Consider the following 72,089-nt stretch of genomic DNA (forward strand, 5'->3'; position numbering starts at 1 on the left):
TCATTCCTTACAAAGAAATCCCAGGGCTGATCTCCTTCAGAATGGACTGGTTGGATCTCCTTGCAGGCCAAGGGACTCTCAAGAGTCTTCTCCAACACCACAGTTCAAAAGCATCTATTCTTTGGCGTTCGGCCTTCTTCACAGTCCAACTCTCACATCCATACATGATCACTGGAAAAACCAAAGCCTTGACTAGACGGACCTTTGTTGACAAAGTAACGTCTCTGCTTTTGAATATGCTATTTAGGTTGGTCATAACTTTCCTTCTATGGAGTAAGCGTCTTTAAATTTTGTGGCTGCAATCACCATCTGCAGTGATTTTGGAGCCCCGAAAATAAAGTCTGATACTGTTTCCACTGTTTCCCCATCTACTTCCAATGAAGTGATGGGACTAGATGCCAGTCACTAGTTAATATGAATTTGAGGATCATTTATTCACTTCTCTTTAACATGCTATCTTAACATTTCTAAGTATACATATAAGTTTACATGATTCTCTTGGAAAATTTTTAATGAATAATCATTCTTTTTATTTTTGCATTTTCAAAAACATAATTTTAATTGCCAAATTTACATTCCTGCCAAACAATTATAGACAGACCTATATCTAAGGAATTGTTCCATTATACATACTTCTAAAATATCAATTTTCATTAAAATTTCATGGGATGTAATTACCAAAGATGATTTCAAATGTTTTTCATACCACAGGAATATATTTTCAGTTTATTGAAGTATGATTGATTTACAATATTGGGTTAGTTTGAGGCGTACCACAAAGTGTTTCAGATATATAATATATAAAATATTCATATTTTATATGTAAACTCATATAAAAATATATGGGTATATAGAAACTTTTTCAGATTCTTTTCATTATAGGTTATTACAAGATATTAAATAAAATTCCCTGGGCTATACAGGAAATCCTTGTTGTTTATTTATTTTATATACAGTAGTGTGTATCTAGTTGATCCCATATTTCTAATTTAACCCTTTTCCACTTTTCCCCTTTGGAAAACATAAGTTTTTTTTCCTGTGTGAGTCCATAGCTATTTTGTAAATCAGTTCATATGCATTATTTTTTGCATTCCACATATAAGTGATATCATATATGATTTTCTTTCTGTGAGTTGCTCCACTGAGTATGATAATCTCTAGGTCCATCCATGCTGCTACAAATACCAATACTTCATTTTTCTGGACTGTATAATATTCCATTGCATATAGATATATACCACATTTTCTTTATCCATTTATCTGTTGATTGACACTTAGGTTGCTTCTATGTCTTGGCTATTGTAAATAGTTATGTTATGAACATCATAGTATGTGCACTTTTTCAAAATTAGTCTTTATCTTTTCCAGATATATTAATATGTTCAGGACTGGGACTGCTGGATTATATGATAACTGTAGTTTTCATTTTTAAAGGAATCACAATACTTTTTGCCATAATGGTTACACCAGTTTACATTCCCATAGTGTAGTGGGATTCCCTTTTCTTCACACTTTCTCCAGCATTTATTATTTGTAGAATTTTTGAAGATGAGATCAGGAGTATGGAGCATCATTTTATGTGCCACTTGCCATTTGTATGTCCTCTTTGGGCTTCCCTGGTGGCTCAGATGCTAAAGAATCTGCCTACAATGCAAGACTCCTCAGTTTGATCCCTGGGTTGGGAAGATTCCCTGGAGAAGGAAATGGCAACCCACTCCAGCATTCTTGCCTGAAGAATTCCAAGGACTTGGTGGGCTACAGTCCTTCGGGTCAAAAATAGTTGGACATGACTGAGTGACTTTCACTCACTTTTTGGAGAAATATCTATTTCGGTTTTTTTGTCCATTCTTTTCTTTTCTTTTCTTGAGCTGTATGAGCTGTTTGTGTATTTTGCAAATTAATCCCTTGTCAGTCTAATTATTTGCAAATTTTCTCCCCTACCTTATGTTGTCTTCTCATTTTGTTTAAGGCTTCCTTCATTGTGAAAAATATTGTCAGCTTGATTGGGTCCTATTTTACACAATCAAATTGTGTATTTAGGAAGATTGATATGACATCTGCTGCAGGTAGATTGTGGACAGATGGGTGTCTTTACTCTGTTCTTCCTCATCCATGTCAAGTACTTCTCCTGTAGTTTAGTTTGTGTCTGGTTTCATTGAATTTGGAAAAAGGTTGACTCACTGAACTCAAATACATTACCCTAGCACTCCCAGGCACAAAAAAGTTTCCAAAGATTGATTTTGGAATTTTTATTCCAACAATGGTAATTTTCCTTCTTATATTTGCTTTCTATTTTTTGAGTTTGAATGACACAATGATCATGTTGACAACTTGAATTTTGTTTAATGCTTTAGAAGAAATTTATATGCCAAAAATTTTTCAGTGACTGATAACTTTCACTATGTTCTTAACTTTTGATGTGAAAGTCAAAGAAAAACATTGTCCTCAGTTCAGTTCAGTCGTTCAGTTGTGTCTGATGCGTTGCAGCCCCATGGACTGCAGCACACCAGGCCTCCCTGTCCATCACCAACTCCCGGAGTTTACCCCAAACTCATGTCCATTGAGTCAGTGATGTGAAAGTCAAAGAAAAACATTTTCCTCAGAAGTTGCCAAAGAAATTTATCCTACAACAGGGTATAATCCTTAAAATTTTGACATTTTAAAAAAAGTTTGAATGATAATTTTCATTTCAGAAAGAATTCAATTCAGTTATATATTAAATATATTTATGTAGCATACGTTTGACTACTGTTACAGCAGAACTATGGACAGATGGTGCCTTTACTTTGTCATCTATTTCAATTACCTTTCTGGTGAACGAGTTTGTATATGTTTTCATCATATTTTGAAAAGGTGGAAGGCTCAATGCAAGAGCAATGATTGATACCTTTTTATCCTAGAGGGAGTGCTACACAATAACTTGGTTGGGTATCATTTTCAATAATGTTCTTTTTTTTGCAAACAGGCATATATGGAAGTACAAAAACATTATCTTCTAATTACTGAGATAACCTTGGAATCTCACATTTTCAGTCTCAGAAAAAGATATATGTTAGAATCCCACAGGTCACTAAGGTATTTTAAATTGTTGTCCTCCTCCCTTCCTCACCTGTTTATCATATTAGCTAACTGTTCCCAATATTACGAATACTTTACAATACTTTCCTGACTTTTTTTCAACTGTAGTAAGTGCTCTTCATTCTTTTATATTTTTTCACATAAATATTAATTCTTCAAACTGCAATCCTTTTACAGTGTTTGCAGAAGGATCTTATATTTTACAAAAAGTTTATGTACAATATATATCTCAATTTAGAATTTTTCATTTGAATGACAAGGGATGCTGCTGTCCTAGCATAAATCTAAAAGATTTTTTCATAAACTGCTAATATATCTATTCAAAGTTTAACATCCTCATTTTTCTAATGATATTTTTCAGTTATATTTTTATTTACAAATTGTATGAAATTAAGGAACATATTTGTTAATAACATGAAGTAGACTTCCTATGGATACACTAACAGCTACAATTTGTAACACAGGGTACTTTAACTGTAGGTACCTGTATTATTATACATGTGACCATCTTTGTTTATTATTGTGAAAAAGCTGGACAGTCCAGTGTAGGATCAATGATTGCCATGGCTTTTATAGCAGGGAAGTTCTACTCTACATTCTGTCATTACTTTCTTTCTCATCTTAATCCTTTTTGCATAAAAGCATGAGGGGATTCTCCAAAAGAGATATACAGGTGGCCAATAAACACATGAAAAGATGCTCAACATTGTTCATTACTAGAGAAATGTAAATCAAAACTACAATAAGGTATCACCTCATGCCAATCTGAATGACCATCCTCAAAAAACTGAAAAAAATTAATGCTAGAGAGGATGTGGAGAAAACGGAACCCTCTTGCACTGTTGATGGGAATGTAAGTTGATACAGCCACTATGGAGAATAGTATGGAGATTCTTTTAAAAACTAGGACTTAAACTACCATATGTGACAGCAATCCTACTACCGCAGGCATACTCTGAGAAAACCTCAATTAAAAAAGACACATGCACCCCAGTTTTCATTGCAGCACTATCTGCAACTATTTGCAAGGGCATAGAAGCAACCTAGATGTCCATGGACAGATGAGTGGGTAAAGAAAATATGGTACATATATACAACAGAATATTACTCAGCCATAAAAAGGAATAAATTTGAGATAGTTGGAGTGAGGTGTATGAACCTAGAGTATGCTAAACAGATTGAAGTAAGTCAGAAAGAGAAAAACAAAATATTTCATGTTAATGTGTTTATCTGGAATCTAGAAAAATAGTACTGATAAACCTATTTGCAGGGAAAGAATGGATACACAGACATAGAAAATGGACTTGTGGACAAAGTAGGGGAAGGAGAGGGTAGGAAAAAGTGAGAAAGTGGTATGAGTAAAACAGACAGAGGGAAGCTGCTGTATAACAGCCAGGTGGCTCTGTGTGACTATTTAAAGAAGTGGGACAGGATGAGGGAGGGCTCAAGAGGGAGAGGATATATATTAACATACAATTTTGATTGAATCCTATAGTTGTATGGCAGAAACCAATACAACATTGCAATGCAATTATCCTCCAATTAAAAAATAGAAAAGAAAGGAGAAAAGTCTTTGGGAAATAACAAAGTCATATTTTGGGTTTTGTTTTCATGAAAATAAAAAACAACAGAAAATGCAAGAGGTTTTAAAACAACATTGCTTCTCATGGGTTACATGGCATTAGGAAAATTTGATTCCAATCCTTAGAAAGATGGGACAGTTTTAAGAAAAGAATAGAGAATGAAAAAGTTTCAAATTATTGTCCTATTTTCTTGTTGACATTGTGCCTTTATTTATTTGAATGATTATTGCTTCATTTTGTTTTTCAGTTAAGGGTGAACAGGATATAGGTAAGTCCCACTAATTTTTGCATTACATATCTTATGTTTCACCTCTTTCTTTTACATTGTCTTTAATTCTCAATGGTCATCTTTTCAACTCCAACCTATATACCTAATTTTCCATCATATTTTTAAATTTTATTATGATTTCAGCAGAAATTTATTTTTTGTATGTTATTCTATGATTTATCATGTCCTTATTATCTATAAAGAAGTGCCCTTTTTGTCAAGTACATACTACTAAGAATTTACTTGTAATATTTTGCTATTTTTAGTTTCTGATATGAACGTTTTGTCCAAATAGTTTCAGTCATCTGATTAAGAAGTCCTTTCACTCTCATTTAATATTTCATTCCCCTCCCTTTCTTTTACTTTGTGAAAGTAAACTTCATTAATCAGACTCCCATAAAATACAGTTATGCATTAATCAATTAACAAACTGTTGTGAAAAGAGGTACCCATGAGCTTGACCCTGAATATCATAAGAGTAGTGGTTCAGGATTCTGTAATTCAGCATCTGGTGATACAGCAAAAACACCAGTGTAAGAGATTTGTGTGTATGTATTCAGAAGGGCCAGATAACTCATTAAAGATAAAAAGCTAAGTAATAAAAGAGTACTTTCAAAAGAAATCATGACAAATTATATTTGGTAATTACCAAATATAATATTTCTAAAGTTTTCTCAGTTTATAAAATATATTCATTTTTCCCTTCTTCATTTATTGAGTACTATTTATTTCTCAAAAGGAAACCTTCAAACTCTGTATGTGTGTATGTTTCTATGTGTCTGTGTTTAGTGAATTCATCTATGTTCTGATAATTTAAATTTACATACAATTTTTCAACAAATCTGAATTTTATTCATGTTTCTTTCCAATGAAATTTACATTGACTTTATTTTATTTTACAGACAAACTTCAGATAAAAATTGGTAAAGTATCATTGACATTCTTAAAATCCCAAAACACTTTAAAATGCCTGCTTTGGGGATATATTAAACATATCCCCGCTTTTAATCAGTATGCCCTCATTGGCTTGCATGCTCCCAGATCTCTACTCTCTAGGGCAATATTTGCTTGTGAACTTCTTCCATATTTTTCCCTTTTCTTCTCTTTCAAGATATGAATAAAATTTGAAATCTTTTATTTTTCAAGTGTAAACTTAAGGGTCATTTTTACATTGCCCTTTAGTTTATTACTTCCAGGTATGCATACATTTAACATAATTTTTTATATTCAAAAAGTATAATTTTAATTGATTCTTATTTACCTTTATTGACACAATTTTCAATTTGGCCAACTGCAATTACTTCAGGTATTTGTAGAAATATTTTATATTGTTAGGAAAATTCAAAGATATTACATATCTCAAATCAAAATACTTAAATGTGAATGAAACCAAAAGCTATCATCTTGCAAGGTTTTCAAAAGATTTTTTTCCATAAAACCAGAATTACTCATTAAAACTTTAATATCCTGTTTTTCTAATGACATTTGTCAATATACTTTTGTTTTCAGAATAAATCAAATGAATCTCTATAATGCAGGCAAAGAGGTCATGTAGCAATTGCTACAGATACTGTTTTGAACAAGTGGGTGATTTTTTTTTCCTTTTTGGTTCTTCATCTCTTTTTAACTATTTCTGTTTGCATGGCTGTATGTTAATATTTATTTTTCTGAAAAGGTGATGGATATGAGGAACTCCATTTTGGCATGTGCTAAAATAGCAACTAAAAGATGCTTACTCCTTGGAAAGAAAGTTATGACAAACCTAGATAGCATATTAAAAAGCAGAGATATTACTTTGCCAACAAATGTCTGTCTAGTCAAGGCTATGGTTTTCCCAGTGGTCATGTATGGATGTGAGAGTTGGACTGTGAAGAAAGCTGAGCGGCAAAGAATTGATGCTTTTGCACTGTGGTGTTGGAGAAGACTCTTGAGAGTCCCTTGACTGCAAGGAGATCCAACCAGTCCACCCTAAAGGAGACCAGTCCTGGGTGTTCATTGGAAGGACTGATGCTGAGGCTGAAACTCCAATACTTTGGCCACCTCATGTGAAGAGTTAACTCATTGGAAAAGACCCTGATGCTGGGAGGTACTGGGGGCAGGAGGAGAAGGGGAAGACAGAGGATGAGATGGCTGGATGGAATCACCAACTGGATGCAGATGAGTTTGGGTTAACTCCAGAAGTTGGTGATGGACAGGGAGGCCTGGAGTGCTGCGATTCATGGGATCACAAAGAGTTGGACACAATGAGCGACTGAACTGGCCACAGGACTGGAAAAGGTCAGTTTTCATTCCAATCCCAAAGAAAGGCAATGCCAAAGAATGCTCAAACTACCGCACAATTGCACTCATCTCACACGCTAGTAAAGTAATGATCAAAATTCTCCAAGCCAGGCTTCAGCAATATGTGAACCGTGAACTTCCAGATGTTCAAGCTGGTTTTAGAAAAGGCAGAGGAACCAGAGATCAAATTGCCAACATCCACTGGATCATGGAAAAAGCAAGAGAGTTCCAGAAAAATATCTATTTCTGCTTTATTGACTATGCCAAAGCCTTTGACTGTGTGGATCACAATAAACTGTGGAAAATTCTGAAAGAGATGGGAATACCAGATCACCTGACCTGCCTCTTGAGAAATTGGTATGCAGGTCAGGAAGCAACAGTTAGAACTGGACATGGAACAACAGACTGGTTCCAAATAGGAAAAGGAGTATGTCAAGGCTGTATATTGTCACCCTGCTTATTTAACTTCTATGCAGAGTATATCATGAGAAACACTGGACTGGATGAAACACAAGCTGGAATCAAGATTGCCAGGAGAAATATCAATAACCTCAGATATGCAGATGACACCACCCTTATGGCAGAGAGTGAAGAGGAACTGAAAAGCCTCTTGATGAAAGTGAAAATGGAGACTGAAAAAGTTGGCTTAAAGCTCAACATTCAGAAAATGAAGATCATGGCATCCGGTGCCATCACTTCATGGGAAATAGATGGGGAAACAGTGGAAACAGTGTCAGACTTTATTTTTGGGGGGCTCCAAAATCACTGCAGATGGTGACTGCAGCCATGAAATTAAAAGACGCTTACTCCTTGGAAGGAAAGTTATGACCAACATAGATAGCATATTCAAAAGCAGAGACATTACTTTGCCAACAAAGGTTCGTCTAGTCAAGGCTATGGTTTTTCCTGTGGTCATGTATGGATGTGAGAGTTGGACTGTGAAGAAAGCTGAGTGCTGAAGAATTGATGCTTTTGAACTGTGGTGTTGGAGAAGACTCTTGAGAGTCCCTTGGACTGCAAGGAGATCCAACAAGTCCATCCTGAAGGAGATCAGCCCTGGGATTTCTTTGGAAGGAATGATGCTGAAGCTGAAACTCCAGTACCATGGCCACCTCATGTGAAGAATTGACTCATTGGAAAAGACTCTGATGCTGGGAGGGACTAGGGGCAAGAGGAGAAGGGGACGACAGAGGATGAGATGATAGATGGCATCACCACTGACTCGATGGGCATGAGTCTGGGTGAACTCCGGGAGTTGGTGATAGACAGGGAGGCCTGGGGTGTTGCCATTCATGGGGTCGCAAAGATTCGGACACAACTGAGCGACTGAACTGAATCGAACTGAGCGACTGAACTGACTGAAAATAGCAATTCACCATAAACAAAGTTATGTCATCACTGCTTAACAAAATATGAATAGATGCCTCACAACACCAAACCCTGCATTTTTTCTTGAAGCAGTTCAGTATTCTCTAATTCATTGTTGTGGATATTTTATGCAATATAGCTATAATAAATCCGAGACTCAATTATTTGTATTTAGTAGCAGCCAAAAAAATTATTAAAACTAACCAACCAAAGGAACTTCTCTGGTGACTCAGTTGACTCAGTGGTTAAAAAAAAAAAAAAAAAGTCTGCCTGCCAATGCAGAAGACTTATGATACCTCAGTTAGGAAGATTCCTTGGAGAAGGAGATGGCAACCCATTCTAGTATACTTTTTTTTTTAAGTTGAGAAAATTTATTTGTGAAAATGACTACTTTTGCCCAGTATATTAGTATAGCTCATTCAATGAAATCAAGCTGATTCTTAGTTTCAGAGTCTCTGGGAAATCAAGAGTAATGAATCATAAACTATGCAGATCACTGAAAAGTTATGGAAGAAAACCACAGACTAATTGTTCATTTGTCTTGCAATTGTCTCTACTCTGCAAATTCTTAACCAAAACAAGACTGAGCAAGCTCAGTTCTGAAAGGATAAAGAAAACATAAAAGTATTTGTGAATCAACAAAATGTCTTGAGCCAAATTGTCAAGGTCTCAATGATAATAAAAAATTCCATTCTCAGCCTAAAATATGCTGCTGCTGCTGCTAAGTCGCTTCAGTCATGTCCGACTCTGTGCCACCCCATAGATGGAAGCCCACCAGGCTCCCCTGTCCCTGGGATTCTCCAGGCAAGAACACTGGAGTAGGTTGCCATTCCCTTCTCCAATGCATGAAAGTGAAAAGTGAAAGGGAAGTCGCTCAGTCATGTTCGACTCTTAGTGACCCCATTGACTACAGCTTACCAGGCTCCTCCATCCATGGGATATTCCAGGCAAGAGTACTGGAGTGGGGTTCCATTGCCTTCTCTGAGTCTAAAATATAGTCACAACCTAAAAGTTGAGTTACACTTTATTCGGTGGGAACTTTTAGGGCTTCAGACCTAGAAGAGAGCATCTCAAGTGACCCTAAGAGAACTGCTCCAAGGAGGAGAGGGAAGAAGTCAGGTTTTATAGAAACTTGAAACAAAGGGCTGGAAGTGTAAACACGAAAAGTAATTTTTTGAATTAAGGAGAACTGGATATCCTAAATTAAGGAATTTAGTTCTTTTCTATGTATTGGAAGGAGCAAGAGTCTGATCTCACTGAAATATTTCCTTAAATATGCATCTCAGCTATCCTGGGGCCAGTATCCTGTGTTTTTTTCACATCCTGAGTTCCTCAGTGCTCACCACAAGGAGTGACTGCAGTCTGAGGGCCACCAGATTGAGCAGGTATTCTCCTTCCTGAGTGCCCTGGAGGGCTGGAATCATGCATGACTGTGACATCCTTCTCACTCCAGTATTCTTGCCTGAGAAGAGACACAAGAGCAGAAGAGCCTGGTGGGCTACAGAACAGCCTGGTGGGCTACAGTCTACAGGGTCACAAAAGACCTGGACATTACTTAGCAACTAAAAAGCAACAGCAACAAACAGACCAAAGGACAAGAGCCCAAGTGATGTCCAGTAAATAAAAAACTTATTTAAAAGTAACCGCTAGTAGTATCATTCCTGAAATTTTTCCTCAAGTCAGTAAGATCACTCCTTTTCCTCTTTTTAATTGTTAACCAATACTCTCAGGACAAAAGGAAGCTTTCAGTCACACCACATGTGTGTGCCTGCACACATGTGTGCATGTATCTGTGTTTGTCTATATTCTGCTACATTTAATATTGTATGTGAATTTTCCACTAAATTTAAATTCCTTTTTGTTTCTAAACCATGATATTTATAATCATCCTTCCTTTTTTTTTCAGATGACCTTCAGAAAAAAATGGGTAAATTTCTTTTATACTGTTAATCTTCCAAACACACACTGAATTAACCTTTCTCAATGCTTTGAATATTTCCTATCCTTTTAACCCTAAAACATCTGTTGTTTTTCTTTTGCATGGATGTCTACTCTAACTTTCCATATTATTTACTTGGAACTTCACCAATAATAAATTCTCTTCACATCTGTTACCCTACACCTGATTCTTTTAAATGCTTCCTTTTTTGTTTTTCTTTTTTTATATCCCAGTTCTTACTTTTAATTAATAAATTTATTTTAATTGGAGGCTAATTACTTTACAATATTGTGGTGTTTTTTGCCATACATTGAACATGAACCAGCCATGAGTGTACATGATGTTCCTTCCCTATAAACTGTCCCAATCTAAAATTCAGAATTCTGCCAATTTCATTATAAGTTTTGTGAGGTGAAAAGGATGAGACTGATGGGAACATAGTTTACATTCTAGATTTAATTTCTGGAGCACTTTCAATCACTTGAAACCTCTTTCATGTTTTCAAAGTTCAAGGGGCCATTAATATGCCATGGATGTCTCCACAAATCTTATGAGTTAAAACAAGACTCCAAATTTGTTGAGTGAGCTTTCTATGGCTCTTGTACTTTTAAAGACTGTGTGAATTCATTGGTCCAGTGTGGACTTTTGGCTTACAATTCCAATGCCCTTGATTACTTACTAGAATCTTCTCTCATGTGTACATATATTTTATATACCATTTCCTGGGTGTATTTTCTCTTATACCATAGTAATTTTCTGTCTTTTCTATATTTTATTGACATAATTTTTCACTTGGAAAATGTAATAATTTTGAGATCATTTATAACATATGTCTCCATTTTGAAATTTTAAGTGAATAACATAAGAGGCAAGAGCCCTAGCATACTTCTAAATGTTCTTTTAAAGAAACATTAACATAGCCATTAAAAGTTTTACATCCTTCCTTTTGAGGTGATATTCTATTATATTTTTGTTTACAGATGAAGTAAGAAATATATCTCTTCAATGTATGAAGTGTGCCTCCTATGACTACTGTTACTGATAGAGTTTTCACTAGATAGGTGTTTTGACTGTAGGCTTCCTCATGACTTCTTAAGTATCTGACACATGTATGTGTGCATGTTTCATTGTATTCTGGAAAAGAAGATGATCCAGTGAGAGATATATGATTGATATTGTTTCTCCCAGAATAATAAGTCTTATTTACCTTTTCTCATAACATCATTTTCTATCTTTGTACTTTTACATCAAGAGGTGGGGGCCGGCAGATGCAAGAAAAATTGCCACTGAATCAAGTTGTCCTTTGGAAAACTTTGTCCCAGTTCTTAATTTCATTTAATTTTTGTTTACAAAAGAAGTGGAATATAGGATTTACTTTATTGTTTTTAGTTAGTTCAATCGCTCTGCCGTGTCTGACTCTTTGCGACCCCATGAATTGCAGCACGCCAGGCCTCCCTGTCCATCACCAACTCCCGGAGTTCACCCAAACTCATGTCCATTGAGTCGGTGATGCCATCCAGCCATCTCATTCTCTGTCGTCCCCTTCTCCTCCTGGCCCCAATCCCTCCCAGCATCAGAATCTTTTCCAATGAGTCAACTCTTCACATGAGGTGGCCAAAATATTGGAGTTTCAGCTTTAGCATCAGTCCTTCCAAAGAACACCCAGGACTGATCTCCTTTAGAATGGACTGGTTGGATCTCCTTGTAGTCCAAGGGATTCTCAAGAGTCTCCTCCAACACCACAGTTTAAAAGCATCAATTCTTCGATGCTCAGCTATATAACAACTTTTACACATACAGCTTGGATTATTTTAATTTTGCTTCCTCATAACTTAATTTTTTATTTTGCCTGTACCACGTGGCATGTGGAAATTTTTTTCCTTCTAATAACACCTAATCTTGAGTGAAGAGGTAATACAGTTTGCTATTCCTGTCTCTTTTAATTGGAATATACTTGCTTTACCATGTTTTGTTAGTTTCTGCTCTACAAGAAAGTGAATCAGTAATACCTATACATATGTCCATTCTTTTTAAATTTCTTTCCCATTTAGGTAACCACAGAGCACTGAATAGAGTTCCCTGTGTTATACATTAGGTTCTCATTATTTATCTATTTTATACATAGTAGTATATATAAGTCAATCCCAATCTCCCAGTTCATCCCACTGCCACCACCACCCCCTTGGTAGCCATCAGTTTATTCTCTACTTCTGTGTTGCTATTTCTGCTTTGCAACTAAGTTCATCTGTAAAATTTTTCTAGATTCTACATATAAGCAATATTATATATTTCTCTTTCTCTTTTTGACTTATTTCACTATGTATGACTGTATCTAGGTCCATCCATGGGAAATATAGATCAATGGAACAAGATAAAAAGCCCAGAGATAAACCCAGGCATGTAGGACCTTAGTTCCCTGACCTGGGATCAAACCCATGCCCCCTCTGCAGTAAAAGCACAGAGTTTTAACTATTTGGACCTCCAGAAAAGTCCCCCAAATTACTTCTTAAATATCTCTGTTGTGTGCAAGTTGTATTCACATTTGATTTTGAAAAAAAAGGAAAAGGCAATATTGTCCCCATGATGGATTTTTTTTTTAATCTCAGAGGAAGTCCTGGTTCAAATTCAAGATTCTTGATTCAGTGTTTACAACTAACTTATTCAACTGACTACAACAAACTAAGAACTAGCCACATGTTTCTAGTAGCTGTCACAAAACTTATTAGACCCAACATAATGAATACTAAGGGGGTTTTCCTTGTGGCTCAGCTAGTAAAGAATCCACCTGCAATGAAGAAGACCCCAGTTTGATTCCTGGGTTGGATAGATCCCCTGGAGAAGGGTTAGTCTATCCACTCCAGTATTCTTGGGCTTCCCTGGTGGCTCAGGCAGTAAAGAATCTGCCTGCAATGTGGGAGACCTGGGTTTGATCCCTGGGTTGGGAAGATCCCCTGGAGGAGGTCATGGCAACTTACTCTAGTATTCTTGCCTGGAGAATCCCCATGGACAGAGGAGCCTGGTGGGCTACAGTCCATGGGAGTCTGGTGGGCCACAAAGAGTCAGACACAACTAAGTACAGCACAGCATTGAATAATAAGAGCCTAAATAAATTCAAAATGCACACAACAATTTTGAAAATGTAACTATGTGAACTAATATTTCTAAAAATCTCGCATTTAGAAAATTGATTGCATTTGCTTTTCTTATTCTTTTTTTTCTCTAACTATAGAATGTTCTCTGGATAAAACAGAGGTGATTTCAGCCACTATTGGTGAATTTATTTTGTGTTCATGTTGTGTATATGTGAATGTGTTTCAGTGTATCTCGATAGTGTTAACATTACTTTTGGATTCTTCAAAATATTTCACTTTTCTTCATATTTGTTTCCCACGGTATTTAACCAATGCTCTCTGTTTTATTTTCTAGGTGATCTCCTGAAAAAAATCGGTAAATTTGTAATAACTCTTCACTCCAGTAACTTCCAGTGACTTCTTCCACATAGTCTTGAATATTCTCTGCCCTTTTATCAATAGCCAATCCATTGGCCCACCATCATATGGATGTCCATTCACTTCCATCCAATTTTTCGATATGAGCTTCTTTCTTATCTTCTTTCCATTGACATTTCTCTGTGTTCCATCATTGCTCATTGCATCCCTTTTCTACTTCCATCCCATCATATTGGCTTTCTTTGTCTCTCCAGGACTTGCCAAACTTGCATCATGATTTCCTGAGATGAAGGGATTGGACTACCAAGCAAATGGTTACCATGTAGATTTAGGACATTTATCAGTACCCAAGTCAAAGGGGCCATTACTATACTATTAATATTTTCCCAGTGCTTAAGAGAGGAGAGGATTCCCAGCTTAATAAAGAAGTTTCTACCTCCATTGTCCTGTCAAAGACCTTATAAAAATATGATGCCATCCACTGCTTAAGTGTGAAACTGAGTCACATTCTTTACTGTTCTTGAACATAATACTCAAAATATTCCAGTTTTTAAAATATTTTATAATAGTTTCTTGGCTTTCTTCCCATCTAGAGTATTTTTTATACTTTTACATTTATTCATGCAATTATTATTTCTGAAAACTGCAGAAATAATTGAATGTTATTATTTCAGTAATTAAACAAGGATGTTATATCTTAGAAAATTGTCTAGTATATCTCAAATTTTAGGACTTTTTATGTGAATGACAAGAAAAGCTGTTGTCCTAGTATAATTCTAATTTTTTTTTTCATAAGGCTCTTCAAATTAGTTTGACATCCTCCTTTTCTAGTTATATGTTTAACTGTATCTTAGTTTAACATACTGGACGAAATTTGGAGCATATCTTTTTAATGTAGGTAGCAGGCTTCATTTGAATACTGCCACAGATCAAATTTCTGACAGAGGAGTACTTTAACTATAAACTTTAACATCACATTTATAGACCCATTTCTTCTATGTGTGCATATGTGTCTTTTATTATGAAAAACCTGGAAAGCCCAATTTAAGACCAAATATTGATTCAGTTTATCCCAAAGGAATTTCCACTTTACCTTGATTTCCTTTTGTATGGTAATTCCTTTGCAGAAAAGGTTGAGGGAATTAAAACAGCATTGCTTCTCATGAGTCATATGACCTTTGGAACATTTCAAGTTCTTAGAAAAGGGGGGCCATTTTTGTTGAATGAATAAATATTGGAAAGTAAACAAATTATTGTCTTCTCTTCTTCACATATGCTTTCATTTGTTTTGAATGGTTATTCTTTCTTTTATTTTTCAGATAAGGGTGAAAATGATAAATGTAAGTCCCATTTATGTTTCACACTTTCTACCTTTTCATGTTTCATCTCTTTCTTTTACTTTGATCTTCAACTCTAAGTGATCATCTTCCTCCACTGCAATGTAGATATAGCTTTACATAATTTTTTTTCTCATTTTATGATTATTTCAATTGAAATCTTCCTTCTTCATGGGTTATTCTGTGCTCCATTGTTTTTGCTTTCATTTATCCTATCTGTGTAATTAATGCAGACATTTTCTTTTTGTAAAATTCATACAAATACTAACTTAGCTATCAAACTTGGCAATTTTTATAAGTTTCTGATCTGAAAGTCTTATCCATGATATTTTCATTTGTTTGATATAAAAGCCCCTTCACTCCCATTTAGTATTTCATTAACCTCCCTTTCATTTTGCTTTGTGAAAGTAAGCTTTACTGGGAAATGAGTTAAAATCAAAGTCTCACAAAATACAGTTATGCATTAATCAGTTGAGAAAAATGTTGTGAATAGAGGCACCCACGAACCTGACCCTGATATCCTACAAGAGCAGTAGTTCAGGATTTTGTAATTCAGTGTTTCATGATTTCATGTGGCAAAGCTCTATGCTAGGACAGATGAGTATATATATTTAACAGCACACATCACTTAATTAAAGATGAAAAACTGGGTAACAAAATAGTGCATAATGTCAAATTCATTATTCAAAAATTATTCATTATTCAAAAGGGAAATTTCAAGCACTGTATATATGTGTATGCATATATCTGTGTACGTGTGTGTGTTTTTATCTGCATCCTCATAATTTAAATTTACATACAATTTTCAATAAGTCTGAATTTTCTTCATGTTTCTCTCTTGTGTGTGTGTGTGTGTGTGTGTAGCAGAGTTTTATTAAAATAAGAAAAGAGACAGAGAAAGTCTCTAACATAGACATCAGAAGGGGGACAGAGGATGCCCCTCTTATCAAGGCCTTATATACTTTTTTCAGACCCACTCCTACAACACACATTTTAAATTAACAAGATTAGAAGGAACAATAGAAAGATCTTACCAGACCACTCCCATAATACACATTTTAAGATGACAGAATTAGTCGGAAGGTTCTTGTTAAGGAGAAATATGTCCTTGAGCAAGATACATTGTTACATTGACTAAGACAAAGGAATGTAGAAAAGAACGTTTGTCCTTTTCTCCTTGAGACCATTTCCTTCTCCAGTGTATGAAAGTGAAAAGTGAAAGTGAAGTCGCTCAGTCATGCCGACTCTTAGCGACCACATGGACTGCAGCCTACCAGGCTCCTCCGTCCATGGGATTTTCCAGGCAAGAGTACTGGAGTGGGGTGCCATCAGGAGAAGGAAATGGCAACCCACTCCAGTATTCTTGCCTGGAGAATCCCGTGGACAGAGGAGCCTGGTGGGCTGCTGTCCATGGGGTCGCACAGAGTCAAACACGACTGAAGCGACTTGGCATGCATGCACGCATTCCTATATCTTGAACAGGTCTCCATTTATCATTTGACTTTTTTGCACCCAAAATAGGAGTGTTGTATGGACTGGTACAGGGAATTAATAGCCCCTGCTCCTTTAAATTCTCAATGATGGGTTTTAACCCCTCTTTAATACCTCAGCCTTTAATGGAAACTGCTTTTGATATGAAAATAGGTGAGAGTCTTTGAGCTTGATAAAGACAGGAACAGCATTTTGTGCTCCACCCACAGTTTTTCCATCAGCCCACACTTTAGGATTTACATTTTGTTCAGTTAAAGAGAACAGGTTCCATATTCATGGAACATAGGCCTGGACCTTGCTCAGTATATCCCTCCTCAGAAGGAGTGAGGGAGATGCTGGCAAGATTAGAAACTCAAGAAAACAGCACAGAGTCCCAGTTGTAGCTTAAAAGGATAGCATTTGGCTCATCCAAACAGCCTCATTACCGCAGTGGATCAGGAGGAAAGCAGATCAGGGGCTTCAGTGAGCACACAGAAATTTGCCCCAGTGTCCAAAAGAAATAGACTGATTGACCCTCCACAGTTATTAATACCCGGGGTTCCTCAGGTGTTATTAGGATTGGGGCTTGTGTGCGGACCCCCAGGCACCTGACTTCTGATGCCTACACCTGAGAGGGTAGTCTCTTCTCCAGTATGGTCCTTTGCAGATTGGACATGGAGCCAGTGGTGGCTCAGATGCCTAAGGGCAATCCTACTTGAGATGCCCCTCCTTTCCACAGTAATAACAAGCCCATCCCTTTCACCTGGGTCCCTCTGGGCATTTTTCCTCAGACTGTTTCAGGGCAGATCTAACAGCCATTGTTGGGCCTTCAGTCTTTTGCCTGGTTCTTTTTTGCCTATATTTTTCTCTCATATTCTCTACTGTAATATACTGTCAGAGCCAGCTGCAACAGTTTTTCTGATTGGACTGATCAGTTTGGGCTGATTTGGTCCAAACCTCGGTTTTTGTAACCATTCAGTATCACAGAAGAAGATCAGGCATGTCTTTTTAAACTCTGGGGATCAAACTTGTCCCAGCTTTAAAAAAAAAAAAACATTTTAAAGGGCTTGTTCTGGAACTGCTCGCCCCCATCTTGTCCTGAAGATCCCGGACGAACCCCTAAGATGACAGCTTGCAGTGAACATGTCGGATTTGTGATCTCTGAAGAAGAAGATAAAACCTGGGACCAGGTTCCAGGCTTGATCACTCAAGAACTTTTGTGTAGCAGTTTTATTAAAGTAAGAAAACGGACAGAGAAAGCTTCTGACACAGACATGAGAAGGCGGGCAGAGGATGCCGCCTTCGTGTTTCTTTCCAATGAAATTTACTTTGACTTTTCACTGTATTTTACAGACGAAATTTGGAAAAATAATATTAAAGTATCTTTGATATCCCTCTACTCCCAAAACACTTTAAAAAGCCTGCTTTCCTGATGTCTTACAAAAATCCCAGCTTTTCATCAAAACGCCAGCATTGACTTGCCATCTTCAGAATCTCTACCATTCTAAGGCAACAGTTTTGTTGTCAATATCTCCCATATTCCTCTTTCTGGTCTTTCTAAGCCTGAATAAAATCTGAAATCATTCATTGGTCACAAGTAAACTTGAGGGTCATTCTTACACTGCCTTAGGGTTCCATATATGCAAAAAACTCACTTAAATTTTTTACATGGAATTCTTTTAAGTCAGAAAAGGGTAATTTTACTTCATTCTTATTGACTTTTATTGACACAGTTATCAGTTTGGTCAACTGCAATTACTTGGTTGCAGAAAGAGTTTATATTGTTAGGAAAGTTGAAAAATAATACATATCTCAATCCTGAATATTTTATGCTAATGACACCAAGAGCTATTGTCCTGTGATGTTTCCAAATAACAACAACCAACCAAATACTAGCATTTAATTAATATGATTAGCACAAAAGGAAGCTTTCAGCAACATTTGTACTTGTGTGTGCTTCATACATGTGTTTATGTATCTGTGCTTGTCTATTTGTTGTTGTTGTTTAGCTGCTAAATTGAGTTTGTCTATATCCTGTTACATATGGCATTGTACGTGATTATGTGACTAAATTTGAATTCCTTTTTATTTCTGAGCCATGATATTTAAAATGATGTTTGGTTTTTCTTTTTCAGATGACCTTCAAAAACAAATAGGTAAGTTTCTCTCAGTTCAGTTCAGTTGCTCAGTTATGTCCGACTCTTTGCAAGCCCAACTGCAGCAGGTCAGGCTTTCCTGTCCATCACCAACTCCCGGAGCTTGCTCAAACTCCTGTCCAAAGAGTCAGTGATGACATCCAACCATCTCATCCTCTGTCGTCCCCTTCTCCTCCTGCCTTCAACCTTGCTCAATATCAGGGTCTTTTCTAAGTAGTCAGTTCTTCCCATCAGGTAGCCAAAGGATTGAAGTTTCAGTTTCAGCATCAGTCCTTCCAAGGAATATTCAGGACTGATTTCCTTTAGGATTGACTGGTTTGATCTCTTTGCAGTCCAAGGGACTCTCAAGTATCTTCTCCAACACCACAGTTCAAAAGCATCAATTCTTTGATGCTCAGCTTTCTTTATGGTCCAAATCTCACATCCATGTATGACTACTGGAAAAATCATAGCTTTGACTAGACGGACCTTTGTCAGCAAAGTAATGTCTCTGCTTTTTAATATTCTGTCTAGGTTGATCATAACTTTCCTTCCAAGGAGTAAGCGTCTTTTAATTTCATGGCTGCAGTCACCATCTGCAGTAACTTTGGAGTCCAAGAAAATAAAGTCTGTCACTGTTTCCATTGTTTCCCTATCTGCTTGCCGTGAGGTGATGGGACTGGATGCCATGATCTTAGTTTTTTGAATGTTGAGTTTTCAGCCAACTTTTTCACTCTTCTCTTTCACTTTCATCAACATGCTCTTCTTTCTCCACATTTTGAACATTTACTGTCTTTTTAACCCTAAACCATCTCTTGGCTTGCCTTTACCCTTGATGTCTACTCAACTTCCCTTTTTAACTCTTTAGGAACTTCATTGATATTAAATTCTCTCCACTTTTATTACCTTACAACTGATTCTTTCCCAAAGCTTCCTTTTTCATTTCCTATGTTCCTTCTCTATAAAAATGTCCTCATACTATCATTCAGAGTATTGCCAGTTTCATTATAAATTTTGTGAGATGAAGATGGTAACATGGTTTACAGTCTATATTTATTATCTGGAGCACCTCCACTGACTTGGAAAGTCTGCTATGTTTTCAAAATTCAAGGGGTCATCGATACACCATTTATGCCTCCCAAACTTTATGATGTAAGATAAGATTATGAATTTGTTGAGTGAAGCTTCTTTGACTCTTGGGCTTTCAAAGACTGTAAATTCAGGTGTTAACTCACAGGTCCAGTGTGGGCTTTAGGATCACTCTTCCAATGCCCTTTGACCATTCACTCGAGTCTTTTCTCAGATGCACAGATATTTTGCATGCCATTTACTGGGATTATTTTCTCTCATACAATAGTAATTTCACTGTCTTTTTCTTGCATTTTATTGACATACTTTTTAACTTGTCAGACTGCAATAAGTTTCAGTGTTTGTATTGTAGAAAGACTAAGTATATTGAGCAAAGATCGTTTATAATGCATTTCTCATTTTGAAATTTTATGTGAATGACAAGAGGCTAGATTTTGAAGAAATTCCTAAATGTTTGTCTAAAGAAACACTGATATAACCATTGGGCTTCCCTGGTAGTTCAGCTGGTAAAGAATCCACCTGCATTGAGGAAGACATGTGTTTGATCCCTGGAGAAGGGAATGGCTACCCACTCCAGTATTCTGGCCTCCAGAATTTCATGGACTACACTCCATGGGGTCCCAAAGAGTCCCACATGACTGAAAGACTTTCACTTTCACTTTCAATATAACCATTAAAAGTTTAACATTTTTCCCTTTATAGTGATATCTTTCAATATTTTTTGGTTACCAATTGAATGAAAGTAGGGAATACACTTCTTTTATGTATGAAGCATGCCTCCTATGAGTACTGCTACTGATGGAGTGTTAGCTGGATGCATGCTTTTGTTGTAGGCTTCCCCATGACTTCTTAAGTATCTGACTCGGATCTGTGTGCATGCTTGCATTGTATTCTGGAAAGAATAATACAGTGAAAGAAGGTCCAATGAAATGTATATTAGTGATACTTTTATTCTGGAAGAAACCGTTTTCTGCCTCTTTTGGCGTCATCTTCTTTGTACTTTGGAATCAAGAGGTGGGGTGGGGTGGAGATGCAAAAAGCATGCCACTGAGTGGCAAGGTGTCTTCTGGAAAACTTTGCTCCCAGTTTTAAAATGCTTGACTCTTTGAAACTTGGAGCAAGCTATAGAAGCATTTTATGTTTCTGTCATCTTCTCATTAGAATGTAGCCAAATGTTTGTGGATTTTTCCCCCCTACTGTAGTTAGAGAGTCATCGAAAGCTTAACATTCTCCTCAAATAACATTTTTTCGTGTAAATTTTTTTACAAGGGAGTGGAGTACAGGAGTTGCTTTAGTGTATTTAGCTGGCTCCATATAACATCTGCTACACATACAGCTTGGGGCAAGTGCATGCTTGTACTTTTAGTGTCTTTATTTTTCTTACCTGCACCAGGAGGGCTGTGGGATTTTTTTTCTTCTAATAGCACCTATGCTTTGTTGAAGAGGTAGTACGGTTGCTATTTCTGGTATTTTGTTTTGTTTTGGTTTCTGTATTATAGTTGCTTTACAATGCTTTCTTGGTTCCTGCTCTACAGCATAGGGGATCAGTTATAAATATATATACTTCCATTCCTTTTTAGATTTCCTTCCAAGGTTAGCAGGGAGCATTGAGTAGAGTTCCTTGTGCTATACAGTAGCTCTAGTTATTGTATATTATAGTTCTCATCAGTTATATATTTTATACATAGTAGTGTATAAGTTTGTTCTCTACATCTCTGACTCTATTTCTGCTTTGCTAATATGTTCATCTGTACTATTTTTGTGTATTCCACATGTAAATGATATTATATGATATTTATTTTTCTCATTCTGACTTACTTCACTCTGTATGACAATCTCTAGGTCAATCCACAAAAAATATAGATCAATGAGAAAGGACAGTCCAAAGATAAATCCAGGCATGTGGGATCTTAGTTTTCTGAGCAGGTATCCAACTTGTGCTTCCTGCAGTGAAAGCACAGAGTCTAAACTACTGAACTATCTGGGAGATCTCCCTAATAACATCTTAGATAGCACTCTTGTGTTTGAATTGTGTTTGCATTTGATTCTGAAGAAAAGCAAGCAATACAGTCCCTGCATGGGTGCTGCTTATCTCAGAGGAAGACCTGACCTAGCTGCTCCCATGCTGTCATTCCAGTCTTGTTTCTTTTGGCACCAAAGAGGTAAATGTAAGTTTAAAAAAAAAAAAAAGGTTCCTCTGACTTCCGAGAAGACTATCAAGCCTTCATTGAAAATGATGCCAATTCTCAAAAATTTTGGTCAGGTTGAGCCACACTGTGAAGAATGGAAGTTATTCAAATGTTTGTCCTTTTCCTTTCCTGACACTGCACCTTCATTTTGAACGAATTTTGAGTTCTTTCCCTTAATATTTTATCAATAAGTGTGAAGAGAAAAATCCCAATACACCCCACTGATGTATTTCCCTATGAACCTAGTTAAAGTTTCACCTTTTTCTTGTACCATTGCCTTCATTTAGGCATTCATTGATAGAAACATACATAAAACAATTTGCAAATAAAGATGATGTAAATAGAGGCACCCAAAAACCTAGTTCTATATTTTCTGCAGGGAGCAAAGGCTTAAGATTCTTTTTTTTTTTTTTAAGATTCTTGACTTAGTGTTTATGATGAACTTAAATAACTAAGCTACAGTAAAACTGAGAGCTGACTATATATTTTCAGTAGTGGTCAAGAAACTTATTAGAACAAACATATTGAATAATAAGAGCCTAAATAAAGTCAAAAGGTACACAAAATTTTTGAAAGTGTAACAACTTGAACTAATATTTCTAAACATCTTTCTTCATTTAGAAAATTGACTGTTTGCCCCCTTTTTTTTTTTTTAAAATACAATGTTCTATGTTTGAAAGACAGGAGCTTTCAGCCACTATTGTTTAGTTTGTTTTGTGTTCATGATGTGCAAACCTGCATGTGTTTATATGTATACAGACACAGTTAACATCAGTTTCAGGTTCTTCAAAACATTTTATTTGCTTCATGTTTGTTTTCCATGATATTCACATGACACTTTCCCTTTTATTTACAGTTGATCTTCTGAAAAAACTTGATAAGTTTGTAACAACTCTTCACTCCAGTAAATCTTTCAGTGACTGCTTCCACACTGTATTGAACATTCCCTGTCCTTCTATTATTACACCATCCATTGACTCACTTTTCACATGGATGGCCATTCACTTCTGTCCAGTTTTTGTATATGAACCTCTTTCTTATTTCATCATTTTTGTTGTTTGTTTCCCTATGTTCTGTCCTTGCTCATTGCGTCTTTTCTACCTTTCCTTCTTATCACATTGGCTTTGTCTGTCTTCCAGAGACTTCCCAAATGGTATCATGATTTTCTGAGATGACGGGACTGAACTCATCAGCACACGGTTACCATGCTCTCCTTGTCTTCTGAGAAATGTCAGTTATTTTAGGACCTTTGCAAGTATCCAAGTTGAAGGGGGCGATTACTCTACTGTTACTATTTCCCAATGCTTAAGAGAAAGAGGATTCCCAATTTAATAATGAAGTTTCTCCCTCCATTGTCCTGTCAAAGATCTTATAAAATCTGATGCCATCCACTGGATAGTGTGAGATTGAGTCTCACTCTTTTACTATTCTTGAACAAATTACTCAAATGTTACAGTTCTACAAATATTTTACAATATTTTCTTGTCTTTTCCCATCTATGTGTATCATTCATACTTTGAAATTTTTATCAATGCTATTATTATTTCTGCCAACTGCACTGTCTTTTCAATAATTAAACAAGATATTGTATCTTAAGAAAGAATCATGTATATTTCAAAATTCAGAACTATTTATGTAAATGAAAAGGAACTATTGTACCAGAATAATTCCAAAAAAATTTTCACAAATCACTTCAAATTTCAAAGTTTAACATCCTCCTTTTCTCCTTGATATTTTTCAATTACATCTTGGTTTACATACTGGATAAATCTTGGGGACATATCCCTTAAAGGCATTTGGCAGGCTTCAAATAAAAATAGCCACAGACGAAGTTTCTGACAGAGGGGTACTTTAACTATTCACATTTACATCATATTTACAGTACCATTTCATCAATGTGAGTATGTGTGCCTTTTGTTATGAAAAAGGTGGAAAGCCCAATTCAAGACCAAATATTGATTCAGTTTATCCCAGAAGAATTTCCACTTTACCTTGATCTACTTTTATATGGTAATTCTTTTGCAGAAAAGGGTGAGAGAACTTAAAACAGCATTACCTCTCATGAGTTACATGGCCTTTGAAATGTTAGGTTCAAATTCTTAGAAAAGTGTCTTCATTTATAGTGAATGAATAAATAATGGAAAGGAATCAAATTATTATCTTTTTTTCCTCACATAGTGCCTTCGTTTGGTTTGCATGGTTATTTCTTTCATTTTTAGATAAAGGTGAACAGGATAAATGTAACTCCCATTAACATTTCACACTTTGTATTTTGTCATGTTTTATCTCTTTCTTTGACTTTTCTTCAACTCTCAGTGATCATCTTCCTCCACTCCATATAGCTTTACATCATTTTTTTAAATCTCATTTTATGAGTACTATGATTGAGATCTGCCCTCTTCATGGGTTATCAATGCTCCATTACTTTTCCTTTGATTTGTCCCACCTCTGCCATTTACACAGACATTTCCTATTTGTAAAATATATTCAAGTACGAAATTACCTGCAAAGTTTTGCAATTTTTAACTTTCTATTCTGAAAGTTTTATCCAAGATGTTTCATTCATTTTATTTAGAAATCCATTTACTGTGATTTAGTGTTTTATTAACCACTCTTTCATTTTACTTTGTAAAAGTAAGGTTCATTGAAGAAGGAGTTAAAATCAAAGTCTCATAAAATACAGTTATTCATTAAGCAGTTGAGGAAATTGTGGAAAGAGGCACCCATGAACCTGACACTGATGTCTTACAAGAGCAGTAGCTCAGAATTCTGTAATTCAGTGTTTGGTCATTTCATATGGCAAAGCTACCACTCCAGGACAGTTGAGTAAATGTATTTAACAGCACACAGATCTCTTATTAAAGATAAAAATCTGAGTAACAAAAGAGTATATACTGCCAAAAGGAATCATAAAAACTTTATGAAGTAATTACCAAGTATTTCTTAAGTTTTCTCAATTCAGAAAATGTATTCCTTTTTCCTTCTTCATTTGTTGAATACTCTTCTTTTCTTAAAAGGAAATTTTCAAACACTGCATCCTCTGTGTATTGGTATAAGTGTATATAGTTTTTGAGTGTTTATTTGCATCCTGATCATTTAAATTTGCATACAATTTTCAACAAATCTGAACTTTCATGTTTCTTTCCAGTGAACTTTATATTGACTTTTCATTGTATTTTTTTTACAGAAAAAACTCCGAAAAAAGATGGTAAAGTATCTTTGATATCCATCTACTCTCCAAACATGTTAAAAGGCCTGCTTTCCTGATGTCTTACACAAATCTCAGCTTTCATCAAGAAGCCTTCATTGGTTTGCACTCGCCAGGATCTCTACCATTCTAAGACAATATTCGTTTTATCAACTTCTCTTGTACTCCTCCCTTTTCTGGTCTTTCAAAGCCTGAATAAAACCTGAAATCATTCACTGGTCAAGGGTAAACATGAGGGTCCTTCTTACCCTGACTAAAGTCTAATAATCCCAGGTGTGCAAATACTCACATTTTTTTTTCCTGGAATTTTTTATATCCAAAGAGAGTAATTTAAATTCATTCTTATTTATTTTTGTCAACACAATTGTCAATTTAGCCATACTTCAGCTATTTTGGAAAGATTTTAAATTTTTATGAATGATTTAAAAAAAGCATATATCTCAAATCTGAATATTTTAGGAGAATGTCACCATAAATTGTTGTCCTGCAATGCCTCTATAAGTTATTTTTTGAACTAAAATACAAAATTATTTATTAAAATTTTAATATCTTATTTTTCTAATGACATTTTCAGTATACTTTTGTTTTCAGGGAAATCAAATTTATCTCTATAATTCATGTATTGAAGGCTAGGTAGTCATCGCTACAGATATTGTTTTGAACAAATGGGTAATCTTTTTTCTCTAGTTCCTCATCTCTTTTTAACTAACTCTGTTGGCATGGGTACATGTTAATGTTTTTCCTGATAAGATGATTGAGATGAGATGAACTTCATTTTGACATGTGTGAATCTAGCAATTCACCACAAAGTTGTGCCTTCATTTTTAACATGATGTGAATATAGGTTCCCAAGAGCCAAACACTGCATTTTCTCTAAAGCAGTTCAGTATTCTCTAACTTATTGTTTGTAGGTTTTTTATACATCAAAGCTACAACAAATATGAGATGTTATTATTTATATTTAACAGCAATCAATAAATTTATTAAAGCTAACTAACCAAACAAATGATCACCTGTGAGTCTAATAAATCAATAACTTATATAAGGAAAACCATTAACAGTATCATTCTTGAAACTCTTCCTCAAGTCAAGAAGATCACTCCTTTCCCTTTTATTAATTTTTGATCAGTACTATCAGGACATAAGGAAGCTTTCAGCTATGTTGGTACCTGTGTGTGTGCCTGCACGTTGTGTGTATGTATCAATGTTGGTCTGTATCCCGTAACCTTTACCATTGTATGTGAATATTTCACTAAATTTGAGTTCTTTTGTGCTTTTGTGGCATGATTTTTACAGTAGTTTTCTGTTTTTATTTTTCAGATGACTTTCAGAAAAAATTTGGTAAATATATCTGACAGCATTAATATTCCAAAATACTTTAAAGTATCCATTCTCAGCAATTTGAATATTTTCTATTGGCTTGCCATCTGTTGACTTGCTTACCTTTTTCCTGGATATCTATTCTAACTTCCCAAATTATTTGTTTAGGAACTTCACACATATTAAATTCTCTCCACTTTTATTACCCTACAGCTGATTCTTTTCCAATGCTTCCTTTTTCATTTCTTATGTTCCTTCCCTCTAAACATTGTCCCAGTCTATCATTCAGAGTTTTGCTAGTTTCATTATAAATTTTGTGAGATGAAGAAAATGGGACTGATGAAAATATGGTTTACATTCTATACTTATACTCGGAGCACTTCCATTGACTTGAAAAGTCTGTCATGGTTTCAAAGTTCAAGGGGTCATTGATATGCCATTGATACCTCCCCAACTTCATGAGGTAAGACAAGACTCCGTATTCACTGAGTGAAGTTTTTCCAACTTATCCTTTCAAAGACTGTGTAAATTCAGGTGTAATTCACTGGACCAGTGTGGGCTTTAGACTCATTCTTCCAATGACTTGGACCATTTATTAGAGTCTTCTTTCAGGCACACAAACCATTTGCTGGGATTATTTTCTCTCACACCATAGTAATTTTACTGTCTTTCTCTTGCATTTTATTGACATAATTTTTAACTTGTCAAACAGCAATAACTTTCAGGGTTTGTATTGTATATTGAGCAAAGTTCATTTATAACACATTTCTCCATCCTGAAATTTTATGTGAATGACATGAGAGGCTAGAGTCCTAGGATATTCCAAAATGTTTGTTCAAAGAAACACTAATATAACCGTTAAAAATTTAATATCCTTCCTTTCGTAGTGATATTTTCTATTATATTTTTGAATACAGTTTTAATGAAAGTAGTGAATGCACTTCTTTTATGTATGAAGTATTCCTCATATGAATACTGCTACTGATGGAGTTTTAGCTATTTGGGTGCTTTTGTTGTGGGCGTCCTCATGACTCCTTAAGTATCTGACTCCTGTATGTGTGCATGCTTGCATTGTATTCTAGAAAAGAATAGTACAGTGAAAGAAGTTTCAATGGAATGTATGTGAACAACATTTATTCCCAGAAGAAGCCCTTTTCTACCTCTTTTTATAGCATCATTGTTCTATCTTTGTACTTTTGAATCAAGAGGTCATGGTGGCAGGGGAGGATAAAATAAAACATGCCTCTGGGGGGGCAAGATGTCCTTGGAAAACTTTGCTTCCAGTTCTAAAAGTACTTCTTACTTTGAAACTTGGAGGAAACTATAGAAGCACTCCACATTCCTGTCATCTTCCCATGAGAATGTAGCCAAATGTTCGTGGATTTTTTTCCCCTACCATACTTATGGAATTACTGAAAGCTTGACATTCTCCTCAACATTTTTTCATTTAATTTTTTTACAGAGGAAGTGGAATATATGGATTACTTTAAAGTATTTTAGCAGGCCTCATGTAACAACTGGTACACATACAGCTTGGGACAATGAATTTTTTTTTTGCTTCCTCATAACTTCTTAAATAACCTTCTTGTGAGTTGTGTAGGCAACTGATTCTGAAAAAACTGGAAAGTAATGCAGTACCCGTGATAGGTATTGTTTATCCCAGAGGAGGGTCTGCCTCCTACTATAGTGTCATTTTCATTATGTCTTTGGCACCAAGGGGTGAATGAAAGTTAAAAACGTTTTCTCTGATATTTGAGATGGCCATTAAGGCTTTTCTGTGAATGGTGCCAGTTCTCAGAAAATGTGAGTCAGACTGTGCCACAGTGTAAAGGATGAAAAATTTTCAAATATTTGCTCTTTTCCTTTCCTGCCCTGGTACCTTCATTTGGAATGTGTTTTAAGATCTTTCCCTTTTTATGATATCAGTACATTTGAAAGGGAAAATCCCAAGTCCTATAGATCTAGTCAAAGTTTAGATAAACATCTTGTTTGTCAAACATATTCATATTTTCATATTTTTTCTCACTGTCTAGTCTCTCTGACTGCAATTTGACAGCTTTATTTTTCATTCTGCTTCTGCCATTATAACTCTGAGATTTGTCCTGTGTTTTCAACTGTCATAAAACTCCCTTCAGTCATGAAATTTTAATTAATCATATACATCTGAATTATTGGCATTTTCAGTGACTGATGTGAAAGTTTTACAACATGTGTAAACACTACACATGTAGTGAAAACAAGTAAACACTAGTGTTTACAACACTAGTCGTGTGATTTAGAACTCTATTTAAATTGATTATATCATTTCCTTCCTGTCATGTGATTTAATTAAGATAAACTTCATTTAGGCATTAATTGAAATAGAAACACACATAAAACTTGGTAATAAATTAATTGGTTAATGAAGATGTTGTGAATAGAGGCACCCAGAAAACTAATTCATTTTCTGCTGGGAGCAATGGCTCAAGATCCTGGATTCAGTGTTTATGGCTGTCATACAACAGAGCTAAAATAAAACTGAGAACGGGCTATATAGTTTTAATAACCTTCAAGAAACTTATTAGAGAAGCATAGTGACTAATAAGAGCCCAAATAAAATTAAAAAAGTATGAAAAACTTAAAAAATGTAACTACTTGAACTAATATTTCTAAAAATCTCTCATTTAAAATTGACTGCATTTCCCTTTTTATTCTTTGTCTTTCTTTTTTTAAAATCGAATGATCTCTGGATAAAACAGAGGCGATGTCAGCCACTATTGGTGAGTTTATTTTGTGTTCACCATGTATACATGTGAATGTGTTTAAATGCATCTAGATAGTGTTAACATTACTTTTGGACTCTTCAAAATATTTTATTTTTATTCATGTTTGTTTTCCATGGTATTTACATGAAGCTTTCCATTTTATTTCCAGACGATCTTCTGAAAAAACTTGGTAAGTTTCTAACAACTCTTCAGTAATTCTTCCAGTGACTGCTTCCACGTTGTCTTGAATATTCCCTGCCCTTTTCTCATTATGCCATCCACTGGCTCACTTTTCACCTGACTGTCCATTCTTCTCCATCCAATTTTTGGATGTGATCCCCTTTCTTATTTCATTCCTTCTATTGTTGTTTCTCTATGTTCCATCATTGCTCATAGCATCTTTTTTCCCTTTCCTTCTTATAACATTGGTTTTGTCTGTCTCTCTGAGACTTGTCATATTTGTATCATGATTTTCTGAGATGAAGAGATTGAACTCACCAACAAATGCTTACCATTCTCTATTTGTTTTCTGAGAAATATCAGATAATTTAGAAGCTTTATAAGTATCCAAAATCAAGGGCCTTTACTAAACTATTAATACTTTTCCAGTCTTAAGAGATGAGAAAACTCCCAATATGATAATGAAGTTTCTCCCTCCATTGTCCTGTTAAACATCTTATAAACTCTATGCAATCCACTAGATAAGTGTGGTAAATAGTTTACTATTTTACTGTTCTTGAATATATTACTCAAATGTTCAGGTTTAAGGCTTATTTTATAATATTTCCCTGTCATTTTTCCATATAGTATTCTTTATTCTTTTCTATTTTTATTCATATAATTATTATTTCTGCAAACTGCAATGCCTTTTCAATAATTAAACAAGGCGGTTATATCTTGAGGAAAATTGATAAATGATATATCTCAATTTTCAGGACTTTTTATGTGAATGAAAAGGAAAACTGTTGTTCTAGGATGTTTCCAAAATTGTTCTTCATAAAGCACTTCAAATTTCAAAGCATAATATCTTCCTTTTCTAATGACATTTTCAGTTACCTCATGGTTTACAGATGGGATAGAACTTGGGAACATAACTTTTAAGGCATTTAGCAGGCTTCATATGAATACAGCCACAGATCAAATTCCTGACAGAGAAATACTTTCATTATATACTTTTGAATCACATTCACAGTACCTATTTCATATATTTGAGCATGTTTGTCATTTGTTATAAGCTTAAATAAAAAGCTGGAAAGCCCAATTCAAGACCAAATATTGATTCAGTTTTTCCCAAAGAAAGTTTTCATGTGGTAATTCCTTTGCAGAAAAGGATAAGGGAACTTAAAACAGCATTGCCTGTCTTGAGTTACATGGCCTTTGGGACATGAGTTTCTAATTCTTAAAGCGGGATCACTTTATTGAATGAATAAATAATGAAAAGAAATTAAATTATTGTCATCTCTTCCTCACATTGTTCCTTCATTTGTTTTGACTGGTTATTTACTTTTCAGATAAGGGTGAACAGGATAGAGGCAAGTCCCAATAATATTTCATATTTGGTACCTTGTAATGTTTCATCCTTTCTTTGACTTTGGTCTTCAAATCTCAGTGATCATCTTCCTCCACTGCAATGTAGATGTGAATTTACATCATTTTTCTCTCATTTTATGATTATTTCAACTGAAGGTTTTCCTCTTCATGGGTTATTCAGTGCTTCATTACTTTTGCTTTAACTTGTCCCATCTGTACAATTTGTGCAGATATTTGCTCTTTGTAAAGTGTATACAAATATGAACTTAACTGTAAAATTTTGCAATTTTCAAGTTTTTGATCTGAAAGTTTAGTTCTTTGTGTTTCTTTTCAAGGAAAATTGCATTGATTTTTCATTGTATTTCACAGACAAAATTCAGAAAAAGTATTATAAAGTATCTTTGACATCCTTGTACTCCCAAAACACTTTAAAATGCCTGTTTTCCTGATGTTTTAAAAATATTCCACCTTTTCATCAATATGTATGTCATCATTGGTTTGCACTCTACAGTATTTCTACCATTCTAAGGCAATATTTTCCATGTCACCTCTCATATCCTTCTCTTTTCCGGTCTTTGAAAGCCTGAATAAAATCTGAAATGATTCATTGATGAAGGTCATCCTTACACTGCCTTAAAATCTAAGAGTAGTACCCAGATTTTCTTTTTTTCCTGAAATTTTTTTATATCCAAAGAGAGTAATTTTCATTCTTACTTTTATTAACACAGTTGTTAATATGGACAACTGCAATTACTTCAGCTATTTGTGAAAAGCTTTTATATTGTTAGAAATGTTAAAAAAATAGTACATATTTCTAACTTGAATATTTTATGTGAATGAAATCATAATCTCTGTTCTGTAATGTTCCATAAGATTTTTTCCAGAAAACACAAAATCATTCATTAAAATTTAATATCCTATTTTTTTCTAAGGACATTTTTCAGTATACATTTGTTTTCAGAGGAAACATCTCTTTTATGCATGCAGTAGAGTTCATGTAGTTATTGCTACAGATAATGTTTTGAACATATGGGTGATTTTTTTTCTCTTTGGTTCCTCATCTCTTCTTAACAAATTCTGTTTGCATTGGGTTCATATTTACATTTCTTTGAAAAGGTGATTGAAATAAGATGAGCTTCTTTTTGGCATGAACTAAAATAGCAATTCACCAAAAATAAAGTTATATCATCACTGCATAAGAAAATGTTAATAGTGGCTCCTAAGAACCAAATCCTGCATTTTTCTAGAAGTAGTTAAGTACACTCGAATTCACTCCTTGTGAATATTTTATGTGAGATGATGATTTATATTTAGTAGCAGCAAAAGACTTTATTAAAGGTAACCAATCAAATCATAACAGCCCAAGTAGTGTCCAAATAATTCAAGAACATTTTCAAAAGGTAATCACTACTACCGATACACCTGAAATTTTTCCTCAAGTCAACAAGATTATACCTTTTCCTCATTTAATTTTTGATCAGCACCAAAGAAAGCTGCCAGCTACTTTGGCACATTGTATATGCCTGCATATGTTTATGTGTGTGTGTTTGTTTAAATCCTATTACATTTATAATTGTATGTAAATTTTCACTAAATTTAGTTTCCCTTGACCTTTCATCCTATTAAACTTACCTATTTTTTCTCTTAATTTTTCAGGTGTTCTTTGGGAAAAAAATAGATAAATATCCCTGAAGACATTTTTGTTCCAATAAGCTTTAAACAACCACATTTTTGGTTCTTTTATCATTCTCTCTCTCTCTCTCTCTTTTTTTTTTTTTCTATATGCCATCTTTTGACTTGGGGCTTCCCTGATAGCTCAGATGGTAGACAATCTGCCTGCAATGCAAAAGACCCAGGTTAGATCCCTGGGTAGGGAATATCCCCTGGAGGAGGAAATGGTATCCCACCCCAGGATTCTTGCCTGGAAAATCCCATGGACAAAGGAACCTGGTGGGCTACAGCCCATAGAGTCACAAAAGAGTTGGACATGACTGAGCAACTAACACTTTTTATTTTCACTTCATCTTTTGGCTCACACTGCATCTCATTATCTACTCTTTTCTCCTCAATTCTCTCCATCTATTAGCCTAGACCTGTATAAGTCTTTCTCAGTACATCCTATTTCATTTCCTATGTTCCTTCCCTATAAACACTGTCTTATTCTGTCATCCAGAGCCTTCTCAGTTTCCCTATGAATTTTGTGAGATGAAGGGGATGAGACTGAGGGGCACACCGTTTACATTCTGTGTTCATTTTCTGGTACACTTTCAATAACTTAGGCTTTCTGTCATGTATTGAAAGTTCAGGTGGCCATTAACATACCATGGATATCTCCCAAGCTTTATGAGATAAGACTCCACACTTGCTGAGTGAATTTTCTCCAACTTTTGTCCTGTCAAAGACTATAAATTCAGGTGTCACTCACAGATACAGTGTGGACTTTAGGCTCACACGTCCAATGCCCTTGATCATTTACTAGTCTTCTCTCAGGTATTTTGCATACCCTTTCCTGGGTTTATTTTCCCTGATACCACAGTAATTTTTCTGCCTTTCTCTTGCATTTTATTGATATAATTATTGATGTGACAAGCAGCAATAATTTTGAAGTGTTTATAGAGGGACTCTGTATACTGAGCAAGATTGTTAACAACATATTTCTCCATTTTGAAGTTTTATGTGAATGACATGAGAGGCTAGATTTCTAGGATACTCCTAAATGTTTTTTTTTTTTAATGAAATGCTAATATAATCATTAAAAGTTTAACATTCTTCCTTTTATAATGATATTTTTCAGCTATATTTTTGGTTATAGGTTCAATGTAAGTAGGGAATACATGTCTTTAATGCATGAATCATGCTTCATGGGACTACTGCAACTGATGGAGTTTTAGCTAGATGGATGCTTTTTTTGTAGGTTTCCTCATGACTTCCTAAGTACCTTAAGTACTCATGTATGTGTGCATGTTTGGATTGTATTCTGACAAAAAGAGAAGATCCAGCGAAATACATATGACTTATGTTGCTTATCTCAGAAGTCTTATTCTATCTCACAGTGGCATTTTCCATCTTCATAACTTTTGCATCAAGTGGTGTGCGTGTGTGTGTGTGTGTGTGTGATATACCATTGCTCCTATTTGACAAGATGTCCTTCAGAAATCTTTGATTCCAATTTAGAAAATATTGGTCACTTTGAAACTTGGAGTAAACTATAAAAGGATTACAAATTTCTGTTCTCCTTGAATCGGATATAGCCAATTTTTTTTTATGGTTTTTATAGTTATTTTATTTTTTGTTTATATCACCCTGATATTCATTTTAAACTTAACATCCTTCTTTTCTAGTGAAAAATTTCAGTTACAATTCTGTTTTCAAAGGAGGTGATGATATTTAGGAATATATTTCTTTAATGCATGTATTAGGATTCACTGCTATTGCTATACATTTTTTGGAAAATGAATGCTTTTTCTCTTTCCTTCCTCATCTCTTTTTAAAAATTTTTTATTGGAGTGTAGTTCCTTTACAATATTGTGTTAGTTTCTATTGTACCACATAGTGAATCAGCTATATGTATATACATATACTCACGTTTGATTTCCTTCCTATTTAGATCACCACAGAGCATTGAGTAGAGCTCCATCTGCTATAGAGTAGGTTTCCATTATCTATGGGAGCTTAGTTTAATATACATAAAATTAAGGCAGAAATAAGGAACAAGGCAAGGCTATGTATAATCAACACATGACACAGATTTTAAGTGCTGTTAAGGTTTAGCGGAAGTAAATATTGCCTTTAAGAATAGAGATTTTCCAAATTTTCTAACACTCATTTTATTCATTTTGGTCAATGGCCAAAGGGAAGTTTCAGACCTGAGGATGATAACCTATAGCCATTTGAAGGGCTGTTAGAAGATAAAAAGATTGCTTAATTAACCACATAATAGTTTAAAAAGTCAATAATTTATTTAAATATGTAGTGACCTATTTGATAACAAACATATTTTCTGCTCTTTACTTAGCAAGATATGATATTTTAATTTCCTTATGATAATATGTAACATTTAAAACTAATAACTTCCATTTTTAGGTATTGATATAATTAAGCATGGATTTCCCAGGTGGTGCTAGTGGTAAAGAGCCTGCGTGCCAATGCATTAGACTTTTTATTTTACTTTATTTTGCATTTCCTTGTCATCATCATATTATTTTTTTAATTAATTTACTTATTTTAGTTGGAGACTAATTACTTTACAATATTGTGGGTTTTGCCATACACCAACATGAATCAGCCACAGGTATACATTTTTTGATTATTGCTATACATTTTTTAAAAAATGAACACTTTTTCTCTTTGCTTCCTCATCTCTTTTTAAGCTGTTCTTTGTGTATAATTGTGAGTTTGCGGTTTATTCTGATAAATGTAGAAAGTCTAATACAGGGCCAGTGATGGATATTGTTTATCCAAGAAGTCCTTTCTACCTGCTTCCCCAGGGTAATTTCCTGTCTTGATTCCTTTGACACCAAGGGATGAATGAAAGTGAAACAATCTTTCCACTGATTTCTGGAAAGGTCTTCAGACCTCATAGAAAATGAGGTCAGATTGAACCAAAGAGTAAACTATGGGAGATTTTCACATTTTTCTTTATTTCTTCCTCACATTGGATCATTATTTTGAATGTATTTTGAGTTCTTTTTTTTTTTTTTTTTTTTATGTGAAGAGAAAAATGTCAGGTTCCCAATGTCAAGGCAACTTCCTTGCCTACCTAGTCATGGATTCATTCTTTCCTGGTATCTTTGTCTTCAAGCCTCTATGCATACTTTAATGTTGCTTTGTCTCGGTATTTTGTCTTTGCAACTGAAATTCACCATCTTTATTTCACATTCAATTTCTCCCATTATGATTTCTTTAGTTTGTCATTTTGTTTCAACTGGCATATACAGTCCCTTCCTGCCATGTAAATTTATTAACCATACATTTCTAAAGTATTGGCATTCTCAGAGACTATTTTCAAAGTTTGTCCCACATGTGTCCAGGTCATTTGATTTCAATTTCCATATGTTGTGTCTACAGCATCATTTCCTTTCTTTCATGTGATTTAATTAAGATGAACTTCATTTAGGCATGAATTGAAATAGAAATCTACATTTTAAGAAGCTATAGTTTACTCACTTGCTGAAAACATTGTGAAAAGAAGCACTCAGGAAACTAACATGATATTTTTCTACTGGAGGTGGTTCAGGTTCCTTTAATACAGTGAGTGTGGCTATTGTGTATAAGCACTACCAAAATAATAAGCATTGACTCTATGTTTCGTACCAGTCAAGGAACTTATGAAGGCTAACCTCCAAAAAATTGAAATTTAAACAGTTTGAATAAAGATAATTTTATAAGATAATAACTGGAAGAAACAATGATTTTTTCCAATACAGAAAGTTCATTCATTTTTATTCTTTTCACTTTTTAAAGAAATTTTTCTCAAAAAAATTGCATAAAAGCATGATGTCAGAAACATGTTTTTTTTTAATTTATTGATTTTAATTGGAGGCTAATTACTTTACAATATTGTAGTGGTTTTGCCATACATTGACATGAGTCAGCCATGGGTGTACATGTGTTCCCCATCCTGAATCCCCCTCTCACCCCACCCCCGCCCATCCCTCTGGGTCATCCCAGTGCTCCAGCCCTGAGCACCCTGTCTCATGCATCGAACCTGGACTGACAATCTGAGAAAAATGTTTTAAAAGTAACCATTATTACTACTGTTCTTGACATTTTTCCTAAGTAAATTCATTCAGTTTCTTCTTTTGTAATCCTGACCAATATTCTCCTGAAAAAGGCAGCTTTCAGCTGCAGTTTGTATATGTGTGTGTGCTTGCAAGTGTGTGTGTGTTTTCTGTGGACTGGCCTGCATCCTGGTACATTTAACATTGCATATGAATTTTCATCAAATGTGTATGTTCTTTCTTTTCTGTTCTCCAGCACTATTTGGATCTTTTCACCTTATATTTTTGACCAATTTTTGAAAAACTTTGGTAAATTTCTCTGACAACTTTTATACTCCAATAAGACTCTAAATGACTGCTTCCTCGGAGTCTTTCACATTCTCTTTCCTTTTACCTATACACCATCTTTTGGCATGCCCTACCCTTCAGTGTCTGTTATTTTCTCTTTTTTTGTTTCATAAACATCATCCTTGTTAAGTTCTCTCGATTTCTGTTTTCCTACCCTCTGTCGTCATTCTTTTCCATCCCTTAATTTTTTCAGAACACATGTTCCTTTCCTATAAATACTGCCTTCTTCGATTCTGTAGAGTCTCACCACAGTTTCAATGTGAATTTTGTGAAACGAAAGGGAAGAGACTAATGGGAACATGATTACAGTCTGTATATATTCTCTGAAAACTACCCATTGTTAGTGCATGTGCCGTATAGTCAAAGTTCAAAGGCCATTACTATGCAGTTGCTATCTGCCCAAACCTTAGGAGATGAGTTAAGACTCCATTCTTTCCAGAGAAGCTTCTTGGTCTATAGTCTTTTCAGTTTAGTTCAGCCACTCAGTCGTGTCTGACTCTTTGCGATCCCATGGACTGCAGCATGCCAGGCCTCCCTGTCCATCACCAACTCTCAGAGTTTACTCAACTCATGTCCATTGAGTCAGTGATGCCATCCAACCATCTCATCCTCTGTTGTCCCCTTCTCCTCTTTGCCTTCAATCTTTCCCAACATCAGGGTCTTTCCCAGTAAGTCAGTTCTTCGTATCAGGTGGCAAAAGGATTGGAGTTTCAGCTTCACAACAGTGCTTCCAGTGAACATTCAGGATGGATTTCCTTTAGGATGGACTGGTTGGATCTCTTTGCAGTCCAACAGACTCTCAGGAGTCTTCTCCAACACCACAGTTCAAAAGCATCAATTCTCCAGCGCTCAACTTCTCTTATAGTCCAACTCTCATATCCATACATGACTACTGGAAAAACCATAGCTTTGACTAAATGGACCTTTGTCAGCAAAGTAATGTCTCTGCTTTTTAATATGCAGAGACATAGCTTTTCTTGCAAGTAGCAAACATCTTTTAATTTCATGACTACAGTTCCCATCTGCAGTGATTTTGGAACCCAAGAAAATAAAGTCTCTCACTGTTTCCATTATTTTCCCATCTATTTGCCATGAAGTGATGGGACTGGATGCCATGATCTTAGTTTTCTGAATGTTGAGTTTTAAGCCAACTTTTTCACTCTCCTCTTTCACTTTCATCAAGAGGCTGTTTAGTTCTTCTTCGCTTTCTGCCATAAGGGTGGTGTCATCTGCATATCTGAGGTTATTGATATTTCTCCCGGCAATCTTGATTCCAGCTTGTTCTTCATTCAGCCTGGCATTTTGCATGATGTACTCTGCGTAGAAGTTAAATAAGCAGGGTGACAATATACAGCCTTGACATATTCCTTTCCTGATTTGGAACCAGTGTATTGTTCCATGTGCAGTTCTAACTGTTGCTTCCTGACCTGCACACAGATTTCTCAGGTGTGCAGGAGGCAGGTCAGGTGGTCTGGTATTGCCATCTCTTGAAGAATTTTCCACAGTTTTTTGTGATCCACACAGTCAAAGGCTTTGGCTTAGTTAATAAAGCAAAAGTATATGTTTTTCTGGAACTCTCTTGCTTTTGCGATGATGCAACAGATGTTGGCAATTTGCTCTTTGGTTCCTCTGCCTTTTCTAAATCCAGCTTAAACATCTGGAAGTTCATGGTTTACATACTGTTGAAGCCTGGCTTGGAGAATTTTGAGCATTAAGGACTATGAAAACTCAGATTTCCTTCATGGTTCCACTGTAGCATTCAGACTCCCTCTTCCACTGCCGTTGAGCATATCACCCAAGTGCCCTAAATAATAAACATTTAATGGTATTCCCTCAGTTTATTTTCTTTGTTACTGCAGTAATTGTTTCATTTTTTTCTTCATTTTTATTCTGACATAATTATTAATTTAGCAAACTGTCTTTATTTTCAGATTTTGGTAGAAGGACTTTTAAAAGGGAATATACAACAAATTTCTGTGTTGAAATGTTATATGGATGATGTGAAAAACTATAATCTTATACACTCATAAAAGGTTTCTTCATAATGCAATAGTATAAACATCAAAAGTTTAACATCCTTGATTTCCTAATGATGGTTTTCAGTCATATTGTGTTTACAATTTAATGAACTTAGAAGCACACCTCTTCTATATACTGACAGCCTTCATAAGATTACAGTTACAGATACCATATTAAGCTGATGGGTACTTTTACTGTAGGCTTCTTGGAGTACATGTGTGCCAAGTTGCTTCAGTCATGACTGACTCTTTGCAACCTTAAGGCGCTTAGCCATCCAGCCTCCTCTGTCCATGGGATTCTCCAGGCAAGAATATTGGAAGGGTTGCCATGCACTCCTCCAGGGGATCTTCCCAACCCAGGGATCGTGCCCACATCTCTTATGTCTCATGCATTGGCAGGTGGGTTCTCTCCCACTAGTGCCAGCTGAGAAGCCTGTAGACATCTTTGTTCTTAGTTGCTGAGTCATTTCCAACTCTTTGCAACCCCACAGACTGTGGCATGCCAGTCTCCACTAACCATGGAGTTTTCTTTATGACTTCCTAAATATGTGTCATTGTTTCCACTCCATCCTGAAAAAGGAGAAAGTTAACTAAAAGATGAAGCATGATATTGTTTACCCTAGCAGTCCTATTCTACCTCCTTTCATTGAGTCATTATCTGTCTTTGCTACATTTGCTCTAGGAGTTGGAGATGGGGGTGGTGGGATGTAATACAACAATGCCCCTGACTGCAGGATGTCCTGTGGGGCGTCACCTTTCCAATTCTCAAAATAGTGGTTAATTTGACCTTTGGAGTAAACTATAGAAGGGTTTCAAATATCTGCCCTTTTTTTTTTTTTGTCATTGGGCCTGCATTTTGACAAAATATTTTTTTTCCCTCTTCTTTTTTCTTCAGAGAAGATGAAACAGGAAAAAGGCAAGTCAAAAAAATGTTTCTGCATGTTCTTAATTGTTATTTCATATTTTATTTGCACCTTAAAAAAAGTTCTGTCATTTTCTGTAACCTAACTTCCATCTTTTCCGATTCTTTCCTTCTTTTACTTTACCACACACTTCCCCTGTAAAGATCAGCTTCTTTTGAATTGCTTTTTTCTTGTTTTCTTTTGCTCAGAGAAGACTGCACAGGAAAAAGGCAAGTCAAAATTTATTTTCCTGTTCTTATTTGTTGTTTAATCTGTAACTTGCACTTTAAGAAAAAAAAAAAAGTTGTCATTGTTTTGTTACCTAAATTCCATCTTTTCCTATACTTTTCTTTTATACTTCATGTGAATCTTCCCCTAAAACAACTGGTTTCTTTTAACTGCTTTTCTCTTCTTTTTGTTTCTCAGATGAGATTGCACAGGAAAAAAGTAAGTCATATTTTTTTTCACATATTCTTAGTTGTTTCATCTATTCCTTGCATCTTAAAAAAAAAATTCTGTCTTTTTATGTTAGCTAAATCCCATCTTTTGCCACTCTTTCCTTTTATACTCCACATCGTCCTTCGCGTGTAAAGATCCGCTTCTGTTGAATTTATTTTTTCTTCTTTTCTTTTCTCAGATGAGATTGCACAGGAAAAAGGCAAGTCAAAAATTTTTTTTGCCTCTTCTTAGCAGGTGTTTCATCTGTAACTTGCGCCTTTGTCTTCAACTATCAATGATCATCTTCCTCAACTCCCACATTCGTACTATTACATGATTTCATCTTACTCTCTTAGTTTTCCAAGTGATGTCTGCCATCTTCACAGGTTGTCAATTTCCCCATTCCTACCTCTTTCATTTGTCTTTGCCAAGGAATCAAGGTAAACACTTCCATACTGTCAGATAGATTTATTATTAATATACCTAATAAGTTAAGCAGTTTTGTAGTTTCTGATGCTAAGGTATTCTTCAAGAAAAACTCAGGTCATTTGATTTAGAACTCTTCCTACCGGCATTAATACCACAGTTCTCTTTCTTTCAAGTCAAGGTAGCCAATGCCTTCTAAAGCTAGCAAGTCAAATACTAAAAGTCTCAGTAAAGTCAAAAGGAAATAATAGCACTTTTAAAATGCAGTCATCATATATGCTATTCTTAAGATATTTCTCAGCCAGTAAATTCTCTTCTTTTATTTCTGTGTGCACTGCTGCAGACTGTTCTCTGGAAAAGTATGAGCTCTCAGCCAGTGTCTCTGTGTTTGTGTGTGTGTATTTGCAAGCAATGTTTTCATATTTATCTGCATCCTGATTTGTTTCAAGTTAAATACAAATTTTTTGAGCACACTGTATTTTCTTCATGTTTCCCTCACAATATATTTACATTGATCCTTCCATTTTCTTTTTCAGAAGTACTGCAGCACAATTTAGGTTAATTTTCTGGCAACTCCCTACTCCAAAATGCCTTAAAAAAATTCCTTTTTGAGTGACTTTAATATTCTCTGCCTTTTTATCTGTATGTCATCTATGGGCTCGATCTTCTTCTGGGTGTATACACGTTTCTCTCCAAATGTTATGTTGGCCTTCTTCTCCTTAAGTTCTGTCATTCTCTGTTTCCTACATCCCATTCTTTCTCTTTGTACTCCATCCCACTCTCCCCCTACAAACACTGGCTTCTTTTGTCTCCAGAGATTTCCCATAATTTCTCTAAGAAGTGGTGAGATAAAAGGCATTCGACTAATAGCCACTTGGTTTCTACCCTATATGTATTATTAGAGACACCAAATCTTTGGAGCACTGTCAGAAATTTCAAAGATCAGGACCAACATTTAAACAACTGATATTTTTTTTTCCCAAACCTGGAGAGATTACTTGTTTAACAATTTTCACTATCTTTTGTCCTGTGAAAGATGAGTCAGTTCTGATGTCCTTCTTTGGTCAAATGTAATCTTGAGTCTAAGTCTTCCTCTGATACTGATCATAATCCCAAGTGTTCTTTCCGTGCATGCATGTGTGCTAAGTCACTTCAATTGTCTCTGATTCTTTGCAACCCCATGGACTATAGCCTGCCAGCTCGTCTGTCCATGGGATTCTCCAGGCAGGAATACTGGCAAGGGTTGCCATTTCCTTCTCCAGGGGATCTTCCCAAATCAGGGATGGAACCTGGAACTCCTGCACCACAGGCCGTCTCCTGCACGGCAGGAGCTACCAGGGAAGCTTAGCTACCAGGGAAGCCTCCAAAGGCTCACCAGTAAACAAACACTTCACGTGATGGTGCCTATTTGCACTGTACCCTGAAAAAAAGAAGGTCCACTGAGCGATGAATGATGGATATTGTTTGTCCTAGCAGTTCTGTTCTACCTCCTCTTGTTGAGCCATTATCTGTCTTTGCTACATTTGCTCCAGGAGTTGGAGATGGGGGTGGTGGGATGTAGTACAACAATGCCCCTGGCTGCAGGATGTCCTGTGGAGCATCACCTTTCCAGTTCTCAAAATGGTTCATTTGACCTATGGAGTCAACTATAGAAGGCTTTCAAATATCTGCCCTCTTTTTTTGACATTGGGCCTATGTTTTGACGAAACTTTTTTTTCCCTCTTCTTTTTTCTTCAGATAAGATGAAACAGGAAAAAGGCAAGTCAAAAAAATGTTTTTGCATGTTCTTAACTGTTGCTTCATCTTTTATTTGCACTTTAAAAAAAGTTCTGTCATTTTCTGTAACCTAACTTCCATCTTTTCCCATTCTTTCCTTCTTTTACTTTACCAAACGCTTCCCCTGTAAAGATCAGCTTCTTTTGAATTGCTTTTTTCTTGTTTTCTTTTGCTCCGATAAGACTGCACATGAAAAAGGCAAGTCAAAATTTCTTTACCTTTTCATATTTGTTGTTTAATCTGTAACTTGCACTTTAAGAAAAAAAAAAAAAAAGTTGTCATTGTTTTGTTACCTAAATTCCATCTTTTCCTATTCTTTCCTTTTGTACTTCATGCTAATCTTCCCCCAGAACAACTGGCTTTTTTTAACTGCTTTTTTCTTCTTTTTGTTTCTCAGATGAGATTGCACAGGAAAAAAGTAAGTCAAATTTCTTTTCACATATTCTTAGTTGTTTCATCTATTCTTTGTTTTGACATTGGGCCTGCATTTTGACAAAATATTTTTTTCCCTCTTCTTTTTTCTTCAGATAAGATGAAACAAGAAAAAGGCAAGTCAAAAAATGTTTTTGCATGTTCTTAACTGTTGTTGCATCTTTTATTTGCACCTTAAAAAAAGTTCCATCATTTTATGTTACCCAAATCCCATCTTTTGCCACTCTTTCCTTTTGTACTCCACATCATGCTTCCTGTGTAAAGATCAGCTTCTTCTGAATTTGTTTTTTCTTTTTTTCTTTTTTAGACGAGATTGCACAGGAAAAAGGCAAGTCAATTTTTTTTTTTTTGGCCTCTTCTTAGTAGGTGTTTCATCTGTAACTTGCGCCTTTGTCTTCAACTATCAATGGTCATCTTCCTCAACTCCCACATTCATATTATTACATGATTTCATGTTACTCTCTTAGTTTTCCAAGTAATGTCCACCATCTTCACATTTTGCTCAATTTTCCGCACCTGGTTTATACCCTGTATGTATTTCTGAAGACACTAAATCTTTGGGCCTTTGTCACAAATTTCAAGTATTAGGACTAACTGGGGAAATAACAGTTTATGCAACTGATATTTCCCCAAACTTTGTTAAATTACTTATTCAGTAAGTTTAGCTGTGTTTTGCCTTGTGAAAGATAAGTCAATTCCAATGTCATCCTTTGGTCAAACGTAAGCTTGAATCTAAGTCTTCCACTGCCATTGATCATAGTACAAATCATTCTCAAGTATATACTTCTCACAAAGATTTCTGGGATCTTTTTCTACCAACTATAATTATTTCTATTTTTGCACTTTGATTTCCATAATAGTAACTCTACAAATGCAATTCTTTGATGTATTTAGAAGCACTTTCTTCAGAAATGTTATCCGATAATACATATCTGTATTCTGAATTTTTCATGTAAACAGGAAGAGAAGGTAATAACCTATGATGTTTTCAAAATTTTACCATCCTCCATTGTAACAGTCAGAGAAGGCAATGGCAAGCCACTCTAGTACGCTTGCCTGGAAAATCCCATGGACGGAGGAGCCTGGTAGGCTGCAGATGATGGGGTCGCTGAAAGTCGGGCACGACTGAGCAACTTCACTTTCACTTTTCACTTTCATGCATTGGAGAAGGAAATGACAACCCACTCCAGTGTTCTTGCCTGGAGAATCCCAGGGACGGAGGAGCCTGGTGGGCTGCCGTCTATGGGGTTGCACAGAGTCGGACATGACTGATGCGACTTAGCAGCAGCAGCAGCATTGTGATCCACACAGTCAAAAGCTTTGGCATAGTCAATAAAGCAGAAATAGATGTTTTTCTGGAACTCTCTTGCTTTTTCAGTGATCCAGTGGATGTTGGCAATTTGATCTCTGGTTCCTCTGCCTTTTCTAAATCCAGCTTGAACATCTGAAAGTTCTTGGTTCATGTCCTATTGAAGCCTGGCTTGGAAAATTTTGAGCATTACTTTGCTAGTGTGTGAGATGAGTGCTATTGCACGATAGTTTGAGCACTCTTTGGCATTGCCCTTCTTAGGGATTAGAATGAAAACTGACCTTTTCCAGTCCTGTGGCCACTGCTGAGTTTTCCAAATTTGCTGGCATATTGAGTGTAGAACTTTCACAGCATCATATTTTAGGATTTGAAATAGCTCAACTGGAATTCCATCACATCCATTAGCTTTGTTTGTAGTGTTGCTTCCTAAGGCCCACTTGACTTCACATTCTAGGATGTCTGGCTCCATGAGTGATCACACCATTGTGATTATCTGGGTCATGAAGATCTTTTTTGTACAGTTCTTCTGTGTATTCTTGCCACCTCTTCTTGATATCTTCTACTGAGGAAGGCTTTCTTATCTGTCCTTGCTATTCGTAGGAATTCTGAATTCAAATGGTTATATATTTCCTTTTCACCTTTGCCTTTTCCTTCTCTTCTTTTCACAGCTACTTGTAAGCCCTCCTCAGACAACCATTTTGCCTTTTTGCAGTTCTTTTTCTTGGAGAAGGTTTTGATCACTGCCTCCTGTACAATGTCACAAACCTCTGTCCATAGTTCTTCAGGCACTCTATCAGATCTAATCCCTTGAATCTATTTCTCACTTTCAGTGTATAATCATAAGGGGTTTGATTCAGGTCATACCTGAATGGTCTAGTGGTTTTCCCTACTTTCTTCAATTTAAGTCAGAACTTGGCAATAAGGAGTAAACTTTCTAGTTTATAAATAAGAATTGAAATAAGTTAAATTTATTTTCTCAGGTGGTTAAGGCTGTATTTCTTGTGGAAAAGACATTCAAGATTTGTATTTGTTCTTGATAAATCCCTGCGGAGGTTGTGAATTAGATTTTTGGGTGAGGAAGCCTTTCCACCAATTTGAATTTAAAAATACCTCCCCAGTCCCCTGCCACCCAGACCCTTCCTCTAACTTTGGTTTCAGGTTCTACTTTTTTGAGCTAATTAGGTTCAGACTCAGGTCACTGTGGGTTGTATTTATCCTTCTGATTCTTACAGGTTTGCTCTAAATTCCCCAAATAACTGGTCTACCACCTGTTGTTGTCTTTTAGTTGCTAAATCAGTCCAACTGTTTTGCGACCCCATCGACTGTAGCCCACCATGCTCTTCCATCCACGGGACTTTCCAGGCAAGAATACTGGAGTTAATTGGTAGCCATTTCCTCCTGCAGGGGATCTTCCCGACCCAGGTATTGAATACCCATCTCCTGTATTGGTAGGCAGGTTCTTTACCACTGAACCATTAGGGAAGCCCAGTCTGCCACCTAAATGGTGTTAAAACATTGACTTGTCTTACTATATTTTATTTAACTTGATATTTTATATCACTGATAAGATTTCCAACTAAACTGAAAATCAAGCCTTCTAACTTCTAGAACTGTAGGGTTCAAATGTATCATTCCTTAAAATTTGCACAAGGCATTTAACAAAGATCTTCTTTCTGAGTGTACAAATCAAACCTATAGCAAAAAATCCCTATTACTGTTTTTATTAACCTTAAATATTAGCTCTCAGTTTTTATTTTACATTGTATAAATTCAGGTGACCCTATTGGTTCCCTTTAGTATATGTAATTAATATTGCCTGAGGAACAGATTTATTTGCCTTGTCTTATAATACCAGGCTGGGGAAGCACTCCCCAATGAGGCATAATGTCTATCCCACAATATAATCAGGCAAAAGAGATGTAACATTCTTAAAATACAGAAACTCATTTAAATGCAGCAATTTTTATAAACTTTGATCTCCATTATATCAATTTATATCTTTAACTTTAATTTTCATTAAGACCCCATTAACAAGCCTTGGTCTTCCAAGAGTACCAGAAGCTTTTCTTTTTAAACACTGACCATATTATCAATTTTAAAATAAATTCTTCAGCATCCTCAGTGAGAGATTGAACCAAGGGATGAAGGCTCTTTTGTCAATCTTTTAACTTGATTAATTGGCCTAATTTTTGCCCCAAGTGACCAACTTCTTATCAAATAGCTCTGTAATTATCCTTCCATGGTAAATAAAGTATACTTATTTGGGGCCCTTTAATGCTGAGGAGGCTTCCGTGGTGGCTTAGTGTTAAAGAATCTGCCTGCAGTGCAGGAGCTGAAGGAGATGCTGGTTCAATCCCAGGGTCAGGAAGATCCCCTGGAAGAAAGCATGGCCACCCACTCAAGTATTCTTGCCTGGAGAATCCCCTGGGCAGAGGAGCCTGTTAGGTTACAGTCCATAGGGTAACAAAGAGACTGACAGGACTGAAGTGACTTAGCATGCATGCAGACAATTTTGAGGATAAATAAGGGATTCCTTTGGCCTATCAAACCTTAAGTAGTGTTGCAAAAGGTTTTTGCTTTAATCACATTAATGTTCATTTTTAAAAATTCTGTTTCCTAATAACCATGGAAAGATTTCTCTTTTGGGGATGAGGCCCTTTAAAATTTGTACTTATTGGAGAAGAATTTTTAGATTTTCCTTCAGCTTCTTATTCCTCTATTAATCAACCTAATTAAAAGTTGATCTAGTGTTTTATTAGCATTTGTAAGACTGATTGATGCACACCTGAGACCAAATAAAAGGCTTCTCAAATTTTTTGTGTTAAACTAAGGGAGTTTTTAGGTTACCCATTTCATATATATTTTTTATCCACTTTCTAATTTGTTTTTTTTTTTTTTCATAGATGCCAATAAAATAGCTGTTCATAGTGAGAACTTTCTAAAAATTCACCAGTTTAAAAGTTTCTTCAATTTAAAGACTCCATTGTCTGGCCATTGATGAGTAGAATCTTAATAGCAACTCAAACCAATAAGATACAAAAGGTGTCTCCACAAGAGATCAAAAAGGATGCAATCTTCACAAGATCTTAAATGTTTACTCACAAAACTTGTCTAAGTAAAGGGCTATCATTGTACAGGCAGATGCACTGAAGGTTAAGATGACAAAGGCCTTATGTGTTGGGGCCCCTTATGACAAAGTTTTTGAGAGTTGTCATGTACTTAGTTGCTCAGTTGTGTCCAACTCTTTGCAACCCCATGGACTGTAGCCCACCAGGCTCCTCTGTCCATAGACTATCCAAAAAAAAATACTGGAGTGGGTAGCCATTCCCTTCTCCAGGGGATCTTCCTGACTCAGGGATCGAACTTGAGTCTCCTGCATTGCAGGCAGATTCCTTACCAAGAGTTGGCATAGCCAGACAAAAAGATTGCTCAGAATCCTAGTCTATCTGACTGCCTGCCAAATTCTTGCCATAAAGGTAGAGACCAAGCTCTCAAAACCTAGGAAAAATATCTGAGAAGAGCAGGTAGAACATTTACATTTCAAAGACACAAGGAGAAAAATGCAAGTTCCTCCATAGCAGATTTTTTTTTTCCCCTTAAAGTCAGAATTCTGAAAAAATATTCCATCAAGCCAGCTTTTTTTAGCTGTGCACACAAAAACATAATTTGGGTATGTCAAAAGAGCTTCAATTTGGCCATTTTTATAGTGAGATGTCCTTTAATTTGCAATAAAGTAAGTACTTGTAAGTACAAATTCTATACTTACATGATAAAATCTTCCCAGTGTATCTCAACTGAGGATAACTCTCAGTGTCTTTCAATCGAGCAAAAGTTTCTCAGTGTCTTTCACCCAGGCATCTCTTCTTGAAACTAAATTTCAAGGAAAAACTACTAATCCAGCCAGAGATTTAATACCACCAATTAAAACTCAGGCTCATCAGTTAATAACAGGAGACCCAAGATGCACCCAGAACTGTCTGGAACTCTAAGGAGGTAGACGGGCACAAGGGAACTTCATTTGGTCCCAAAGCTAGAGATCCTTGTGGAGTTCACTTGAAGGAGAGAAGTCTGTTTTGGGGTCCCTTTGTTGGTCACCAAACCAAAATTGTTGACTGAAAAACAAATGCACAAGCTAAAAGTTTCAAGTTCTATTTTATTGGGGACTTTATTCAGGACTAAAACCTGGGATGTAGACTCTCAGAGAGTTCTGAGGAACTCTTACAGAGAGATAAGGAAGGATTCAAGGTATCTAGGAATTTTAACTAGGAAAAAAAAAAAAAAAACTGTATTGGAACACATCAAGATTACTTCTAACAATAATTAAAAAAACAAAACCAAAACAGGCATCTCAAGTTAATGATGTTAACTCCTTTCTATACTTGGCAAGATACAAGAGTCTCAGCTCACTGAAATTATTGCTTTGATATGCCATGTATCTTGTTTTCTCCATCCTGAATCCCCTCAGGGTACATCATCAGGTTCTGATGGCTTCATGGTTGGCAACATTCATTGTTTACCAAAGTGTCAGGCAACATTTTTCGTCTGCAAGAACAAATTTTCACCATTTTTCCAATATAAAAATATTTGCTTCCTTGGTATTTTTCAGGACTTTTGTTTCTGTTTCTTTTTTAAAAAAATTATATTCATCTTCTCTATCTACTGTACAATGGAAATTTTATTTTCATTTTCATTTTCTGTATTGGTTTTCCTTGAAATTTATATGAGTTTTTCCACTATATTTTTCAGAACAACTCAGGAAAGAAATTGGTAAGTTTTATGACTTTTTAAAAAAGATATGTTTCCAGATAAATGTTTTCCTCATTTCTTCACATTCACCTCTTACATACTGCTGTCTTTCTTTTGCATTCTTGTGAATTTCAAATTATCTTTTCCATTTTCTTTGACTTTCTGAACTCCTCCCATATTAAGTCTCTTAATTCTCTCCCCTAATTTTTATTCTTTCTCTTTTGTTTTATCTTCCTGTTGACTATCATAGCTTCATTATAAAGTCGGTGAAAAAAATTGGTGCAATGAAAGGTATTAGTCTAAGAAGAATGTGATTATTTCCATTCAATAGAAAGTTTCCTTTAACTTTGATTTTTCCTCATGTGCTCTGAGATGGAGTCCCCATTTTTTAATATATATTATCTTCTTTCAATTTAAGAATAGTATTCAGACTCCAAAGCAGCTGAATAAGTTCCTCTTTTGTTGACCTTCGAAACACTTTGCATATACTAATGTCAAATGTAATCTTGATTCATTTTGATTGACCATAATCTCCAGTGATCTAAGGTATAAAAATATTTTCACATGAATTTGCATCATCTTTTCTTTCCAACCAAAATTATTAGTGTACATTCATTTTTATTTTAACCATTTAATAGTTAATTCAACAAATTTCTCTTCCTTCAGGGTCCTGAACATATATTTTTCAGTCAGTCAAATAAACTTCATTGATATTATATCTCTAAATTCTATGGTTATTTTCTAATGTAATTCTACATTATTTTTAGTATCCTACTTCAAGAATTATTATTTTCTGGGGCTCCAAAAGGACAGTAACTGTAGCCATGAAATTCAAAGACACTTGCTCCTTGGAAGAAAAGCTATGACAAGCCTAAATAGCATATTAAAACATGCTGTTTAGAGACATTACTTTGCCTGCAAAGGTCTGTATAGTCAAAGCTATGGTTTTCCCAGTAATCATGTATGGATGTGACAGCTGGACAGTAAAAAGGCTGAGCACCAAAGAATCGATGCTTTGGAACTGTGTTGCTGGAGAAGACTCTTGAGAGTACCCTGGACAGCAAGAAGATCAAACCAGTCCATCCTAAAGGAAATCAGTCCTGAATATTCATTGGAAGGACTGATGCTGAAGTTGAAGCTCCAATACGTTGGCCACCTGACATGAAGACCCAGTCATGGGAAAAGACCCTGATGCTGGGAAAGAGTGAAGGCAGGAGGAGAAGGGAATGAAAGAGGATGAGATGATTGGATGGCATCACTGACTCAATGGACGTGAGTTTAAGCAAACTCTGGGAGATGGTGAAGGACAGGGATGCGCCTGTCCATGGGGTCTCAAAGAGTCAGACACGACTGAGCAACTGAACAGCAACAAGGTGTCCTTTCATATCAGATTATATTCTTCAAATTTTAGTAAAGTTTCCAGATGGAATGAACTTCAGACATTTCTTTCATTGCTTTTGAAATGTACATTACTTAGCAAATTTCAGACACAGATATTGACAGATGCATAGCATTACTCACATCTTCTTTATGATGTTAACAAAATCTGTTTATATATACATACATAATTGTGTATTTTCTTTTAGAGAGGAAGAAGGATCAATTCAAGTCTGGTGAGTAATGATTATCTCTCAGAAACCTTCACTGTTCTGCTTTTCTTAGAGTCTGACTCTATGACAGTGGGATAGAATGCAGAAATACAACAAAAATGTTTAGTGTAAGCAAAGCGGCATTGGAAGCATTATCTTTATAAATATCGATGCTTTCAATAAATTCTCTCTGAAGTGCAAGCCACAAATGACTCAGCCTGTAATTCTTCCTCTCCCCTTTCATTCATTTGTTCCTTCCTTCCTTCTATGCTCCTTCCTTCATGCTCCTATCCCTGCCACCTTTGTTCTTTCTATATTTCTATCTAACCTCCACCTGATCATTTTTATCACCATATTTGAAAATTGGAATATGAGGATATAGGATAGAAAGAGGTAGTTCAAAGGATTCAGTAGAAGAAATATAGCAAAGACAAATATTTCTTATATTTGTGTGCAATAAAATAAAAAAGACAGTAAAAAAGACATGCAAGGGTAAAAGTAAAGTTTTTTCTATTTTCTTTTGCAGCATGGAGGGATATACCATTATATGCTGGTTAGCAACATGGGTTCTGATGAAGACAATCCTATTATCAAAGATATTTTAAATGAACATCTACTATGGGCAAAATGATTTGCTGAAAATCAAGGAAACTCCAGGGATTTATTTAATGAGTCCAGTAGACTACTCGTTAGTCTAACAGATAATAATATGTTTGGAACATTACATTTTAGTAGTTTTATTGTTTTCAATTGCATATAACATTATGTTTTGAGTGTAGGTAGAATGGTTATCATCTGCTAAAATCTGAGGAATTGAGAGTGAATAATATATTATTTGATCAGACCCATTATATCCTATATTTCCTTTCAAACAACCTAAATAAATTATAAATATTTATCCTATATGAATTTTGGATGAGGAGAGCATAGGGTTGGCACAGGTCTTCAAGTCATACATAATTTATTATCTTGTAAAACAGGTTCAATTATATAAAAAGAGGTTTGTTTGTTTGTTTTTTCTTTTTTGGTTGTTGCTATTCTTGAATTAAGGAGTTTATTCCCATAGTATTCTGGACAGACAGGCAACTCTGTCAGATTGTGGATTCATATATTCATTTGTTCCTTGCAGATTGGAGAAAAGAAGAGTTCCAGACTGGTGAGTCTGGAAAGATCCAAGAGAGACCCAGCTCCTTGTGGGGTAGTCCCATGGAAGATGGGGAGGTGGGGTGTTAACTGGATCTTCCCAGGGCCAGAGGAGCCCTCATAGAAGGGAGACTCTGGCCTAAGCCTACTGAGACTCTTCCCAGAAACCTGACGATCTCTTGTCTTTGCAGTAAATCTGACTCTGGATGCAGCCACTGCCCATCCTGCTGTCTTCCTGTCTGAAGAGGGGAGAAGAGTAACCTGGCAAGAACCATGTCAAGATCTTCCCAGCTGCCCAGAGAGATTTGTCTCCCTTCCCTGTGTGCTTGGTCAGCTCCACGTCAGATCAGGGAGATACTTCTGGGAGGTGGAGGTTCAGAATGCACATTCCTGGGACCTGGGAGTTTGTAAGAATAATGTAGCAAGGAATGGGAGGATCACAGTGTCACCACAGAATGGTTTCTGGGCCATTAGGCTCTATGACGGGGAGTACTGGGGCCTCACATCCCCAGAAACTTCTCTTACTCTAAAAGAAAAACCCTGTAGGGTGGGAGTATCCCTTGATTATGAGGCTGGAGATGTATCTTTCTATAACATGACAGATGGATCCCACATCTACAGATTTTACAAACAAGAATTTAATGATGTCCTAAGACCGCTTTTTAGACTTTGGTCCTCTGACTCAGGCTCTCTGACCATTGTCCAGGTGGAATAGAACACAGTGATGCTGTAATTCATATGCCTAACCTTCCACGATGATTAGAGTTCTCCCCACTAGACACAAATTTATTTTTTTCTTCCTCTTTTACTGGTTTATTCTAAGATGAAGCTCTGATACACACACTGATGGTTGCCTCTCATATTAATTCTCCCTTCTTCCTAAGTTATAGGTCCCTCAATTATTACTATGCCTATGACAGTCTAGTAGAAAGATGAGATTTCCTAGCATCCCCTGCTGAATGTGACTAAATTATGACCAGTGAATTTTAAGATGAATTATTCTGTATGACTCTTTGGAAAAGACCCTGATCCTGGGAAAGATTGAGGGAAGAAGGAGAAGAGGATGACAGAGGTTGGATGGCATCACCGAGTCAATGGACATGAACTTGGGCAAACTCTGGGAGATGAGGAGGGACAAGGAAGCCTGGAGTGCTGCAGTCTGTGGCGTTGCAAAAAGTTGGACATGACTTGTCAACTAAATAACTACATTCAGTATCATCTCTGGAATGTGTTCTTAAAGGAAAATTATATGATTTTCTTCTTTTCTCTTACTATTTGGATGGCTGAAATGTGGCATGATGGGTAGATCTCTAAGAATATCTCTGATTATGTGATATGATATGGACAAAAAAGAAGATATTAATAGAATGATTCTGGAGTTTTGACAGCTTTAGGAAACTACTATATGCTCACTTTCTGAATTACTTCCAGTAAGAAACAAATTTTGTATCTTTAAACCATTTGTGTGTTTTATTTTTGCCTGTTGCGACTGAATCCAATACTAACTCAGCATCCTCCCTTTAAGGATGGTAGCAGGTGACATCCACAGTTGAATATTCAGATGAAACTGGAAATGTGAAGTCCTGTACTTGCTTGCTTAGCTATTCCAGTGTGTCAGTCTCATTAGGGTCTTCCAGTTTCTCCTGAATCTTCAGTCCCTCTTGACTTTACTTCATACTCTCTCCTTTGTGGTTACCATGGTTAATAATTTTAAGTATTATCTTACTAGAGAGTAAAAATCTCTGGCCTCATTGCCCTTGTATGACATGTACTTGAAAAAAACCTCCAAATATGGATAAATCTAATTACCTATCTCATACTGGCAGTTAAACATGCTATAGAAATCCACACATGTGAGCAGATGGTTCCTTTTTACATGTGTGATTACTTATCACAACTTGGACACCAGCACTATCAAGTAATCCTCTCATTCATTAAAAAATCTACCTTCATTCAACTTCCAAATCTACTCCCACCTTATACTCAATATATGACCGTGTTCCCACTTTGAAAAATAAAATTAACAATAATAACAATAATCAATTAGAAGATAATTATCTCATCTTTGTAATAATAAATATAACAAATGTAAATCTCCAGTTCTCCATTACTCCTCTTTCACTGTGTTATTAACAGAAGTATTTCCCTTTCTTCACAGGGAACACCAACCCATCTTTATCTCCATTCATTCTGTACTGTGCTCTCTGGACTTCGATCCTTCAGTTGTTCCTCTCAGACTTTCCACGAGCTTTTCCCCAAGAACCTTATGTTTTTCAAAATCTTGTCCACCTTAAAAATCAAAACAATACAATTTTCTACCAACTCTAGGTCCTCCTTTAGACTCTGCTTTCATAAATTTCTCAAAATAATTATATAAAAACTGTGTTTGCATTTCTCTGATTCCCATTTCCTTCAGAATATACTCTAGGTTATGGGTTAAACTGTTATGGGTTAAACTCCCTCATCACCTTTCCTAAATTGACATATTGAAATCCTTTACCTCCAGTACTTCTGAATGTGATTTATTTGGAAATGGGGTCATTGTAGGTGTCATTAAAGATGGAGTAGAGTGCATCCCTAATACAGTAAGACTGTTGACCTTAAAAACAGGGGGAAATTTAGACATCCACATAGGCACAAGGAGAATGCCATGTGAAGTCTGAAGTCTGCTTCCACAGCCAAGGAATGCCCAACATTGCTAATAAAATACCAGCTGCTAGGAGAGAAACTTGGAACAGATTCCTCCCAGCACCTCAGAAAGAGCATTGCCCTGCCACACCTTAGTATCACAATTCTTGCCCCCAGAGCTGTGATATAATAAACTTCAGTTGTTTAAGTTTAATTAATGTGTGATACTTTATTACAGTCTATTAATAGTCATAGCAAGCCAATGTACTCTTTTTTATTTTGTTTTGTTAAACACAATCTGATCATTTATTCTTTAAAAAAAATAATAACCCAAAACCTGTTACAGAAACTCCAGAGAATTTCTGCATTTATATAAATGTCATGAAACAGTTGAAAACCAACATAGAAAAAAAGTTTTAAATTCTAAGGTTGTAGTGAATTTATGTAAAGTATTTAATTCTATGATAATTATGTCCGTATTTCAGTGATCATAATTTCACATGCCTTAATACCCATTGTTTCATGTTAAAGCTATCAATATCCTTAATTCCTATTTTATAGATGAGCAAAGTAAGGCTTTGATTATTTATATTGTTATCAGGCTTTTAATGTTTTCCAAAGTCACGCATTTACTAGATGCCAGAACTGGAACTAGAATCCTAGTCTTTTAACTCCACAAATCCAAGGCAACTGTTGCTAAACAAACTCACTCTTTTCTTATTTATATAGACCAAAACATCACGATACATATACTTCACGCTGGAGACCAGTTACAGGTTTATGATTGAAGAAGTAAAGTCAACAGCAGTGTGACCAAAGAGCATTATAGTAAATGTATGCTAAGTTGCTTCAGTTGTGGCCAACTCTTTGTGCCCCCATGGACTGAAGCCCACCAGGCTCCTCTGTTCATGGAATTCTCCAGGCCACAATACTGGAGTGGATTGCCATGCCCTCCTCCAGGGGATCTTCCCAACCCAGGCATCAAATCCATGTCTCTTACATCTGCTGAATTGGCAAGTGGGTTCTTTACCACTAGCACCAGCTGATAAGCTCACTTTATAGTTAAACGGTGGGTGTTAAAGCTCTTAGTTTAAATGAGCACAAGCTATTAATTCTCAAAATATGGTTCCAAGGAACCATACTTCAAAAGAACATTACTCCAAAGTAATGTTCCAAGGAACATTAGTTCTGTGATAGTCTCTTGATTAAATAAAGTGCTCAGATCTTTTCTAATGTAAAAATTATAAAATTCTATAGGTTGCTGTATTTTCTAGAAAGTGCTATTCTAAATTATTTCAACCCTAAAAGTGAAGCAGTCAAAAGAAATAGAATCTGCCAGCTTGCCCTGCCCTATGGATTTTAGATTTGATAGTTCTCACAATAATTAAATCAACTCCCCTACCCCCTCATAATAAGTAAACCATGGAAGCCAACTCCGACTCCATGATGAAACTGTTTCTTTGACTTGCTTTCATCGCTTTTGTTATTATAATCATACAGAATGATTTGCCTCAGAGAATCCTGCCCTTCTGCCTGACTGTTAAACTAAAGTGCCTTTGTTCAGAACCCTGTCTACCTGTGGATGGCAGGAAGGAAGAAAATAACACATCCCCTGCCTGAGGCTTGCCAAAGGGGGCCAAAGAATTGGTCCTAAAAATAGAAGGACGAATGTAGTGACCCAAGGATGAAAAAGCAGATAAAACCAAAAGGGTTTTGGAATGCAAGAATGGAAAAATCAGACCCTTACCTCCCCCATATCGTAACTATTAATGGATTTCAGGTCTTCCTAAGCAGTATAACCTGTCTTTCCTCCTACCCCACGAAGGGAGAAGGTTTATGCCTTACTCTTCCCCCACCCAATATACGTGCCTCATCCAATCAGCAAATGACCCGCAAGACACCTATCCCACTCCTTGTACCCTGGGTATAAAAGTGGACTAAAGACCCCTGTTCAATGTCAGTTCTCCCTAGAGCTGGCCCGCTGTTCTAATAGCATCTCTCACTCTAATAAACTTTATTCTCCCCTAATTCTGCCTCATGTCTGGAAATTCCTTTCCAAACCGCACTTGGACCATGACATTTTTGGTGGCCCGTATGGGGACTTGGGGTCTCTTCCCTACCTCCACACTTCTTTCTCATGGGGACCCTCTGTGAACAGGCAAGTGCTATAGAAGCAACTGAGGAACTCTGGCCAGCATTACCCTCTGGTGTATTCCAAAGGCCCCACTGCTCACTGCACTCCAGTAGCTGATGCCCGAATAGGTGAGGGTCTCTTCTTTAGACTCCTTTCTAACTGAGGACTAGTCCAACCAATATAGTGTGGGCATGGGTCAGGCATTTAAAAGCCATTAGGGCACCTGCCACATGCAGACTCCCATATGAGGATAAGTGGGACATGGAACGGATCAGGCCACAAGGGCAACCACCCCCAGCAAGACAACTTCCATGCACTGTGTCAGGCACATAGTGGTTGAAGCAAAACAGAGACCATTGTCCCCTGGCCACCACCTCCCCAATAGGATTGTAAGGCAGATTCAGCCTTCTTCCCTGTCAGTTTCACTTCTCCCCCTTTCAGTCTGGATTGATTTACAGGAGCCTATGTGTTGCCTCTGAGCCATCCCAAGAGTGCCTTCCACGTTTCAGGGAATCACCAAACAGTGAGTCACCTAGTGGCTCCCGGGAATGTCTGTCTGCCTGTGTCACATGGTGTCTTAGCCTCACGGTTGTGTCACATGGTGCCTTAGCTGCATGTGTCTCAGGGCCCACCTCTCACTTCGGATGTAACTGTTGGGACGGTTGGCCATTTTGTGCCATTAGTTGCACAGAGAGATCACTGGGACCAAAGGGTCAGCTGGTGACTCTCAGTACCCCATTCTATGGCAGGTAGGCTAAGAGTGGGTTCTGGTACATCCCAGGAGCCTCTCTCAAACTCACTCCTGTCTACACTCTCAGAAACTGGAAAGTTTTGACCCTGAAAAAGGCTTGGCCCAATACAAATTGGGGGACTCCACAAAACAATGGCCTGTGAATGGCACAGTAGCTTTTGCCAAAAACAGAGAAAGGACTCAGAATTTCCTTGCATTCAGTCCTTCACAGACCTCAGTCAGAATCCGGATTTGAGAGAGTCATGCCACATGTGTCTTTCTGTTGCCTCCCTGTCTCCCGTCCCTTTCTGTCTCTCTCTGTCAGATTTCCAGATGACCCCTATTCAACCTTTCATATCCACATGATCTCTAGGAAAGGATTTTGGGGTTCCCTTTGGTCCAGGTAGCACAAGGGATCAAATTCACCCATTCCAGTCCATTTTAGTTCACTGAATCCTAAATGTTGATGTTCACTCTTGCCATCTCCTGTTTGACCACTTCTAATTTACCTTGATTCATGGACCTAACATTCCAGGTTCCTATGCAATATTTGTCTTTATAGCATCAGACTTAACTTCCATCACCCAGTCATATCCACAAATGGGCATTGTTTTCACTTTGGCTCCATCTCTTCATTCTTTCTGGAGTTATTTCTCCACTCTTCTCCAGTAGCATATTGGGCACCTACCGACCTGAGGAGTTCATCTTTCAGTATCATATCTTTTTGCCTTTTCATACTATTCATGGGGTTCTCAAGTCAAGAATACTGAAGTGGGTTGCCATTCCCTTCTCCAGTGCCCCACGTTTTGTCAGTACTCTCTACCATGACCCGTATGTCTTGCGTGGCCCTACACAGCATGGCTCATAGTTTCAATGAGTAAGAAAGGCTTTGGCCCATGTTATCAGTTTGATTAGTTGGATCCAACATCTGTTGGATCATCAGGAAAGCAAGAGAAAACCACAAAAGCATTTACTTATGCTTATTGATTAAGCCAAATCTTTGACTGTATGGATCTCAACAAACTGTGGAAAATTCTTCAAGGGATGGGAATATCAAACCATCTTACTGCATTCTGAGAAATAAGTACGCAGGTCAAGAAGTAACAGTTAGAACCCGAAATGAAACAACAGACTGGTTCCAAATTGGAAAAGGGGTGCATCAAGGCTGTATATTGTCACCCTGCTTATTTAACTTATATGCAGAGTTCATTTCAGTTCAGTTCAGTCACTCAGTCATGTCCGACTTTTTGCAACCCCATGAACCACAGCCACCAGGCCTCCCTGTCCATCACCAACTCCCAGAGTCCACCCAAACCCATGTCCATTAAATCGGTGATACCATCCAATCATCTCTTCCTGTCGTCCCCTTCTCCTCCTGCCCTCAATCTTTCATAGCGTCAGGGTCTTTTCAAGTGAGTCAGCTCTTCACATCAGATGACCAAAGTACTGGAGTTTTAGCTTTAGCATCAGTGCTTCTAATGAATATTCAGGACTGATCTCCTTTAGGATGGACAGTTTGGATCTCCTTGCAGTCCAAGGGAATCTCAAGAGTCTTCTCCAACACCACAGTTCAAAAGCATCAATTCTTCAGTGCTCAGATTTCTTCACAGTCCAACATGACCACAGGAAAAACCATAGCCTTGATTACATGAAACTTTGTTGGCAAAGTAATGTCTCTGCTTTTCAATGTGCTATCTAGGTTGGTCATAACTTTCCTTCCAAGGAGTAAGCGTCTTTTAATTTCATGGCTGCAATCACCATCTGCAGTGATTTTGGAACCCAAGAAAATAAAGTCAGCCACTATTTCCCCATCTACTTCCTATGAAGTGATGGGACCAGATGCCATGATCTTTGTTGTCTGAATGTTGAGCTTTAAGCCAACTTTTTCACTTTCCTCTTTCACCTTCATCAAGAGGCTTTTTAGTTCCATTTCACTTTCTGCCATAAGGGTGGTGTCATCTGCATATCTGAGGTTATTAATATTTCTCCCGGCAATCTTGATTCCAGCTTGTGCTTCTTCCAGCCCAGCGTTTCTCATGATGTACTCTGCATAGAAGTTAAATAAGCAGGGTGACAATATACAGCCTTGACGTACTCCTTTTCCTATCTGAATCAGTCTGTTGTTCTATGTTCAGCTCTAACTGTTGTTTCCTGACCTGTATACAGGTTTTTCAAGAGGCAGGTCAGGTGGTCTGGTATTCCCATCTCTTTCAGAATTTTCCACAGTTTATTGTGATCCACACAGTCAAAGGCTTTGGCATAATCAATAAAGCAGAAGTAGATGTTTTTCTGGAACTCTCTTGCTTTTTTGATGATCCAGCAGATGTTGGGAATTATATCTCTGGTTCCTCTACCTTTCCTAAAATCAGCTTGAACATCTGGAATGGTTCATGTACTGCTGAAGCCTGGCTTGGAGAATTTTAAACATCACTTTACTAGCATATGAGATGAATGCAATTGTGTAGTAGTTTGTGCATTCTTTGCATTGCCTTTCTTTGGGATTGGAATGAAAACCGATTTTTCCAGTCCTGTGGCCACTGCTGAGTTTCCCAAATTTGCTGGCATATTGAGTGCAACACTTTCACAGCATCATCTTTTAGGATTTAAAATACCTCAACTGCAATCCCATCACCTCCACTAGCTTTGTTTGTACTGATGCTTCCTGAGGCCCAATTGATTTCACAATCCAGGATGTCTGGCTCTAGGCGAGTGATCACACCATCATCATTATCTGGGTTGTGAAGATCATTTTTGTATAGTTCTTCTGTGTATTCTTGCCACCACTTTTTAATATCTTCTGCTTCTGTGAGGTCCATACCATTTCTGTCCTTTATTGTGCCCATCTTTGCATGAAATGTTCCCTTGGTATCTCTAATTTTCTTGAAGAGATCTCTAATCTTTCTCATTCTATTGTTTTCCTCTATTTCTTTGCATTGATCACTGAGGAAGGCTTTCTTATCTCTCCTTGCTATTCTTTGGAATTCTGCATTCAAATAGGTATAGCTTTCCTTTTCTCCTTTGCTTTTCACTTCCCTTCTTTTCATAGCTATTTGTAAGGTCTCCTCAGACAGCCATTTTGCCTTATGCATTTCTTTTTCTTGGGGATGGTCTTGATTCCTGTCTCCTGTACAATGTAATGAACCTCCATCCATATGCAGAGAACATCATGCAAAATACAGGCTGGATGAAGCACAAGCTGGAATCAAGACTTTCAGGAGAAATATCAATGACTTCAGATATGTAGATGACACCACCCGTATGGCAGAAAGCAAAGAAGAACTAAACAGCCTTTGATGAAAGTGAAACAGGAGAGTGAAAAAGTTGGCTTAAAACTCAACATTCATAGGTGGTCCCAAGATGGCAGAGGAAGAGAACGGGGAGACTACTTTCTTCCCCACAAATTCATCAAAAGGTCATTTGAATGATGAGAAACTTCCACAGAATAACTTTTGAACTCTGACAGAGGAACCAGGCACCCAGAAAGGCAGCCCATTCTCTTCAAAAGGAGGTAGGACAAAATATAAAAGACAAAAAGAGAGAGAAAAGATTTAGGGATGGAGACCCATCCTGAGGAGGAAGTAGTGAAGGAGGAGAAGTTTCCAAAGACCAGGAAACCATCTTACTGGCAGGTCTGTAGGGAGTTATGGAATCTTAAGGGCAACATAACCGGGAGGACACACACACACACACACACACACACACACACATACACACCCAATATGCTCCTAACTGCAACTCCAAGAGGAGAAGTAGCCCATTTGCTCGCGTCTGCCACAAGTGAGGAGGGCCTGGACAGGGAGGCGTGGGTTGCATGCTTAAGGTAAGGACTGGGCCTGAATGCCCTGAGGACAATCTGAGGGAGCTACGTGAGATAGCCACCAAAACTGTGGGATAGCCAGAGAGGGAAAAAAGAAAAAAAAAAAAAAAAGAACTTTCTCATGAAAGGCTCTAACCTAACACACAGGCTGGCCCACTCACAGAACAAAGGATTGAGCAAATACCAAAGGAGAGGTAGCCAGCTACATACAGGACCCTCCCCTGCTGCTGGAGGCAGAAGCAGGCATGCAACAGCCAGAGCTGGAAGGCAAGGGTCCATCTTGGTTCCAGAGACTGGCATCCTCCACCAAACTGTGAGCAGGCTCCTGGCTCCAGTTGCTAACCAAGCCTTCCTGGGATCCTGAACAGTTGATGTCTGCCAGGAGAGTTGCAGCCTGAGATCAGCTTCCCAAAGGAGACCCGCAGCACACTTGAGACAGTGCTCTCACAGCACACCCAGGAAACTGAGTGGCTGGGACCGGGAAGGTGATTAAGATACACTGGCCACCTGGGACAGTGTGTTCATCAAGCACCTGGTCACCTGAGCTGCTCAGACCTAGGAAGGACACAAAATGCATGCCCAACCAAGTCTGTGCCCTTGTGGAGTACCCGAGAACCTGAACCTGAGCAGCTCAGACCTGGGAAGTGGACGAAATTCAGGGCCAGCTTTGGATAGTTCCCCTGCATATCATCCTGGAGCCTGAGCAGTGTAGACCCAGAAAGCACATGCTTCCTTGAGCTTGGGAAAACACAGGGTGGTCCATATACTGTGAGCACCCCCCAACACACCAGTGATATTTGTTCCTCCCTCCCAACACAACTGAACATGCGAGCCTAAATAAGTGACCACCTTCACCCGCTTTATAAGGGTGGAAATTAGACACTGAAGAGACCTGCAAACAGAGGTTGCCAAAATAAACAAAGAAGAGGGAACCACTCTGGCAGTGACAGGTGCAACAGATTAAAACCCTATTGTTAACATTGACTAAGCATCAAAATTCTCCAAGCCTGTCTTCAGCAATACATGAACCGTGAACTTCCAGATATTCAAGCTGGTTTTACAAAAGGCAGAAGAACCAGAGATCAGATTGTCAACATCTGCTGGATCATGGAAAAAGCAATAGAGTTTTAGAAAAACATCTACTTCTTCTTTATTGACTATGTCAAAGCCTTTGACTGTGTGGATCACAATAAACTGTGGGAAATTCTGAAAGAGATGGGAATACCAGACCACCTGACCTGCCTCTTGAGAAACCTGTATACAGGTCAGGAAACAACAGTTAGAACTGGACATGGAACAACAGACTGGCTCCAAATAGGAAAAGGAGTACGTCAAGGCTATACATTGTCACCCTGCTTATTTAACTTCTATGCAGAGTACATCATGAGAAATGCTGGACTGGAAGAAACACAAGCTGGAATCAAGATTGCCAGGAGAAATATCAATAACCTCAGTTATGCGGATGACACCACCCTTATGTCAGAAAGTGAAGAGGAACTAAAAAGCCTCTTGATAAAAGTGAAAGAGGAGAGTGAAAAAGTTGGCTTAAAGCTCAACATTCAGAAGACTAAGATCATGGCATCCGGTCCCATCGCTTCATGGGAAATAGATGGGGAAACAGTGGAAACAGTGTCAAACTTTATTTTGGGGGGCTCCAAAATCACTGCAGATGGTGATTGCAGCCATGAAATTAAAAGACGCTTACTCCTTGGAAGGAAAGTTATGACTAACCTAGATAGCATATTGAAAAGCAGAGACATTACTTTGCCAACAAAGTTCCATCTAGTCAAGGCTATGGTTTTTCCTGTGGTCATGTATGGATGTGAGAGTTGGACTGTGAAGAAATCTGAGCACTGAAGAATTGATGCTTTTGAACTGTGGTGTTGGAGAAGACTCTTGAGAGTCCCTTGGACTGCAAGGAGATCCAACTAGTCCATTCTTAAAGGAGATCTGTCCTGGGTGTTCTTTGGAAGCACTGATGCTAAAGCTGAAACTCCAGTACTTTGGCCACCTCATGTGAAGAGTTGACTCATTGGAAAAGACTCTGATTCTGGGAGGGATTGGGGGCAGGAGGAGAAGAGGACGACAGAGGATGAGATGGCTGGATGGCATCACCGACTCTATGGACGTGAGTTTGAGTGAACTCTGGGAATTGGTGATGGACTGGGAGTCCTGGCGTGCTGCAATTCATGGGGTTGCAAAGAGTTGGACACGACTGAGCAACTGAACTGAACTGAACTGAAGCATTGGAAGGGGCTTATAGACCTTGAGAAGAAGTACAAGATGGGACAAGGAACTATCTGAAACCGAACTGACCCCACACTGCCATAAACAGCTCCAGAGAAATTCCTAGATATATTTTTACTATTATAATTTTTAAATTTTTATAATCTTTTTATTTTAAAGTTCTTTAGTACTCCTTTAATTTTAATTTTTATAACCTACCTTGCCAAAAAAAAGAAGAGTATTTTAAAAGCAAATTTCACATAGATTTTTAAAATAATTTTTGTGATTGGTTTTGCTTTGTATTTTTAATATTGTATTTTTGAGAGTCTAACCACTACTCTGTATTTTTATCATTTGATTTTTGGTATTTGTTATCAATTTTGTACCTTTAAGTATCTAATCTTCAATATCCATTTTCACTTACCCCACTCACACCTATGGATAGATCAAGTGAAAATGGATCATGTTTACTGGTTTGACTGCTCTCTCCTCTTTTGACTCTCCCTTTTCTCCCCCAGGTCACCTCTATCTCTTCCCTCCCCCTTCTCTTCTGTACTTAATTTTCTGACTTTCTATGGGTGTTCTGGGCTGTTGAGAACACTTCAGTTCAGTTGTTTAGTCCTGTCTGACTCTTTGCGACCCCATGAACCACAGCACACCAGGCCTCCCTGCCCATCACCAACTCCTGGAGTCCACCCAAACTCATGTCCATTGAGTCGGTGATGCCACCCAATCATCTCATCCTCTGTCATCCCCTTGTCCTCCTTAGGGAATTGATTACTGGCTAGATTGGTCTCTCCCCTTTTGACTTCATCTCTTCTCTGCTTGGTCACTTCTATCACCCTCCTCCGTTTTCTCTTCTCTTCTCTATGTAATTCCACAAACCTCTCTGAGTGTTCCAGACTTTGAAGAGCACATAGGGAATTGACTACTGGGTAGATTGCTCTCTCCCCTTTTGAGTCCCCCTCTTCTCCTCCTGGTCACCTCTATCGCCCTCCTCCCTCTTCTCTACTCCATGTAACTCTGTGAACCTCTCTGGGTGTCCCTCACTGTGGGGAATCTTTTCACCATTAACCTAGATGTTTTATCATTGGTGTTGTATGGATGGAGAACTCTTGAGGCTACTGTAAGAATAAGACTAAAAGCCAGAGGCAGGAGGCTTAAGTCCAAAACTTGAGAACACTAGAAAACTCCCGGCTCCAGGGAACATTAATCAACAAGAGCTCATCCAAAAGCCTCCATACCTACACTGAAACCAAATCCTCTCAAGAGCCAACAAGTTCCAGGGCAAGACATAACACGCTAATTCTCCAGCAATGCAAGAACACAGCCCTGATCATTAAAATACAGGCTGCCCAAAGTCACGCCAAACCCATAGACACCCCAAAACTCACTACTGGACACTTTATTGCACTCCAGAGAGAAGAGATCCAGCTTCACCCACCAGAACACAGACACAAGCTTCCCTAACCAGGAAACCTTGACAATCCACTAGTCCAACCCCACCCAAGGGAGCAACCTCTACAATAAAGAGGAGCCACAAATTCCAGCCTACAGAATGGCCACCCCAAACACAGCAATCTAAAGAAAATGAAAAGGTAGAAAAATAATCAGCAGGTAAGGAACACATAAATGCCCACAAAACCAAACCAAAGAGGAGGACATAGGGAGTTTACCTGAAAAAGAATTCAGAATAATGATACTAAAAATGATCCAAAGTCTTGAAAACAAAATGGAGTTACAGATAAATAGACTAGAGACAAGGATTGAGAAGATACAAGAAATGTTTAACAAGGAGATAGAAGAAATAAAAAAGAGTAAATCACAATGAATAATGCAATAACTAGATCAAAAGCACTCTGGAGGGAACCAACAGTAGAATAACTGAGTCAGAAGATGAGTGAGGTGGAAGATAGAATTTTGGAAATAAATGAAGCAGAGAGGAAAAAAGAATGAAAAGAAATGAGGACAACCTCAGGTACCACTGGTACAATGTTAAACGCCCCAACGTTTGTATCATAGAGGTCCCAGAAGAAGAAGACAAAAACAAAGGGCATGAGAAAATTATTTAGGAGATAATAGTGAAAACTTCCCTAAAATGGGGAAGGAAATAGCCACCCAAGTCCAAGAAACCCAGAGAGTCCCAAACAGGATAAACCCAAGATGAAATACCCAAAGACACATATTAATCAAATTAACAAAGATCAAACACAAAGAACAAATATTAAAAGCAACAAGGGAAAAGAAACAAATAACACACAAGGGAGTCCCCATAAGAATAACAGCTGATCTTTCAATAGAAACTCTTCAGGCCAGAAGGGAATGGTAGGACATACCTAAAGTGATGAAAGAGAGGAATCTACAACCCAGATTACTGTACCCAGCAAGGATCTCATTCATATATTAAGGAGAAATCAAAAACTTTACAGACAAGCAAAAGCTGAGAGAATTCAGCACCACCAAACCAGCTCTTCAAAATGCTTAAAGGATCTTCTCTAGACAGGAAACACAGAAAAGGATTATAAACTCAAACCCAAAACAACAAAGTAAATGGCAATGGGATCATACTTATCAATAATCACCTTAAATGTAAATGGGTTGAATGCCTCAACCAAAAGACAATGACTGGCTGAATGGATACAAAAACAAGACCCCTATATATGTTGTCTACAAGAGACCCATCTCAAAACAAGGGACACATACGACTGAAAGTGAAGGTCTGGAAAAAGATATTTCATGCAAATGGAGACCAAAAGAAAGCAGAAGTAGCAATACTCATATCAGGTAAAATAGACTTTGAAATAAAGGCTATGAAAACAGACAAATAAGGTCACTACATAATGATCAAAGGCTCAATCCAAGAAGAAGATATAACAATTATAAACATATATGCACCCAACATAGGAGCACCACTATATGTAAGGCAAATGCTGACAAGTATGAAAGGGGAAATTAACAGTAACACAATAATAGTGGGAGACTTTAATACCCCATTCACACCTATGGATAGACCAATGAAACAGAAAATTAGCAAGGAAACACAAACTTTAAATGATACAATGGACCAGTTACACCTAATTGATATCTATAGGACACTTCACACCAAAATAATGAATTACACCTTTTTCTCAAGTGCACATGGAACATTCCCCATGATAGATCACATGCTGCACCATAAATCTAGCCTTGGTAAACTCAAAAAAATTGAAATCATTTCAAGCATCTTTTCTGATCACAATGAGGTAAGATTAGATGTCAACTACAGAAAAAAAAAAAAAAAACTATTAAAAATACAAACATATGGAGGCTAAACACACACTTCTGAATAACCAACAAATCACAGAAGAAATAAAAAAAGAAATCAAAATATGCTTAGAAACAAGTGAAAATGAAAACATGACAACCCAAAACCTATGGGATTCAGTAAAAGCAGTGCTAAGGTAAAGGTTCATAGCAATACATGCTTACCTCAAGAAATAAGAAAGAAATCAAATAAATAACCTAACTTTACACCTAAAGCAACTAGAAAAAGAAGAAATGAAGAACCCCAGGGTTAGAAGAAGGAAAGAAATAATAAAAATTAGAGCAGAAATAAATGAACAAGAAACAAAGGAAACTATAGCAAAAATCATCACAACTAAAAGCTGGTTCTTTGAGAAGACAAATACAATAGACAAACCACTAGCCAGACTCAGCAAGAAACAAAGGGAGAAGAATCAAATCAACAAAATTAGAAAGGAAAATGGAGAGATCACAACAGACAGCACAGAAATACAAAGAATCTTAAGAGACTAATATCAGCAACTATATGCCAATAAAATGGACAACTTGGAAGAAATGGATGAATTCTTAGAAGAGTACAACTTTCCAAAACTGAACCAGGCAGAAATAGAAAATATTAACAGACCCATCACAAGCCTGGCTGGGTCTGTTAATATTTTCTATTTCTGCCTGGTTCAGTTTTGGAAAGTTGTACTCTTCTAAGAATTCATTCATTTCTTCCAAGTTGTCCATTTTATATCTTCTAACAAACAAAAGCCCAGGAGCAGATGTCTTCATAGGTGAATCCTACCAAATATTTAGAGAAGACTTAACACCTATCCTGCTCAAACTCTTCCAGAAAATTGCAGAGGAAGGTAAACTCATTCAAATGTCAAATTCGAATGTCAAACTCATTCTATGAGGCCACGATCACTCTAATACCAAAGCCAGAAAAAGATCCTACCAAAAAAGAAAACTACAGGCCAGTATCACTGATGAACATAGATGCAAACATACTCAACAAAATTCTAGCAAACAAATCCAACAACATATTCAAAGGATCACACATCATGATCAAGTGGGCTTTATCCCAGGGATGCAAGGATTCTTCAATATTTGCAAATCAATCAATGTGATATACCACATTATCAAATTGAAAGACAAAAACCACATGATTATCTCAATAGATGCAGAGAAAGCCTTTGACAAAATTCAATATCCATTTATGATAAAAACCCTCCAGAAAGCAGGAATAGAAGGAACATACCTCAACATAATGAAAGGTTATTGTTGAATCACGCAAAGACACCAGGATTCTTGGCCCCCGGAGGAGAAGAATTCAATCCAGGGCCAGAGACTAGGCTTGATCGCTCAGAGCTTTTGTGTAATAAGTTTTATTAAAGTATAAAGGAGAAAGAGAAAGCTTCTGACATAGGCATCAGAAGGGGGCAGAAAGAGTACCCCCCTGCTAGTCTTCAGCTGGATGTTATATAGTCATTAGCAGTCTGTTAATGAAAGAAAGGAATGTCTTAAAATTCAGAATGGCACCAGGCCCCTCACCCATAAGATGCATTTTGGGATAATCTTGGTACCAAATGGTTTATCCTGGGCCATAAAATGATCAATTTGAATCTTGAAGAAGGGCAGACCACCATACAAAATAGTTTCATTTACATAGATTAGGGGAACAATATCTGAGTATAACATACTGGTTTGTCAAGTAGGTTCTGAGCTAAGAGGCAGAACCGACTTGAAGACAGAGTTTGGGGTAAATGCATAGTACATTAGCATAGCTTAAGACAAACATTTGCATAAGAAAAAGGCATTGGTTATCTCTAGGTTTGAGAATAGTTAACTTCAGGTGAAACCAGGTGTCATTATGGCAACACAGTATTTTAAGAGAAACCTCCTTTTAAATTTGTATAGATAAGGAAAAAAGATTGCTAGTTTGTTTCCTCCTGCCACTTAAGAGAGATAAAAATGTCTAACACTTGCAGGCTATTTCCTCCGTTTGGAGACCCCTGGCCTTTCTGCCTGTTACCCTCTCAATAATGAAAGCCATATATGATAAACCCACAGCAAACATTATCCTCAATGCTGAAAGATTGAAAGCATTTCCCCTAAAGTCAGAAACAAGACAAGGGTGCCCACTCTCACCACTACTATTCAAAATAGTTTTGGAAGTTTTAGCTACAGCAATCAGAGCAGAAAAAGAAATAAAAGGAATCCAGATTGGAAAAGAAGAAGCAAAACTCTCACTGTTTGCAGACGACATGATCTTCTACATAGAAAACCCTAAAGACACCACCAGAAAATTACTAGAGCTAACCTAGGAATATACTAAAGTTGCCAGATATAAAATTAACACACAGAAATCCCTTGCACTCCTGTACACTAACAATGAGAAAACAGAAAGAAAAATTAAGGAAGCAATTCCATTCACCATTGCAACAAAAAAAGTAAAATACTCAGAAATAAATCTACCTAAAGAAACAAAAGACCTATATATAGAAAACTATAAAACACCAATGAAAGAAATCAAAGAGGACACAAATGGAAAAATTTATGGTGTACATGGATCAGAAGACTCAATATAGTGAAAATGTATATACTACCCAAAGCAATCTATAGATTCAATGCAATCCTTACCAACGGTATTTTTCAGAGAACTAGAACAAATAATTTCACAATTTGTATGGAAATAACAAAAAACTTCAAATAGCCAAAGCAACCTTGAGAAAGAAGAATGGAACTGGAAGAATCAACTTGCCTGACTTCAGATTATATTACAAAGCTACAGTCATCAAAACAGTACGTTACTGGCACAAAGACAGAAACATAAATCGATGGAAAAAAAATAGAAAGCCCAGAGATAAATCCACACACCTATGTACACCTTATCTTTGACAAAGGAGGCAAGAATATACAATGGAGAAAAGACAATCTCTTTAACAAGTGGTGCTGGCAAAACTGGTCAACTACCTATAAAAGAATGAAACTAGAACACTTACTAACACCATACACAAAAATAAACTCAAAATGAATTAAAGGTCTAAATGTAAGACCAGAAACTATAAAACTCCTAGAGGAAAACATAGGCAAAACACTCTCTGACATAAATCCCAGAAGGATCCTGTATGACCCACCTCCCAGAGTTATGGAAATAAAAGCAAAAATAAACAAATGGGACCTAATTAAACTTAAAAGCTTTTCACAATGAAGGAAACTATAAGCAAGGTGAAAAGAGAGCCTCCAGAATGGGAGAAAGTAATAGCAAATGAAGCAACTGACAAAGAATTAATCTCAAAAAAATATACAAGCAGCTCCTGCAGCTCAATTCCAGAAAAATAAATGACCCAATGGAAAAATGGGACAAAGAACTAAACAGACATTTCTCCAAAGAAGACATACAGATGGCTGACAAACACATGAAAAGATGCTCAACGTCACTCATTATCAGAGAAATGCAAACCAAAACCACAATGAGGTACTATCTCACGCCAGTCAGAATGGCTGCTATCAGAAAGTCTACAAACAATAAATGCTGGAGAGGATGTGGAGAAAAGGGAACCCTCTTACACTGTAGGTGGGAATGCAAGCTTATACAGCCACTATGGAGAACAGTGTGGAGAGTCCTTTAAAAACTGGAAATAAAACTGCCATATGACACAGCAACCCCACTGCTGGGACAATACACCAAGAAAACCAGAACTGAAAGAGCCATGTGTATCCCAATGTTCATCCCAGCACTGTTGACAATAACTAGGACATGGAAGCAACCTAGATATCCATTGGCAGACAAATGGATAAGAAAGCCATGATACACATACACATGGAATATTTCTCAACTACTAAAAAGAATGCATTTGAGTCAGTTCTAATGCGGTGGATGAAACTGGAGCCTATTATACAGAGTGAAGTAAGTCAGAAAGAAAAACACCAATTTGGTATATTACCACATGTATATGGAATTTAGAAAGATGGTAACGTTGACCCTATATGCGAGACAGCAAAAGAGACACAGGGATAAAGAACAGACTTTTGGACTCTGTGGGAGCAGGCGAGAGGGGGATGATTTGAGAGAATAGCATTGAAACATGTATATTACCATATGTGAAATATATTGCCAGGCCAGGTTTGATGCATGAGACAGGGTACTCAGGGCTGGTGCACTGGGACGACCCTGAGGGATGGGATAGGGAGGGAGGTGGGAGGGGGTTTCAGGATGGGGAACATGTGTATACCCATGGATGATTCATGTCGATGTTTGGTGAAAGCCACTACAATATTGTAAAGTAAGACCTGCCTCTTGTATTACGTGTTATGTGTTCTTAACAAAAAAAAAAAAAAAAAAAAAAACTCATGTTAGGGGAGATTTTGGAGATACTTCTAATACATTAAGTGAAAAAGTAAAAAAAAAAAAAAAAAAAAAGACCTGCCTCTTGAGAAACCTGTATCAGGTCAGGAAGCAACAGTTAGAACTGGACATGGAACAACAGACTGGTTCCAAAGAGGAAAAGGAGTACGTCAAGGCTGTATATTGTCACCCTGCTTATTTAACTTATATGCAGAGTTCAGCTCAGTTCAGTCACTCAGTCATGTCCGATCTTTGCAACACCATGACAGCAGCACACCCAGGCCACCCTGTCAATCACCAACTCCCGGAGTTCACCCAAACCCACGTCCATCAAGTTGGTGATGCACATCATGAGAAATGCTGGGCTGGAGGAAGCATAAGCTGGAATCAAGATTGATGGGAGAAATATCAATAACCTCATATATGCAGATGACACAACCCTTATGGCAGAAAATGAAGAAGAACTAAAGAGCCTCTTGATGAAAGTGAGAGGAGAGCGAAAAATTTGGCTTAAAGCTCAACATTCAGAAAACTAAAATCATGGCATCTGGTCCCATCACATCATGGCAAATAGATGGGGAAACAGTGGAAACAGTGGGTGACTTTGTTTTTCTGGGCTCCAAAATCATTGTGGATGGTGATTGCAGCCATGAAATTAAAAGATGCTTGCTCCTTGGAAAGAAAGTTATGACCAACATAGACAGCATATTAAAAGGTAGAGACATTACTTTGCCAACAAAGGTCCGTCTAGTGAAGGCTATGGTTTTTCCAGCAGTCATGTATGGATGTGAAAGTTGGACTATAAAGAAAGCTGAGTGCTGAAGAATTGATGCTTTTGAACTGTGGTGTTGGAGAAGACTCTTGAGAGTCCCTTGGACTGCAATGAGATCCAACTAGTCCATTCTAAAGGAGATCAGTCCTGGGTGTCCACTGGAAGGAGTGATGTTGAAGCTGAAACTCCAATACTTTGGCCACCTGATGCAAAGAGCTGACTCATTTGAAAAGACCCTGATGCTGGGAAAGATTGAGGGCAGGAGGAGAAGGGATTGACAGAGGATGAGATGGCTGGATGGCATCACTGACTTGATGGACATGGGTTTGG

The 72,089-nt window shown here is 37.0% G+C and overlaps 1 protein-coding gene across 1 annotated transcript; it reads left to right on the plus strand.

Moving 5' to 3' along the window:
• Positions 1 to 16,882: 16,882 nt before the first annotated feature.
• On the plus strand, positions 16,883 to 53,291 carry LOC113881435 (butyrophilin subfamily 1 member A1-like). The gene is made up of 10 exons (XM_027524474.1): positions 16,883 to 16,946; positions 18,908 to 18,928; positions 40,402 to 40,422; positions 43,013 to 43,033; positions 43,355 to 43,375; positions 49,082 to 49,123; positions 50,689 to 50,715; positions 51,218 to 51,244; positions 51,821 to 51,847; positions 52,026 to 53,291. Exons 1-10 carry the CDS (start codon positions 16,883 to 16,885, stop codon positions 52,547 to 52,549), a joined length of 795 nt encoding a protein of 264 aa, XP_027380275.1. The 3' UTR covers positions 52,550 to 53,291.
• The last annotated feature ends 18,798 nt before the right edge of the window (positions 53,292 to 72,089 follow it).

The sequence above is a fragment of the Bos indicus x Bos taurus genome, chromosome 23, assembly GCF_003369695.1.
Source record: "Bos indicus x Bos taurus breed Angus x Brahman F1 hybrid chromosome 23, Bos_hybrid_MaternalHap_v2.0, whole genome shotgun sequence".
NCBI lineage: Eukaryota > Metazoa > Chordata > Mammalia > Artiodactyla > Bovidae > Bos > Bos indicus x Bos taurus.

Coding starts and splice junctions, on each gene's coding strand:
- LOC113881435 (XM_027524474.1), top strand. CDS start 16,883: ATGGGTTTTAACCCCTCTTTAATACCTCAGCCTTTAATGGAAACTGCT. Junction 40,423..43,012: donor TGAGATTGCACAGGAAAAAA/GTAAGTCATATT, acceptor TTTGTTTCTCAG/ATGAGATTGCACAGGAAAAA. Junction 49,124..50,688: donor ACAACTCAGGAAAGAAATTG/GTAAGTTTTATG, acceptor ATTTTCTTTTAG/AGAGGAAGAAGGATCAATTC.